This window comes from Enhydra lutris, unplaced genomic scaffold, assembly GCF_002288905.1.
Source record: "Enhydra lutris kenyoni isolate GAN:26980312 unplaced genomic scaffold, ASM228890v2 scaffoldscaffold22, whole genome shotgun sequence".
NCBI lineage: Eukaryota > Metazoa > Chordata > Mammalia > Carnivora > Mustelidae > Enhydra > Enhydra lutris.
This window is the reverse complement of record NW_019154106.1, coordinates 5,462,468-5,531,789: the sequence shown is the minus strand read 5'-3', so window position 1 is coordinate 5,531,789 and position 69,322 is coordinate 5,462,468. Positions and strand designations below refer to the sequence as shown.

General features: G+C 54.7%; 2 protein-coding genes across 4 annotated transcripts; both read left to right on the top strand.

The window, feature by feature from the left end:
- Positions 1–27,743: 27,743 nt before the first annotated feature.
- LOC111150170 (synaptotagmin 12) lies at positions 27,744–41,559 on the top strand. Its single transcript, XM_022507569.1, has 7 exons — positions 27,744–27,777; positions 31,263–31,456; positions 33,595–33,987; positions 36,927–37,142; positions 37,787–37,907; positions 38,802–38,935; positions 40,354–41,559. Exons 1-7 carry the CDS (start codon positions 27,744–27,746, stop codon positions 40,525–40,527), a joined length of 1,266 nt encoding a protein of 421 aa, XP_022363277.1. The 3' UTR covers positions 40,528–41,559.
- Positions 41,560–46,924: 5,365 nt separating this feature from the next.
- On the top strand, positions 46,925–55,474 carry LOC111149964 (ras homolog family member D). Of its 3 annotated transcripts, none has more exons than XM_022507235.1 (5): positions 46,925–47,072; positions 51,416–51,503; positions 52,307–52,416; positions 54,133–54,293; positions 54,838–55,474. In XM_022507235.1, exons 1-5 carry the CDS (start codon positions 46,941–46,943, stop codon positions 54,998–55,000), a joined length of 654 nt encoding a protein of 217 aa, XP_022362943.1. In that variant the 5' UTR covers positions 46,925–46,940; the 3' UTR covers positions 55,001–55,474. The 3 variants fall into 3 exon arrangements, with proteins under 3 accessions (XP_022362943.1, XP_022362944.1, XP_022362945.1); XM_022507236.1 differs by having other exon boundaries at positions 46,941–47,072; positions 54,133–54,267; XM_022507237.1 differs by lacking the exons at positions 51,416–51,503; positions 52,307–52,416 and having other exon boundaries at positions 46,941–47,072; positions 54,133–54,267.
- Positions 55,475–69,322: the final 13,848 nt, after the last annotated feature.

Genomic DNA, 69,322 nt, shown 5'->3' with positions numbered 1-69,322 from the left:
TCTGTCAAATAAATAAATAAAATCTTAAAAAAAAATAACAGCATCACCTATGAAACAATCTTGCCAAAAAAAAAAAATCGAGCCTGCATCTTCTGAAACTTCTAGATCCCACTCCCAATCTATAAGATCCCATGGGGACAGAGAAACATGTTACATTACACCACAGGGCTGCAATCATCGAAATCCAGGCATGGTGATCCGTACAGGATAGACCGCCAAGCTGTTTTTCAACAAATAAGTTACAAAGAAAATAAGAGAGATGGAGGGACACTCTAGAGTAAAAGAAACCTAACACATGAACCAATCACAGTGTAGTAACCTTATTTGGATACTAACTCAGACTTTTTTTTAAAAGAAATTCCTTTTTTTTTTTTTAATTTATTTATTTATTTGACAGAGAGAGCACAAGCAGGGGGAGTGGCAGGCAGAGGGAGAGGGAGAAGCAGGCTCTGCGCTGAGCAGGGAGTGCAATGCTGGGCTCAATCCCAGGACCTTGGGATCATGACCTGAGCAGAAGGCTGATACCTAACCGACTGAGCCACCCAGGCGCCCTGTTGAAGGAAATTCTTTAGGAAGTAACTGGCACTTTGAGTGCTGACCAAACATTTGATGGTACTATAGAACTATTCCTCTTGGCTGGGGGAGGGGAGTGGAAATTATACTATTATATTAATGAGAAACTCCTCATCCTTGAGATGATTCTTGCCTTCTGTGGGTGAAATGATGTGCCCTCTGGGATTTGCTTTAAAGGAGAGGGATGTGGATGGGAATGCAGACGAAGCTAGATCAGCCCGGAACTGAGGCAACGGGGTGGAGACTGTCTGGTTTTTTGTTCAAAAGTCTCCACAATCAAGAGCTTTGGCAAAGCAGCCTTCTCTGTTAGTGGCAGCGAGAGCCGCTAACACACCCGCCCAGCCCTGCAGCCCAACTCCCTCCCCTAGGGGTGCGGGGTGCCCGAGACAGCCCTGGAAGGGGATCCCTAAAGTGCTCTGATAACAAAGACCCCTGTGTCCAGGAGGGCTGGGAAGACTTTGTTCCCGGTCATTCTGTGAAACATGAAGTGTGGACGAGGCACGTGAGCCGGAAGTGGCTGCGAACTAAGACCACTGATGATGGTGGCCAAGACGCCCCAGCAGAGGGCACGTGCTGTTCTGAGCAGGACTCAAGACCCAGAACCTGACCCCGGGGAGTGGCGGAAGCCAGGCGGGATGTTTGGAGTTGGGGCCAGGCCCGGTTGAGAGGGGAAGGAACACTTAGCTCTGTATATTTGGAGATCTGTGGGCGGTGTTTATTTGCTGGGAAGTCTGGGTCCCTTCCCCTGGGGGTGCTCGAAGCCACAGCAGCCAAAGACACGTCCTGGAGGTGGCTGGGGAGCGGGCGGCTGGGCTAGGGCTGAGGACAGGGCAGGCTCCTGGCTGCAATTTAGCTCCTGACTCAGGGGCTCAGAGGTGGCCCGGCCGTGGGGAGGGCCTGGGAAAAGCCACCAACTTGCTGGGTGGACGCAGATAAGCGCCCTCTCTCTGGAACTTGGTTTCTACATTTAAGCAGTTCTGTCCAGGGGCACCACTCGCTCGGTGGAAGAGCGCGCAACTCTTCATCTCAGGTTCCTGAGTTCGAGCCCCAGGTTGGCTGCAGAGATTACGAAAAATAAATAAACTTAAAAAAATAATAAAACAGTATGTCCATTGTCAGACAGACCCAGGGAGGAATCCTGATTTTGCCACTTGCTGGCTTTGGTGTGGCTAATGGTGGGTGGACTCCACTTTCTCGATACAAAATGGAGACAATAAAGCGACCAACATTACAGGTTGTCCTCAGGGGTCCGTGAGGCAAGTGAGGAAGTTCTTAGCGTGGGGCTGGATGCTCCAGAGGCACTCACTACATCAGACCTACTGGTGTCACTCATGCTATGCCTTGGTGAAGGTCCTTCCAGCTCTGAAGAGACCAAACAGGTAAATCTTCCATATGAAAAGACACCATTAAAAAAAAAGGGAAAAAAAGAGGACACTATAGACACAGTTAACGCACAGGATACAGTAATAAAGGAGTAACTTGACAGTGAAAAACCTGTCAAATACTACCTCAGTGTGGTCAACATCAATGATGATAAGTGATATGACAAACATGGCGCTTTATCTCTGTGGTCTTCCCCCCAGAGTGCCCGGATGCTACCTAAACAGGAGGAAATGAACAGGTCCTAATTGAGAGACAGTCTACAAAACGCTAACCATTTGCCCTTAAAACTGCCAAGGTCATTAAACACACACACGGGAGGAGCAGAGGGAGAGGGAGAGAGAGAAACTCAAGCAGACTCCACACTGAGCACAGAGCCTGATGCGGGGGTCAATCCCTCAACCCTGAGTTCAGAACCTGAGCCGAAATCAGGAGTCAGACCCTTAACTGACTGAGCCACCCAGGGATCGTGCTTGAGGTTCTCTCTCTCCCTCTGCTCCTCCCCCTGCTCTCTCTCCCACTCTATTTCTCTCTCTCTAAAATAAGTAAATCTTTTAAAATGAAAAAAAGAGGAGCATAAGAAGGCAAGGGAACTAAAGGTAATGTGGCATCCCGGATGGATTCTGGGACAAAAGGACATGGCTTAGAAAGGAAGGAAATCTGAAAAAGGTTAGACTCTAGTTAATAATAATGTGTAAATGTTGGCTAATTAATTGTGACAGTTGTACCATACTAAATCACACTAAGGTGTTAATAGAGAAACTTGGGTGTGGCGTACATGGGAATTCCCTGTTGGACCTTTGAAAATTCTCTGTAACCCTAAAATGATTCTGCGTTAAAGAGTAACACAAGATGGGTACTTGGGTGGCTCAGTCGTTGACCATCTGCCTTTTGCTCGGGTTGTGATCCTGGGGTCCTGGGATCGAGCCCCACATCTGACTCCATGCTCAGCAGGAAGCCTGCTTCTCCCTTTCCCACTCCCCCTGCTTTTGTTCCCTCTCTTGCTGTGTCTCTCTCTGTCAAATAAATGGAATCTTAAAAAAAAAAAAAAGTCTCAAAAGAGAGAGACACTTGGGTGGCTCAGTCGGTTAACCATCTGTCTTCGGCCCAGGTCATGATCCCACAGTCCTGGAATTAAGCCCCGCATTGGGCTCTCTGCTCAGCAGGAAGCCTGCTTGTCCCTCTCCCTCTGCTCCTTCCCCTGCTTGTACCTTCGTACTTTCTCTCTCTCTGTCAAATAAATAAATAAATAAAATCTTTAAAAAAAAAAAAAGAGTATCAAAAGAGAAAAAAGACAAGAGACAGTGGGGGAAAAATACATAAACCTCTAAAGCAAGGGGAAGATCTTGGCCAAAATACACAGGAGCTTCTACACACAGTAACCAGAGGGAATCCGATTAAAACAACAATGAACCACCATCTTCTCACCTGAAGGGAAACCGGTGGTGATGAGGGCACAGGGCTAGAATCAGTGTTCACAGGTGTGTAATCCCTGGTGTAACCTCTGGAGGAGGCAATTGGGCTGTAAATTTTAAAACTTTTTTATTTTTTTATTTTTAAAGATTTTTATTTATTTGACACAGAGAGAGAGAGAGAGATCACAAGCAGGCAGAGAGAGAGGGGAAGCAGGCTCCCCGCCAAGCAGATAGCCTGATGTGGGACTCGATCCCAGGACCCCGAGACCATGACCCGAGCTGAAGGCAGAGGCTTAACCCACTGAGCCACTCAGGTGCCCCTGGGCTGTAAATTTTAAAAATAAATGTGTTTGGGGGGCGCCTGGGTGGCTCAGTGGGTTAAAGCCTCTGCCTTTGGCTCGGGTCATGATCTCAGGGTCCTGGAATCGAGCCCCCTGTGGGGCTCTCTGCTCAGCAGGGAGCTTGCTTCCCTTCCTCTCTCTGCCTGCCTCTCTGCCTACTTGTGATCTCTGTCAAATAAATAAATAAAATCTTTTTAAAAAATAAATAAAAAAATAAAAATAAATGTGTTTGTTGCAGCGTTATTAGTAATAACCAAAACTAGAAACAGCCTTGGCCCATCGACAAGAGACTACAATGCTCCCAGAAAATAAAATACTCTGCAAGAGAGTGAAAGCATGAGGTCAGCCTTTGGCACAAACAGTGCCATGGTCACGATTAACCCTGTACCATGCATCGTGGGCTAGCCTCTCCCTCACTGTAAATTTCACAACTCTGTGACCTCATCGCTATTGTTATTCCCATTCTGCAGATGAGAACACTGAGTCACAGAGCCTGAGTAACTTTCCCAAGGTTGCACATGTAGTAAGTAGCAAAGTGGGGATCTGAACCCAGGCAAGCTGGCTCGAAACGGCAAAAAGAACAGAAAAAAAACAGTGTACACACAAATCTGTGTGTTTATGCAAATGCATAAATAAACAGCTGATTAATGTGCTCTCCTTTAGCGGGTGTCCCACAGGATGAGCCAAGAAGGTCCTTGGCTTCACACAAGATAGAAATCAAATGTGAGCTGAGAGGAAGTGAGAGCAGTTTTTTGAAGACATGAAGAACTGCAGACAGAGAGCATCTGGGAGGCTCGGAAAGGAAGTAAGCGTGACTCTCTGCTTGGCTTGGGGCCTGGGCTTTCTTCTGAGGATTGTGGCCTGATGCACGCGTCTTCTCAGGCATCCAGGAGCAAGGACAGGTATATACGTGTCCCCTTAAGTCACTTAGGTCCTGGAGCTAGGGTTCTCGACGAGTCAGTGGTCTTGGAAAATGCCCAGTCACTCCTTAGATGTTATCTGTAGACTCTAAAGAAATCATTAAACCCTTGACCTCTACGAGGAGGACACACATTATCTGTTCTACAATGAGTGCAGGAGGCGGGAAGCTAGGGCGCGCTAGAACAGAAGCAGGAAAAGGAGCCAAAAAAGCAATTTTTCATGGGGTCCGTTTAGTTTCCTTGTCTCAACTGCACTAGGTTTCAAAGTGACGTGAATATTCTGCCTTGAGCTAAGGTCAAAAATAGAAGCCAAACTTTCTCCAAGACTATGAGATTTAAGTGTAAATGGAAAGTGCCCAATGCTAAATTAGCAGTATTAGGATTTTGCTGCCACTGAGCAGAACCGTGGGCAAAGGGAGCTGAGCTTGACAGAGTTATAGATTCTGGTTTTTCGTACCAAATTTCGTGTTTCAGATGCTAAATGACAGCAATTTGTTTGATGTTTGGTACATTGATAGAGCTTCTGTAATTTAAGAAAAAGTTTAATGAGTGTATTTCTTAAAGACATGCATGAATGAAAAGCAAAAAGGACCAAGGAGCATGAGGTTGTCTGGGGTCTTTGGCACTCTAGTTTTGCTGTTGTTGTCGTTTTAAAATTTGTTGAGAGAGAGAGAGCCAGTGCGGGAGGAGAGCGGGCAGGGCAGAGGGAGAGAAGGAGAGATAATCTCAAGCAGACTCCCCACTAAACTTGGAGCCTGACGTGACATTCCCTCCCATGACCCTGAGATCATGACCTGAGTCAGACACTTAACCAACTGAGCCACCCAGGCGCTCCAAGGCAGCTCTAATTTTTTAAAGCCAAATAATCAAGAACCCAATAGATTTTTCTCCCATTTGGCCTAGAAGAGGCTGGTTCCCTTTCTGTCCCTGCGGGTGGTCCTCATGGCACAACTGGATACAATCAGAAGGGGATCAAAGGTGACAGGACCAAGCCCCACCTTCAAAGAGCACCTTATCATTTCTCGTGCCCACTCTGCGCCAACCCCGTGCATTAGGGTGAAGATGGTGATAAGAGTCATTATCATGGTGAAGAGACCAGTGGCCCAACAGGCACAAAACTGGCCACTGTGTGGGGTGTCCTGACTGGGTGGGGACCGGCCGAGCAGGTGAGGGAAGAATTCACCCAAGGCAGAACTAAAGAGATAGAAGTTTACTGAATTCACTGCAAGGGAACAGGAGGCAGGACAGCAAAGGGGAGACGGCCACGGGTGGTGGGGACCGGCCACAGTTACAGGGTGGAGGGAAGCAGTTTGGGGATGTATGGAATTTTCCCTTTTTTGGTAACTGTGGCTGGTCATCCATAGCATTGGCCGGTTAGGGCCTATGGCTTAATGCACCTGTTTGCATTCATCTCCGTGGTCACTGTGGGCCTTTGCCTTGTTCAAGTTTCCACTGCTCAAGCCTGTTGCCTAAAAGCGACCTCTACAGCAGGGTTTGGTGGGAGCTCTAATGGGGTGAGGTAAGACACACAGGAGGGAACTCGGAGGCCAGTCATGGGAGCAGTGAGCGGGGGGCAGAAACAGCATGCAGGGTGGGCGTGGGTCCTAACAAGCCTGAAGGTTATGAGTTTGGCAGGTGTGAAAAACACCAGTCAGCCCCAAGGTCCCTGAAGGGCGTGAGAGCTCTTTGCCCTGGATGGCTGCGTCAGACGAAGGGGCAGACCGGGTTGAACCAGACGCTGCCCAGGATGAGACAGCCGAGGCAAGATGCACCATGACTGAGAGCGAAAACCGGAGGTCAACTCCAAGGGACAGTGCCACCGGGTCGATCTAAAGGGGCAGGCGTGAGTCTGTGCAGGAGATGCAAGCCCAGGGGCCAGGCACCTAGAAGGCGGGCGTTACGAACTGGAGTGGATCGTGTCCTCTCCAAATTCCTACGTTGAAGCCTTAACTCCCAGGGTGACTGTCCTTCAAGACCCGGCCTTTGGGGAAGTAATTAAGGTTAAATAAGGTTGTAAGGGTGGGGCCCTAATCAGTTAGGGCTGGTTTCCTAATAAGAGAAAAAGACCGCAGAGAGCATTTTCTCTGTCCACAAGGCGCTTCAAAGTGAGAGGCCGTGTGAGGACAAAGTGGAAAGTAGCCCTCTACAAGCCAGGAAGAGAGGGCTCCCCAGAAACGGACTTTGCCAGCACCTTGATCTCGGACTTCCGACCTCTGTAACTATGAGAAACTCAATTACTGTTGTGTGAGCCGCCCAGCCTATAGTATTTTGTTATGGCTGCCCAAGCAGACTAGGATGGTCCGGGTGGAAAGATGATCGCAAGGGGAGGCAAGGAGAGGAGGAGAACCCTCTAATAATGTGCGGGGCTTGCTGCAAAATATTAATGCGGACTTTTTTGAAAAATTACTGTGAATTGCAAGCCGGCAACAGCAGAGCATCAAACCATGCACAGACTGTACACCCAGGAAGACAGGCCAGAAGAGGGGTTAGGGTGGGGGCCTGGAACCAACACACGCACGGTGAGGGCGTCTGTCCCAACCCCATGCCGGGGTCCTCGCGTGGGTTTGTGCGCAAAGACCGGCACACACGACCGACTCAGAAAGCAAGCAGAGAAGGCGGTCGGACTTCAAACTGCACTGCCCAGGAAGGGCAGTCAACACACGCAGACAGATAAATTCTGCAGGAAGCGTAAAGCTGAGAAAGGAGCACGCAGGCGGCCAGGACCCCTTTGGGGTGACGTCAACATCCCTTACTCGGCCCCTACCCCCTCCAAGAGCAGGCCTGCAAAGCCCTGTCTGGATCACGTGACAGCACGCCTGGCCACACTGGATTGGAGCAGGGCCCATCACCTGACCCACGCCAGCCAATCAGAGCTCTCCCAGGGAAGGTGGCCCAGGTTGGGATTCTAGACGCTGTTACCCCGGGAGCTTGGGGTGGCCTTTCTCCCTGGTGAGGGGTCTGCAGAGCTTGGGGTGGCCTTTCTTCCTGGTGAGGGGTCTGCAGAGTGGGAAGAAGGGGGAGGGGCCACAGAGGGAAGCCATTAGGGTTCATGGCCGTTCCACGTCCCTGATCCTTGTCGTTTGTGGACATCTGGCTGCCTTGGCGGGGCGCCTCGAGATGCAGAACGTGTTTGAGTCGTCCCCCTCTTTGGCTTCAGCGAGCTTGAGTGGGATTCTGTTCCTTGCCGGGGTGGGACAAGGCTTCCCAGAGCAGGGGGAGGAAGCCGGGTTTCCAGGGATGAGCAGGAAATAGGAAGCGGATGACACGGTGTGAGAGTGGGGGTTCCTGGTGGGTGCTCTGCCGAGAGCTTCCTTCACACTCCCTCAGGTTTGCTATTTTTACCCAGCGCGCTCCCAGTTCCCAAGTGAGAGGCAATGTTAAGAGGGAGTGGGAGAAGGCAGGGTAGATTTATTAAAAGACTGGGTATGAATCAAAGGGTTTCTCTTCATTTCTGAGGGGGAACACTTCCTTTCTGATCCTGAAGAAGTCCCTCTTCATTGGATTTTCTCCTGTGGGTCCTTTTAGTCATCTGTTCATTCATCAACTCATTCCTCCTCCTCCTCCTTCTGTTTTTCCTCCTCCTCCTCACTGCTATTACTACTGCTACTACTCCGTAGTCACTTGTTCGAATCCCACCGCAGCTACCTGCTAGTGGGTTTGCCCTTGGCCACATTTCTTTCTTCCCCAGCAAGCACCAAGTCGTCTGATACGGGAACTTTCATGGTAGGAGGGTTGGGAGTTAGGGTGAGGAGTGTTGGGAGGCTTAAATGAGTCAAACTATATAAAACACTAAGAACTGGGGTACCTGGGTGGCTCCCTCGTTAAGCATCTGCCTTCACCTCGGGTCATGAAGCAGGCTTCCTGATGAGCAGGGAGCCGCATGCAGGACTCTATCCCAGGACCCTAGGATCATGACCTGATCCAAAGGCAGACACTTAACCTACTGAGCCACTCAGGCATCCCATTGATTTTTAAAATACTGACAAAGCGCTAAAGGACTGAGAGATGTCTGAGAAATGGTACCTGGTCCTCAGCCGGCCAGCGTCCCGTAGAAACAGGCACAGAAAGAAATACTTCCGGGGCACTTGCTTGGCTCAGGCAGTTAAGCCTTGGACTCGGTTTCAGCTCAGGTCATGATCTCAGGGTCATGACATTAGGCTCCATGCTGGACGTGGAGACTGCTTAAGATTCTCTCTCTCCCTCTGCTACTCCCCCCAAAAAGGAAGCAAGAAATACTTTCATGACAGACTTTATATGTTGTTACACGAAAAGGAAGGCCAAATTGTGGGAAAGGAGAATGACTGACCTGTTGGAACAGTTCTGGAACGCATTGCAGGAGAAGGTTTTGAAGAATGAGGAGGAGTTTTATACAGAGGGAAGCATATAAAAAACATTCCAGGCAAAAGGAATTGCACTGAGCAAAAGCCTGGAGACTAGAAAGGCTTGGTGTGTTTGGGGAGTAGTTAGTAAGGTATCTTGCTGAAGCTTAAAATGTATGGCCCTAAGGGACAGGGAGGGCTAGACAAGAAGCTGAAGATACAGGTGATAAAATGCCACAAAAATATCTGCCCTGATTTCTGGCTTCCCAAGACTTTAAGAGAAAATATTTTGCCACCTCCCAGGCTAGAAAAAGAAGCAGAGTCTTAAGAATTACCTGGACGAGGGGCACCTGGGTGGCTCAGTGGGTTAAGCTGCTGCCTTCGGCTCAGGTCATGATCCCAGGTCCTGGGTTCAAGCCCCGCATCGGGCTTTCTGCTCGACAGGGAGCCTGCTTCCTCCTCTCTCTCTGCCTGCCTCTCTGCCTACTTGTGATTTCTCTCTGTCAAATAAATAAATAAATCTTTTAAAAAAAAAAAAAAAAAGAATTACCCGGACGAATAATCTGCAGTCATTCATTTCTCCCCTGTGGGAGTGTCCAGGCCAACTGTATCCCAGGGGCCCTTGAGGGCGGGGGTGTGGCATGATTTCTGGAGCTAGCAGCCTTGCCCAGGTCCACGTTCCATCCACCTCTGTTGTGCTGGGTCCCCAGGAGTGGGTAGGACAGATGAGATCCAAGATGGGCGTCAGAGTCTAGACTGTAGGCATCATGATTTAGCTGGACTTGTGCAGTGCTAACCCCCCTTCCAACCCGAGGTCCCCTAGATCCCTTCCTGGGCTCATGCCCTTCATCCTGCCAGGACTGTTCTGGCTCTGTGTTAGCTGCTTGCTTAGCACCGTGCCGCTGACACCGCCTCCAAATGCTCTTCGTGGCTGCCCTGCCTCCTGCTGGTGCCTGTGAGGCCCTGACAGCTGTCCCTGAGCATTCTGGGGGAGGGCGGCCTCACCTGTGACTCAGGCTCTGGGGAGAGGTCAGGAGGTGTTTTCCTGTGGTTCTTTTGCTTTATTTTAACAGGGGCTGTTGGCAGTGGTGCCACACTTTTTTGGTCTTATCCCCAAATGTGCTGAGCCAAAGTAATTTCAGGTCTGAGGAAGTAGGAAAAGGATTTGGGACCCAGGTTCATTTAAGACTTTCCTAAGGCCCCAGGTTCTCCTTCTCCTGAAGGCCTCATCCCATAACACATCACACAAAATGTGTCCACATGTCACGATGAAGAGGACTGATTCTTAATCACACCATATTTGAAGTGCAGTTTACTAGTCGGCAAAATATTCCTGCATGATCAAATATTAACTTTGATTTTCTTAGTTTGAAGGCAATAATTTCCCCAGTTTTTCGTGTTGTAGGCCCTTACAAACTGGGTTGGAAGCACTTGGCTATCTTTGAAGAGCCTCCCACAGAAGTCCCCCAACCCTTTGGCCCTCTGGTGGCCTCCTGCTCTAAACCCCACAGTGTCCCCTATCACAATCCCACCCTTTGTGACGAACCTCCCACGAAATCAACATTCTCGTTAGGTATGCGGGACTTGTCTCCCAGTCCAGCCCAGGCACACAGCGGGTGCTTAATAAATGGGCCTTGACTCTCTTCCCAGGGCCTGGAGATGGAGAGAGCCTGAGCCTGCAGGACAGACCTGACCTCGTGTCCCACCTTTCCCGGTGGCTAACCCCCATCTCACTGCTCTTCACAGCAAGACTGTGAGATAGAAAGGATGAAGAGTTCCCATTGTACAGATGGGAAAACTGAGCTGCTTAGATGGGGTCCGTAGTGCAAAAAACCAGCTGCAAAAGGCAGAGGGAGCCCCAGCGGCTGGTTGCGTTGGAAGCCAGACTAAGACTCAGACACTAAGACTCAGCATCGGGCTGTGGTCAGGACAAGGGTGCGGTGCCTGGGAGAGCACAGGCAGGGGTCAAGGGTGGGAGAAGTCAGGGGAAGGCCCAGGTCCAGGGAAGGAGGCCCCAGGGCTGGGTGGGTCAGCAGGCTGGAGCTTTGGAACTAAAGCCCAGGTAAGGGTGCTGGGTGGCAGAAACTCCAGATCTGCTGCTCCCCCACTTACCCCTCTCATCCCAGCAGAAAATATTGCTCTGGATGTGCATTTAAGGCCTGGAGATAAAGCCCAGATCACCGGGACCCACAAGGCCCTGCATGGCCCCTCTCCACCTGCACAGCCCCATCTTGCTCCATTCCCCTCTGCAAGTAAATTTCATTCCCTTGGCAAATACTTACTGGGCACCTCCTAGTAAATATGGTGCTGGACATGCAGGGTTGATCAGGTCAGCCCGCCTCCCTGCTTTCATGGAGCTTATGGCCCAGTTTCCTCTGCTTGGAATGCCTTCTCCCACCCCTTTTGCCTAGCCCAATGCCTGGTCATCTTTCAGGTCTAAGCTTAAAGGTCACCCTTTCCAGGAAGCCTTCTGGGAAGTCCTTCCCGCTCAGATTGGGCTAGTCATACTCCTTTGTGCTCCCACCATGCCCTACACTCCGTCATCACATTGCTCGGTTACAAGTTAGCCTCCACCATCAGACTGTAAGCTTCGAGAGGGTAGGGCCTACCTCATTCATGGGCCCTAAGACCCGCCTTCATCTGAAAATGCACCTAAAATGCCAGCCGGTGAAGGGGACAAAGAAGCCTTGAAGTCAGCACCAGATCAGGTTTCCCCGTTGGCCGCAAAGTGGTAATAAGAGCCATTGCTCACAGAGCCACGTTCCAGGTTCTCTCCTGTCTAAGGAGGCGGTTCTGGTTGCTTTGCAGTTTGGGCAAACTGAGGCATCGAGAAGGTAGGGAACTTACCCAAGCTCACGAAGTGACTCTGGTGCCCTTAACCACCTGTGCTGCCTCTGAGGGTTGTGGAGAAGGTTCTCGGATGTCAGATACTTAGTGCAAAGTAGGCACATGCTAGAAAGGGCCTGCAGAGGTTTTCCCTGAGGAGAGGGGACTCTTGGGGCAGGAGTTGGGGCTCTGAGGTCCAGGAGAGTCAGCCTTTCCTTTGGGAGGTAGAAGCAAGAATCTTACCTGTTATTCCTGAGTTCTGGGCCTTGAGGGATGACACCCGTGTCTTCACAGGTGATGGGCTGTAGAGTCCGGCCGGAAAGTGGATGTGGGTGGCTTGAGGCAGAGTAATTCAAGATAATCGAGTCACGAGTGGGGATGGGAGAAGGGCCCAGCCAGGCAATGTGTGGGGTGTCCCGGTGGAAAGAGACCCTTAGGGACCAGCTGGAACCAGCCATACCCAGTGCTGAGCTCTGTGCCCGGCACTCATGTTTCCGTTCTCCTTCTATGGGGAGCTCGGTCCCTCTTTGGGATGCTTCCGATTTGGGGGACTCTGACCATGAGAAAGTTCTGGTTTATGCTGATCTGACCTCTGCTTCCCAGCGTTCTTCTGACAGGTGGTGCTCAAGGCCCACTTGGATCTCACCTCCCTTTTCTCCCTACCGCGCTTCCGGGAGCCGAGCAAGCCATCCAGACCTTTCTGGTTTTCAGTCAAGACTCCTGCCTCTCTCCTCTTTGCCCCAACCCTGACATTCAAGGCCTCCAGGCCCTGCGTCCATCCCCTTCATGCCCCGCCCCCTGCCAGCTCCTGGCCCACAGCTTCCCTCCCTGGGCCAAGGCCCCACCGGCCAGTTAGCAGGGTGCTGAGCACACCAGATGCTCCCGCTTTGGACCCTCCCCTGTGAGGTCCTCCCTTCTCTTCCCTGCGAGGTTCCAGGCTCCTGCCAAGTGTGGCCTTGGCTGAGAAGCATCCTCTGACCTCCAGGTCAGGACCTCTCTGCCCGCAGACTCCCGGTGCACTCTGCTCGGTGCTCTGGGCCGTCGGGGTTCATGCCATCTGTATGAGGTTCCTGGGGCCGCTGTGACAAATGACCACAAGCACGGCAGCTTAAAACCATAGAAGTTTATTTTCTCACAGTTCTGGAGGCCAGAAGTCTGAAATCAAGGTGCTGGCAGGGCTGGTTCCCTCTGGAGGCTTGAGGGAGCATCTCTTCCAGGCCTCTCTCCCAGGTTTCGGTGGCGACCAACCACCCTTGGCATGCCTTGGCTTGGGCTCCCGTGTCGTCTTCCCAGGGCCGCCTTCTCTCTGTGTCTCTGTGTCTGTGATCTTCCTCTCTCTTCTCTTGGAAGGCCCCCAGCCACTGAATTTAGGGCTCCCTCAATATCCAAGGTGATCTCATCTTGAGATCCTTAATTATCTCAGCCAAGACCTGATTTCTTTTTTTCTTTTTAAGATTTTTTATTTATTTATTTGACAGGCAGAGATCACAAGTAGGCAGAGAGGCAGGCAGAGAGAGAGAGGAGGAAGCAGGCTCCCCACTGAGCAGAGAGCCCGATGTGGAGCTCGATCCCAGGACTCCGGGATCATGACCTGAGCCAAAGGCAGAGGCTTTAACCCACTGAGCCACCCAGGTGCCCCAAGACCTGATTTCTAAATAAGGTTACATTCACAGGTACTGCAGGTTGAGACTCGGCCATATCTTTGTGGGGGGCCGCAGTTCATCCAGCGACAACCCCCACCAGCCCAGGAGCATTCAGGGTCAGGAACAGCATCTCCTCCGCCTCTCCATCGCCACAGAAGATGCTTGTTGGGAGAAAACTATTGGCTGACTCAGTGACCGAGAATCTAAACTGTGTGCCCAGGGCAGATGCCTGGGGAGGTGTGGGGGGGAGGCTAGAAGGTGTGCAGATGGAATGGGGGGGCCACAGACACCATAGGCTAGCCTCCCTGCCTCCCCAGCACCAGCTTCTCTGGAGCGGGCTAGAGAAGGGGTCCCTGCTGGCCTGCCCTCTGCCTGGACACTGAGGCTGGACCATGAGGAAGGCATGTCCCCAGGGGCCTTGTGGGTAGAACCCAGGCTGGAGAATAAAGGCTGAAGTGTTGCAGGAGGGGGAGGGGAGGGGTGGGTGCGGGCTGATCGAACACCTGTTTTCACTTGAATGAAGGCAGCAACAAGGTTTGGCCTGAGGGTCTGAAAACACAGATGGGCCTAGGTGTCCCGTCCTGCCCTCCACAGTCAACCAAGCCCCGTGTGGTCTCCCTCCTCCTACATAGGTGTTTTCTGGCAGCTGGGAATGCCAAAGACAGGGGCGGGGGTAATACAAGTACATTCGCAGCCTGTGAACATGGGCCCTGGGAGCTGATGGGGGTTGGACGTGGGGAGGAGAGTCCCAGCCAACCTGGGCCTCTGAGCCACAGAGGCAGATGGACAGACACCCATCAGGAGAGAAGCGGCTGGCAGACAGGTCTCCCTGGGCACATCCTGGGCAGCTGGAAAACACCCCCCCCTGCAACCTGGCCTTACATCCAGAGCTGCAGCCTCCACTTGAATATCTTCTGCCCTAATTTCAGTGACAGCCCCCGCCCCCAGCCAAGGGCTCTGAGCTACCCATGAATGGGGTACACCGAGTGTCTTGTGGGTGCGGAGACCGAGAGTTGCCGGTTCGGAGGGTTACAACAGGGGAGCTGGGAGAATGAGTCCCTGCCCCCCGCAAAAGACACTTACATCCCCAGGCCCTCTCCAGGCTGAATCCCAGACCCTCATGCTGGAAACGGCAGCTGGGGGAGCCACTTCCCCACTGGGGTGTGGGGGAGGGAGGCACACAGGGTCAGGCATGGTGGGTGCCCTCGGGCGATGATGGTACAACAGGATCCCCAACTGGGAGCAAAGGGAAGTTAAGCGGCTCCTTGGAGAGAGGGTGTTCATGACTGGGGGCCTAGGCTCAGGGGCTCTATGTGGACGTGATTTCAGCTTCACTGGACTTGGGTTCTCTGTCAGTGACAAGAGTTAATTACAGCATCAACCTGCTGGGATTAACGAGATAATGAATATAAAGAACGTTTGAAACATGTCTGACGGATCCCAGCTGTTGTGGCCGTCACCACTGGAATCCCTTCGTGTTTGGAGCTTTAGAAAATTCCTCCCTGTATGTGACCAGAAAGAATTATGAACGCAGGAGTGTCCAGTTGCTTCTTCCTCCCTTCCTGGCTCTGGATCTCAAGGGGGTGGGGATGGGAGGAGGGGGATTGGAGAAGCCGGGGGAGGCCGGGCTGGATTTCACTGGGAAGCTTGGGAGCTCATGGCTGGAGAGAGATGCTATCTCTCTCCATCACAAAAAGGGGGCATGAGGACAGGCCGTGGGAGAGCCCCAACAGAATGCTCAGGCAGCTGGAGCCAGGTAGAGAATCTGGGAAGCAGCAGGCAAGGGTAGGAGAAGACAGGAGGAAAGGGATTTTGCTGAGCATTTATGAATGCGCTTCTTTGGCATTTTCTGGAGAGGCTTCTGGAAAAATGTAAATAACTTTTCAGCCATTTCAGATGCCAGACTAGTGTTTCTTTAAATGTGTAAGACAGCGTCTCCAAGTAGCATATATTATCAAAAAAGAGCATCATGAAACCTCCCCAAGGCAAGCTTGTTCCGGAACTACGCTCTAGTTTACGAGCCTCACGGATGGCATCCCAGGAACGATAGCGTCTCCTCTTCCTAACTGGTTGTCGTGCCCCCAAGAGAGACCCTAAATCTGTCTATTCCTCTTCCTGGTAAAACTCTGTTCCAAGCTCTCACCTGCTCTACCTGAATCCCGCAAGAGCTTTCAAACTCTCTTCCATCCCTCTTCCACAGAGTGGCCAGAAAAGGAGTCACGAAAATTGACCTCAGTGGTGGTCCCTGATCCTGTCACCCCAGATCTGCCACGGCGCATCTTGCCGATCTGTCTCTCCTCACCACCACCTAAAGCTACGGGTCCTCGCCTGCACAGCTCACCAAGCTCCCTGCTGCCTCAGGGCCTTGACATTGGCTGTTCCCTCTGCTTGGACTGCCCCTGAGTCCTAGCATGGGAGGTGTAGCTCAAATGTTGCCTCCTCAGAAGCCTTCCTTGCCCACCTACCCCCTCTCTGTCATATCACCCTGCTTTATTGCCTTCATTAGAGTTACCAAAGTTTGTAAGCATCTCATTTCCTTATTGGTTTGCTCGTTTATCTCCTGTCTTCACCACTAGAGCGTAAGACCAGGGCCCCCATCTGCCTCTTTCATGGTTATGTCTACCTTGCGGGACAGGAAGACCCTTGGCTAGCTCTGTCCTTCCTCGGTCCACGAAGGCGGCAAGTAGAGCCCCCGGCCAGGGCACAGGCCACACTCATCTGTCACTATGCTGAGCAACACGATCCCAGGGTGGCCAGGTATGGGAGCTATTAGAAATGAGGTTTCCATCTTCCTCCTCCAAGATCTCCAGTTGCAAGCTGACGAGGAAGGAGGTAGACAAGAAAGAGGCCAGGCCTGGGGTCCCGGCCCCCCCAGAAAAATATGTGCTGCAGGGAGAGGCCCGCAGCATCTTGGGGACTGATTCACACCCGAGCCAGCCCTCCTCCCAGACTCCTCCCCAGAGGTCATTGTGCCCCCGTCCCCCACCCCTGTTTCTGGCCTTCCCGAAGCTGCTTACTCAAGACCCACCTGGGTGCTTTAGTTTCCTAACACTGCTATGACAAATTACCACAGAATCGGGGCTGAAATTTATTCTCTTCCAGTTCTCAAGGTCAGGAATCTGAAATGGGTCTTACAGGGTGAGAATCAAGATCTCAGCAGGGTCAGTTCCTTCTGGAAGCTTGAGGGGAGAATCTATTTCCTTGCTTTTCTCCTGTTGCTAGAGGCTGTCCTCATTCCTTGGCTCATGGCCCTGCATCCCGTGGTCTTTTGTCACTCCGCTAGTCTCCAGCTTCGGCCCTCCCGCCTCCCCCGTGAAGACCTTGTGATTACCCTGGGCTCACAGTAATCACAGACGCTGTCATTACAAGCCCCTTGACTTAATCGCACAAGCAACATGCGCTTCCCTTTTACGGTGTGAGGAACCACTCATGGCCTGGGGTTGAGGATCTGGATATGTTGGAGGGTCATTATTCAGCTGCAACCTGGGCACCCCAAAACACGGACCTCAATGTGTGGAACCTCACACTCTGTTTCCCAGAACCCCAGGACTGGGGGAAAGCTCTGGCTTCAAGGGGAACGGATCCCTTTGATTTGTTTCATAGAGTTTGCAAATCACCAGAATGGCTATGAGAGAGAGCCTTAAGACTAACCCTCCCACTTCAGGGGCCCAGCCTCCCCCTGCTGTTCAGCACCCCTCCCCTCCGCCAGCTCTGCCCCCTCCTCTGTTGCTTACTCTGCACACCTCCCATCCCCCAACGTCCTGGCCACTGTCTGTGTTGGCACCCACCCCCAGACCCAGTGGCTGCTGGCGCTGAGGGGACGAGGGGTCCGGGTCCAAGCACAGTGCTGACCGGGTCCCCCCACACCTCACCCAGCTCTGGGGCCTTGGGGTCCCTGCTGGTCTCCCCAGGTTCCCTTCTTCCCTTAGACCAGCCCTGTAGTTGGTCACAGCAAAGGTGAGGTTGAGATTGAAGAGGCCAGAGAAGGAAGAGAGTGTGGCCAAGAGGGAACCAGGGGTGGGTAGCCTGGGAAATGGTGTGAGGTATGCCAGGCACCCTAAAGGGCCTGAGCTTTGCAAGGTGGGGTGGAGAGAGAGAGTGCCACATACCCCACCTGCTGTTCACTCATGGCGTGACTCTCCTCCTGCTCTCTGAGCCTCAGTTTCCCCATCTGCCTTGGGGTATGACAGAGTGAATAAGAAAATAGGAGGCATGAATCTGGCCAGCCAGTTTGGGGGCTCTGGCAGGGAACCCAGCACCTCTCTCCCAAGCCCTGGCTGGCTGATCTGTGCCCTTCGTTTGAGACCTGTTACCTCCGAGGGCCCAATGCCCCTGGGCATGAGCTCTGAGGACAGGCAGATGTGAACCTAAATTCCCATCACGGGTGAGAAGCTTCCCTTCTCCGAGGTCAGTTTCTTCATCTATAAATTGGGGACGAACCTCACAAGGCTGGGGGGCCATTAAAGGAGTGTGTGCACGACACGCAGCAAGCCTTCCGCAAACGGGAGCAGCTGCCGCCACCTGCCCCTGCATTTTCTTTGAAATAATAACACAGAACTGGAATTCATATACTACTTGACATTGTGCAAGGTGTTTTCTTGGCTGTTACACCACGAAATCCTCCCAACAGTTGGTGATATTGGGGCAAATGATCCCAGTTTATGGAAGGGAGTGGGATAACTGAGACCGAGCCCAGAGAACTTTCCAGAACTCACAGGTAGAACTGGAAGGTTCTTCTGGGGTGGTCTTGGCTTCTAGAGTGTGGTGGGAAGGAGTCTGAAGAGCTCTGATTTATTCACATAAAGTCTCAACTTCTGCGTTTTGCTTCTCCCGTAGAAACCCACATCAGCATTGCCTGTTTATGTGCTGATGGCACTGATCGAGTACCTACTGTGTGCCAGGCACTGTCCCAGATAGGCTATAAGGATGAAGACAGTCAGAACTGTCAGAGTGGAGAATTAAGCGGAGACTCTGGAGCCAGGCTGCCTGGGTTCAAGCCCCGGCTTTGCTGCTTTCCAGCTGTGTGACCATGAGCAAGCTACATAACCTCTCTGAGTCCCAGCTGCCTCAATTGTAAAATCGGCCTAAGAATAGTATCTCCCCATGGGCTTGGGACGAGGACTCAATGCCTTAATATAATGTTAGAAGAGCACTTGGCAAATAGTTAGTGTGCCATGTGTTTGCGATTATTAGTCTAGTGGGGGATGCAGAAAATTAACTGTAAACACATAAATAAAATAACTGCGGATTATGGCTGGTGTTTTCAGGGAAATAAAGGACATGCTGTGGGGTGGAGAACTCCCTGTGGGGTAGTCAGGAGGGCCTCTTGGTGACTGCTTTAGGGCAATGTTTAGGGGATAGAGGAGGCAGCCTTGGCAAGAGCAGGAAAAGTGCTTTCCAGGCAGAGGGACCAGCAAGTGAGACTCCCTGAAGTGGAAAATGGCTTGGCAGGTGTCAGGAACACCAGAAGGCCTGAGAGGTGGGAGATCAGTGGGTGAGGAGGAGGACGGCATGACAGGTCAGAGAGGCCAGCAAGGCCGTATGGACCACAGAAAGAAGTTTGGCTTTTTTTTCCAGAATGGTGGGCAGTCAAACGAGGTACTTCTGTTTCTATGTGCAGAAGCGGATGGTGTGTGCAGAAACTCACACAATCTAAGTGGCCAATGCTGGGAAGTTTCACAAAGTGAACACACCCAGGAGCCAACACTGAGCTCAAAGCCAGGACAGGAGCGGCACCCCAGACACCCCCCGGGTCTCTTCCAGCCACGACCCCTGTGGTAACCGCCATCCTGACTGCTCACAACAGAGTAGTTTTCCCTGTTTTTTTTTTTTTTTTTTTTTTTTTTTTTTTTAACTTTCTGTAAATGAAATCATTCCGCTCTGTTTTCTGTGTCTGGCTTCTTTGACTCAACATTATAAGCACTATTCAGCATCACCTGCTGGTGAAATTCACCCACCTTGTTGCAGAGGACCAAAGTTTTTCTTTCCCTTTGCTGTGCACCTGCCACGTGACCATGCCCCCAGGCATTTACACACCTGGCTGTTGACAGGCACTCGCAGCCCCCTGACATCGGTGCACAGTGAGTGCTCCCGCTCTTCTGTTCAGGGAGGGGTTTTCCGCATGAAATCTACAAGAGCTCCTTCCAAGCTCACTCCAGTTTCTGCATCAGCCCCCAGAACCCGAAGAGCCTCAACTTCTGCTTTTTGCTTCTCTCATAGAAGCCCACATCAGCGTTGCCCTTTTATGCGCTGATGGCGTGTCTAACTCATCACTCCCTCCCAAATCAGGAACCTTGTCATTCCCTCAGGCTTTGATGTCCTAAGAAGATACTATTCTTAGGCTGATGATGTTCCCTGGAAAATGGGTTCAATCATTCCAAAGCTGCAGGTGGCTGTGAAGAGTCAGTTAAATGAGAAACGGCAATGAAAGGCCACAGTCCGGGCCCCAGGTCCTACCCAAAAAGCGAGCGGAAAACGAGGGCGCCCCCTGTGGGTACCGGTGAAGCTGTATCCCTGATTCCCCAGGGTCCTGCTTTCTAGGCTAAGTCCCCTCCCCACAAAGCCAGCACAGACCCAGCTTCTTCTTCTTTTTCTTCTTTTTCTTCTTCTTCTTTTTTTTTAAGATTTTATTTATTTATTTGACAGAGAGAGATCACAAGTAGGCAGAGAGGCAGGCGGGGCCCGGAAGCAGGCAACCCGCTGAGTAGAGAGCCGGATGCCCTAGTTGATCCCAAGACCCAAGATCACGACCTGAGCTGAAGGCAGAGGCTTAACCCACTGAGCCACCCCAGGGCCCTAGCACAGACCCGCCTTCTACTGAGAGGTCAGTGCCCACAGGTTACTCTCAGCCCCAAAAGCCCAGATAGATGATCTGGGAACCACAGCTGCCTTTACACACGTATTCCCCACTGAGATGCTCTCCCCTCTTCTTCACCTCATACCAGGTCCTCCGGGTCTCCTGCAGGATTTCCCAGGTGCCCCCAGGCCTGCTCTCTTGATCACTGTGCCGTGGCAGGTGGCATCTTCCCCCACACACCCAGGCCCCTCCTGATGCGTGTGTGCCTCCCTGCCAGACTGCGAGGGTAGGGTGGGGACCTGTCCCCCTGTTCTGGGAACAAGGAAGATCGCCCACACCTGGCACTCTGCCTAGAGTCCAGCGGGGGCGTCATAAATAGCTCCTGAATGATTCATTCATCCCTTTGGGAGGAAAGCACGACCTCTAAGAGGTTAAGATCATGGGCTTTGAAATCACACAGATGTAGGTTCAAGTCTTGGCTCTGACCTTTGGCTCTGTGACCTTGGAAAGGTCATTGCACCTCTTTGAAGCTTGTCGGCTCATGTAAAAAATGGTGTGACCACGACCCCATTAGGTCATTGTGAGCATGGAGATGATGTTGGCCTGCCCAAAAGCCCAGTTACGTTGGGAGGGGTGATTATCCATTCAGCGCCTTGGGAAACCTCCCGCTGTTCCACCTGTTCTCTCACCGGTGTCTAGAGGCGCGCAATATCAGGCCGGTTTTACGGAAAAAGAAACTGAGGCCCAGAAAGGGAATAGGATAACCTGGGGCGCCGCAGGCTGGGGCTGGAACCCGGGCCTGCCCACTTTGCGTCCAGTACTCCGCCTGCCTCTTAAAGCCACTGGAGAGCACATCCCCCAGCCGACCCTCGTCCGCCGACCTGGGAAGTGAGGGGCTGCACTCGGCCTCGGGCGACCTCCCGGGACTGCCGGGTGCGCTTGGGGATCTTGGGCTCAGACCCCGGAAGCGGCGCGTGGCTCCCGGGAGCGGAGAGAGCGCTCGAGGTTGTCACTTTAAATTAAAAGAGGGAGCGGGAGGGGGGCGGGCGAGCGCGAGGGAGCGCGCGGCGGGCTCCTGGGAGCGTGCCCGGACTGCGGCGCAGCTCCCATCCGCCGCCCCGGCCCGGCTGAGCCCCCGGCCCGCGCCGCGCTCCTCCGAAGGGGCCGCCGGGCGACACTGCAGGGGTGGCGTTGCGGGAGACGGCCGGGCCTGGCGCCGGTGTGTGCGCGCTGCAGGAGGCCGGCCGGGAGCCTGGAGTCGGGAGCCGGGAGCCAGGAGCCCGAGCGGGAACCGAGAGGCGGCCCCTCCGCGGAGCCGGGGTGAGTAGCACCCGGCCGCCCCCGCGCACCACCGGGATCCGGTCCAGTGCGGGGACGCACGCGGCGCCCCCTGCCAGCGCCGCGGACCCCGGCCTCCGCGCACTCTGCACACCCGCGCCGGGCCGCGCTTGCACACGCACGCCGGGCACAGAGCGCGCTGGGCGCCCTTCCCCGGCCCGGCCACTCCGCGCACTGCGCATCACATCGCGCCCGCACGCCCGTCCCGCGTGTGCACACACGCGACTCACCCGGGCATTTACACGCCTCCCCGGCGCCCGCGCTGCGCGAGCGCCCCTCACTTTCACACTCAGCGTCCTGACTGGCCCCACTGCCCCCTGCCCCACCTCACACCCTCTCCCGACTCTTCCGGCTCAGTCCCCGGCTCTCGGGTCCCCATATACCCTGGGGGGTTCCCGCGGCAGGGGTGCTGGGTCTTCAGGAAATGCTCCGATCCGGAGAGGCAGGTCGCACCGCGTCGCCAGGAGGCTCGGGGAGCTCGGGGAGCTCGGGAGAGGATCCTCAGCCTCGTCCCGTGTCAACGGCCTGGGGTCTGGGGCTTTGCGGGGGCTCTTGGGAACCTCTGATACCGCTGCTCTTTGCAAGAGGAAGCATGCCGCGTCTCAGGGCCTCGGACTGTAGAATTGGCTGTTGAGGGGTGGGAGTAGGGCCCAGCATGGGGATCTGGAGCCAGGCCTGTGGGTGGAGGAGCCCTGAGCCAGCCCTCCTGGTGATTCCTCTTCCAGGGCTGCATGACAGCGTGCCCCCCTCCCCCGTCATTAGGGCCACCCCAGAGCGACTGGGAAACCTTCACCCAGGAATGTCAGCTCCTTCTCCAAGCTAGGGAGGGGAGCAGGTTAGGAGGGCAGCTGCTGTTGTGCTTCTTACTAGAAATGGGGAAACTGAGGCTCAAAGCAGACAGGAGTTCCAGCCAAGTTAACCCAGCCAGTCTGGAGAAAGGTCAAGACAACTACCTAAGCCCCCTGCCTTCCCACTCTGAAATCCAGAACCTTCCCCTAGCTTGGGAGACAGCAGGTTCCCAGTCTGGGGTTCAAGCTTGGATTCTCCGTCTTGTCGGCTATGGTGACGCTGGGCAAGTCATTTCTGGCGGGTCAGTTTTCTTACCAGTACAATGGGCAGAGTAGCACCCCTCAGAGGGCAGCAGGGAGGGACTTGCTGAAATAAAACACGGCGAGTCCTTGGTACGGTGCCCAGCACATAGTAGGCACCCAGTAGACGCCAGCAGCCGCCACCCTAGCCAGTCTGCCCTGCGGTTTCTGTAGGCTTTAGGGGGATGGTAGCAGGATGTGGTTATTCTGGGGGCGGGAGGAGGGAAGCACTTGAAAAAGATTTCAAACCTAAAGATCCTAAAGAGGTTTACAGCCTGGGAGGTAAGGACTGCCCTGTGCCCACATCGGAATCCTTCCTAATATCTGATGACCACAGGGGTGGGGGTGGGGGGACAGGCAACACCTTGCGAGCCACAAATGTGATGTGGGCTCACAGTGAGCAAGGAAATGGGGTGGGGGAAGCAGAGACACGGCGCCCCTTTCCCCTGGAGAGGCACAAAATTCCTGGAAAGCCATTCCTCCGACAAGCCCGGGAGGGGGCCTCGACTGTGGTCAGATTCCAGTAAGGCCAGTGACAGTTCTTTCCACCCACCTCCACCCCCTGAAAGGCCTGGTCAGGAGGTGGCATCAGGGCCAAGAGCCCAGGCCCGGATCCATCACACCTTGGCACCAGTCCCAGGGTTGCTACTCAAATGCTGAGTGACCTGGGGCCCCCGCTTCCTCATCTTTAAAACAGGGACCCGTTCATCCAGCCAAGCGTCATGGCTGTATCACGAGCCTCGGCCAGGCCAGGCTCTGTGCTGAGCATTTCGCAGGTATGAAGTCCAATGTTTGCAGCAGTCGGGAGCCACTGCCACGTAGGTCTGATTAAGTCTGGATTTGAACCTAGAGCTGTTTCCAGGGAGCAGGCCCCATGCAGTTTTAGATTCGGGATGGGGGGAGGGGCTGGGACCAGAATGAGTAGAACGGATGGATGGGAAAGGGTGCCTGGAAGGGGACGTGGATCTGAGGAGGTTGGGTGTGAGTTTGGGACAGCTCTGGCTCATCCCTGGTGTGCCCATTTCCTCTGTATCAGAAGCTCGGGGGAGTTCTATCATAGGCTTCCCTGGCTTCCTGACATGCCTTGTCAGCAGAGGGCCGAAGCCACAGCCCCTCTGCCCAGAGGACCTCCAGCCAGGCGGCGGTGGGAGCCTGCTTGCCGAGGCTGTAGTCGGTGAGATGAGGGGGACGAGGGGGCCAGCACTAGGGAGGAAAGCCATGCAGAAGGGCACTCACTACACAGTTAGCTCAGTCTCTGCTCCCTGCTTCCTGGTTGGGTGACTTTGGACAAATTTACTGCCCTTCTCTGAGCCTCTTCTTCCTCCTCTGTGGAATGAGGTTAATGATAGGATATCCCATAGGGATCTTGTGGGAGGTGTTGGAGAAGACACCTGTGAAGTCCTTGGGGGCTGTGGCTACTAGTGGAAGAGGCACCAGACGGGGCAGCAGGCATGGCTGCCCAGGACCAGCTCTCCCACTGCTGGCTGTGTGGCTTTGGGCAGATTCCTGAACCTTTCTAAACCTCTCACTGTTCATCCAAGAGCCATGAATGGAGATGTGCTCCAGGGGCCAGCAGGTTCTGGAAGTGAGTGGAGGGATGGGAGGGGCCGGGCTTGAAGAACAAATGCCCCCTCCAAAGGGGCAGAGCCTACTCCATTCCAGCTTTGGCATTTTTGCAGGGGTCAGGGGAGACCGACCCACCGGCCCCCAGATCTCCTCATTTTTTAAGGGAAGCTGTAAATCGAGCTTACTGCCCACACGATTCTACTGCTCAAACGAGGGCTTAGTTAGGGGGCCTTTGGGACGATTGTCAGGCTGGTAACTACAGCAGCTAATGTTTACCAAGCCAGACTATACTTCTTAGTCTGCCCTCCTAGCACCCCGATAAGGCAGTCATGAGCCCCATTTTACAGATGGGACGACTGAGGCTCAGAGCTAGTCAGCGGGCAGAGCTGAGATTCAGAACTGTGCTCAGGCTGCCCACCTCCTCCCCCAGCCCAGTTTTCTCCTCCTTCCCTCCCTCCGTCTAGGCAGATTCAGTCAGACTTCTGCTACCTCTCTGGGGGCCACTGCAGAAACTTGGGGCTTGGGTGTGCCTCGAATCATCCACATGTTCACTGAAACTACAGCTCCCGGGCAAGGGGTGTGGGAAGAGTGGGCAGTGTGATAGTTGGGGTTTGGAGCTGGACCAGCCTCGGAGGGCTGGGGGCCCCTCCACAGCTCTAAGTCTGGCACAGCAGATACGGGGTTCTGTCCCATACCAGGTGGTACTTGCCATGGGGGTGTACCCCGTCCACGCTAGCCTGCTGCTAGCACTGGCTATCCCCGTGAAGCCTCACTCTGGAAGTCAGCTTGTGCCAAGTAAGCAGGAAAGAAAGCTGATGGCATTGGATTCCCAGCAAGGCTGGGACAGGTGTGTACCCCTTAACATATGTGTGTTGGTATGTCCAGACCCCGTTCTGCCAGGAACTAGGGCCACCTTGGACTTGTCCACAGGGACCTGCTTGGCCTGCACGTTCTCAGGAAAGTTTTGAAACCATATGCCATCTGCAGTAAGGCACGGAGGTTAGGAGTATGGAGCCAGAGGGCCTGGGTGGACCGGTTTCTTAGTCCCGTGTGGTCTGGGGCAAATGATTTTCCCCTCGGGCCTCAGGACTCTTCCTCTGCAAACTGGAGATGATAATAGTATCTACCTCCTGGGGTGGTTAGAGGATTAAATGAGGTAATATATAAGCAAAATGCTTAGAATCATGCTCTCGGGCCTACGGAGTGCTCAGCGAGGCTGTCATCCAGGTCTACAGCCCAGGGTCCCAGGAGTGAGCTCCCTGTTCGGGTCAGCATAGGTGAAGGCTTCCCGGATAAGCCTCCCTTCTACCACCGTGAAAGACCCACCTCTCACTGGATCACCATCGGCAGAGCTGGGAGCAAGGAGCTGTCCCCGCACCTGACAGAGCTTTGCCCCAGGGCTCTGTCCTGCCCTGTTTCTCCAGGCCTCCTGCCCTGGGGCTTCTGGCACTCCCCCATGTGCTGGATAACCCCGTCGGAACCAGACTTCTGGGCTGTAGAGCCACAGACTGGGGAGAACCCCAGGATTCAAGAAAATGCTTACCTTCTGATTAGACTCCAATCCCCAAGGGAACCCACAGAATCCTTCCAGGGGTTGCAAAGAGGGTAGCCAAGCCACAGCCTGGGAGCCTTTTACCCTGTGGCTGAACAGTGTTCACATTTTTTTGTGAATTGGTTACAACATTTAAAAAATCAAGAAACTGCACATTAAAAAAAATCCAGGTATCTGGCTTTTCTTTCTTTCTTTTTTTTTTTTTTTAAGATTTCATTTATTTATTTGACAGACAGAGATCACAAGTAGACAGAGAGGCAGGCAGAGAGAGGGGAAAGCAGGCTCCCTGCTGAGCAGAGAGCCCGATGCGGGGCTCGATCCCAGGATCCTGACCCGAGCCGAAGGCAGAGGCTTCAACCCACTGAGCCACCCAGGCGCCCCTACCTGGCTTTTCTTGAAAAAGCCAGAAGATAGATAGATAGACAGAATAAAATAAAATGCCTAGAGATTGGGGCCCCTGGCTGTCTCAGCCAGTAGAGTCTGCAGCTCTAGATCTCAGGGTTGTAAGTTCGAGCCCCACATTGGGCGTAGAGATTACTTAAAAATAAAATATTTTATAAAATAAAATAAAGTCATGAAAAGCCAGAAGATCCAGCAGTGCTAGGTTGGCATTCCTGCGGGAACAGAAAAAACAGCGGCCTTTGGTGGGGTGGGGGGGAGGCGAGCCAACACCCTGACCTGTTTACAGCCACCTCTGCGGGGGCGGGGCTGTCCTGTCTTCCCGTGGCCCTTAGAGCTGAGGCCGATACGGTTATCCCAGCCTCCCTTGTCCATTCCTTTAGCTCATGTCTGTGAGACAAAAGTACTTCTCAGCAACAGCAGTAATAAAATTATGAGCAGTCACTGGGGTTCAGGTAATGGCTTGTATGACTCCCAGACCTTTCTAGAACAACTGATTCAGACCTTCAGCATTCATAAAACTTGGAATTGGAGGGTGGGGTGGGGAGGAAACCATCCTGAGCAGTGAAAGGACTGATAATAGAATATTGCAGAAATGCAGCCTTGCCTTTCCAGTGGAAACAAAAGCTTTTGAAGTAAGCCTTAGCAAACACCCTAAAAGCCCACGCTATAAGTAGCAAAGAATCAGAGAACAGTTGCGGGTAGGATGTTGGTTGGATGGGGTTGGTAGGATGGAAATGAGGTAGCGGTGCCAGATTTAGTGAATATAAATGCAGGATACCCAGGAAATTTTGAGTTTCAGATAAACAATGAATAATTTTTTTTTTTTAGTATAAGTATGTCCCATACAATATTTGGTACATACTTATACTAAAAATGAATCAAATTCAAATGTCACTGGGCATCTTGCATTTTTATCTTGCAATCCGGAAATTAAGGTGGTCTTAGAATGGTTGGAAAGAGCTTTAAACGCCATTTTTTTAAAAAGATTTTATTTATTTATTTGACAGAAGGAGAAGTCACAAGTAGGCAGAGAGACAAGCAGAGAGAGAGAGAGGGGGAAGCAGGCTCCCCGCTGAGCAGGGAGCCCGATGCGGGGCTTGATCCCAGGACTCCAGGATCATGACCTGAGCCGAAGGCAGAGGCTTTAACCCACTAAGCCACCCAGGCACCCTAAACACCATTTTTTTAAAATGCCATTTAATAGGTGACTGGATTAAGCATTTACCTTTGGCTCGTTCCCAGGCCGTTCTATCCCTGCTCCTGGGATTGAGCAGGGAGCTTGCTTCTCCCTCTGCCCCTTCTCCCCACCCCCCACCCCTAGCTCGTGCATGCTCTCTCTTGCAAAAATAAATAAATAACATCTTTTTTATAAATAAAATTTAAAAAATTAAATAAAAAAAAAATGAAAATGCCATTTAAAAGCCTACCTTTGGCTGAGCTCTCCTCACAGGTGAATGTGAGCTCCAGACAGGCCCACAGGCATCAGGGAGGTCAAGGCATAGGGTTCGGGTTGGTGGCCCTCCAAAGCCCCCTCTGCTGACTGTCTTTCCCCTTGCAGGCCCAGCTGCTGCAGCAGGCATCACCATGGCCATGGACGTGGCTGAATACCACCTGAGCGGTGAGTCCCAGCAGAAGCTGTCACCTCACCGGGCCCTCCCATAAGGCCTGGGGTGGGGGTGTCAGTGGGATGCCAGTAATGGCCCTATTTTAGCAGTAAGGAGAGGGACTTACCCAAGGTCACACAGCCTTGGGGACACTGGGCTAGGACCTGGCATGGCCTTGGACGAGTGACAAAAACCTCTCTGGGCTTCTACTTACTCATCTGCAAAATGGGGGAAGTGAGGCCTCCCTCAAGGACTGCTGGGAAGATTCAGTAACCGAGCTTAGTGCCAACTCAGGTCTTTGCATATGCCCTTTCCTTTGCCCAGAGTCCTTCCCTGCCTCCGCCTGGCCAAGCCCTCGAGACCAGTGGGATGTCCCCGAGGCAGATCTAGCTCCAGACTGGCAGGCCGCCAACACCTCCTCGGCCCCTCATCTCCTGGGGTCTCAGTGGCTAATCTACAAACAAGTGCTGGACAGGGGCCTGGCAAATAGTCGACAGTCAAGGAAGCTTTTATTATGTGCCACTCTGACGCTGCTGCCTCCTCCTCATTTCTGGTCCCAGCAGAGTGCTCGCTTCCCTTGGGAATTCTCCCCATACCCCCGAGGCTGGCAGGCAATAAAATGAATAAATAAATTCGCATTAATAGGCATCATTTTGCGTCACCGTCCTGGGGCTGTTCCTCTCCTGCCCACCTTTCTGCCAACCAGGACTCTGGCTTCAGGCCCTCAGCCACCCCGGGATCCTCCCTCTCAGGAGAGCCTGGCTCTGCTGTGCACATGGCCTTGCCCATCATCCACAGGGACCTCAGACTTCAGTGCCCACCTGCTCGCCCGCCCCCACAACCACTGGCCCTGCTGGGAGCCATCCCTGGAGCATCCCGGGCCAGAGCTCCTCACGTGTGCCCTCACTCTCCAGTTCACCAGACCCATTCCTAGGCCATCCCTTATTCACCAGACTCCCATAACTTTCCTGGCTCTGCAGGGCTTGCCTGGGGCCCTCTGTAGATCTCTGTTGTGGTTTTGGTTAGCCCACAAATGATGTTCTGTCAACAGAGGTCAGAACTCCGGGTTTGCTCACAGCTCCTCCGTCCTGATCTCCCGCCCCTCTCATCTGTCCCTGGTCCCGCCCAGCCCTTGTCCATAGGCTGTGTGATGTTTACGTCAAAACTGTGTGGCTGGACCATGTCGTGAATTCATCTTTTTTTCTTCTGGCAATGCATGACACGTCTTCCTGCTTTGCCGCAGTGACATCCTAATGACTTCCATTCTCAAAGGCCAGTGGTATTTCCCTCCCTAGTTAGCACCACCTGGCCCCAGTGACCCCGGCAGGCTGTTTCCAGTTTTCTGCGGTTATAAATACAGCCTTGATGATTCACACCAGATATAAAACTTCCTGGGATTTTTTTCCGCAAGATAAATTCCCCAGGACGGGACCGTATGCTTGGGGGGTGGGGGCGGCAGGCGGCGGGGTGGTCATCTCCATTCTCTGGGTGGGAAGGCTCCAGCTCAGACTGGTGAGGCTCTGTGTTTCCTACCCCAGGGCCTTTGGCCGGTGGCTGGGCAGGCTCTCAGCCTCTCCCAGCCTCAGCTCTCCTCCTCTAGCAGGTGGAGGTCGGGAGCTCATAGGATGTGCTTGCTGGATAAATGCCGGGGATACAGGCTGGCCCTGCTCTTCTCCAGAGTGCGTTGGTGTTATGGCTTCTGGCTAGAGTTGGTGCGTCTCAGGAGAGCAGGGGTAGGCTGAGGCCTCCCACTGCCAGCGGGACTGCTGCTGCTGCTGTGTGGCAGCACAGGACAGCCTGGCTTCAGGGAAGGGGTAGCAAGGAAATCCCCAGCCCCAAATGCCCCACTCTCTCTCCCCCACTGGACACTCTGAATGCTTCTGGCTTTGGACACCCTCTCCTCTTCTTGTCCTAAACTCCCAGTCCCTGGCGCCTTGGCCTGGCACATTTCTTGCTCCTCCCTTGTATCTCAGCCTGGCTGTCTTTCCTCCAGGAAGCCCTCCTGGATTGTCCTCATCACTCTGTTTTTGTCTATTTAGCCTACTTATCTCATCCCTAGACTGTGAGCTACTTAAGGACAGGGACTGAGCCTGGGGCTGACTCCCTCCAGAGTGTTCGCACACAGTAGGTGCTCAACAGACGTTGCAGTGATGAATCTCCACACATGAAATGCCCTCCCCAACTCTTTTCGCCTTGCTGCTTCAGAGCTGTGCTGGGTGGAGGCTGGGTGGGGCCATGGTGACTCCTGCTTGCTCTCAAGTCTGGCTGGCAGAGTTGAAATCCCAGGACCACCCCCTCCTGGCTCTGTGACCTTGGGCAATTTCTTTATCCTTTGTGCACCTCAGTTTCCCCATTTGAACTGAGCATAGAAGCAGCCCTGATAATGGTGCAGAGAATTATGTTTGCCGGCAGAAGGTCACTTCTGATAGGTGAGAGCTCACCCAACACTGGTGAGGGGTGGTTTGTTACTATGTCTGGGGCCAGTGAGGCTCAGATAGGGAAAGTTCTTTACTTATCAGCAGAGAGAGAGCATTAAGCGTCTGGATTTGTCCCCAAGCCCTGCACAGCCGGAAAGCTACATCTCACTCCTGGCTGAGCCTTTTTTTTTTTTTATAAGAGCTTTATTGAGATAAAATTCACATACAATTTACCCGCTTAAGACGTACAATTCAGTGGATTTAACATATTTTATACCCATCAACACTTTCAACTTTGAGAATCTGCTTATCATTCTCCAAAGCAACCCTGTATTCTCATTGCCCCCTTGTCCCCCTAGACAATCACTAACCAACTGTCTGTAGGCATTTACCTATTCTAGACATTTCATGTAAGTAGAGTCCTACAACATGTGTTTTTTGGTGACTGGCTTCTTTCGCTTAGCATGACGTTTTCATGGGTCATGTATGTTGCAAGGTGTATGTTGCAACCAAAACCTTTGTGTTGCCACATTATAGTATGTTGCGTGGATGGAGATTTTATTTATCCGTCTATCAATTGATAGACTTTGGGTTGTTCTACATGACGGTGAGGCAAAAATGGGGTAATTTCTTCTTTTCCCCAAACCCTTTCCCTCTTCCTTCAGACCTCAAAAGGTGGCTTTGATTACCTGGCGGCAAGAGGTCTTTTGAAGGCTGTAAGGTCAGAGAACTCAAAAGGGGGGAAATTAACCCTATTTATTCAAAGCCTAGGGAATGTTTAACCATCGTTCACAGCTCTTCATCTGATCTAGCCAAGCCAGTCCCCACCACCATCCTGTTCCGGTAGAAATGGATGCTTTTGTAGAAAAGGAGATGGAAGCAGAAATCATAGCGTACATATGTCTTATTCAATCCTGGATCCCGTAGCACCCTGCATGGAGCCTGGCTCATAGTAGCGGCTCAGTAAATATTTGTGCAGTGAATAAGGAAGTCAGTGCTGAACTCCCTGCTCCGTGGGTGGGAGTCTGTAAGCACCGGGGAACCCCAGAGCCTACTAATGAGAGGCTGCCCTTACCTTGCAGTCATCAAGAGCCCCCCTGGCTGGGAGGTGGGTGTCTACACTGCTGGGGCCCTGGCACTGCTGGGAATTGCAGCTGTGAGCCTGTGGAAGCTCTGGACATCGGGGAGCTTCCCCAGCCCCTCCCCATTCCCAAACTACGACTACAGGTACCTTCAGCAGAAGTACGGGGAGACCTACGCAGAGGCCAAGCAGAAGGTGAGGTTTCCGCTCTCTCAAGACGGCATCCCCTCCCTCCCCAGTCCCTTGTTCTCTCCTGGTTAACTTCCTCCGGTGACCAGGGACCCTTGTCCCACTCCGTATCTCCACCACAGCCCAGTGGTGCGAAACCAGGGGACACTTAGTGAGGGAATGAATGCTTTCAATTTTAAAAACCATCCTGTGTGGGGCACCTGGGTGGCTCAGTCGGTTGGGCGTCTGCATTCTGCTCAGGTCATGATCCCTGGATCGAGCCCCATATCAGGTTCCCTGCGCAGTGGGGAGCCTGCTTCTCCCTCTCTCTCTGCCTGCTGAGCCCCCTGCTGTGCACTCTCTCTCTCTCCCTCTGTCGAATAAATAAATAAATCTTTTTAAAAAAACAAAATAATAAAATAAAATAAAAACCATCCTGTGGAAACTACAGGAAAATACAAATAAGAAAACCTCTCTCCACATGCTACCACCCAGGGGCAAATAACTGTGAGCTGTATTTTAACCACTAACATTTTGATTTCATTCCAGTACTTTTAATCTACCCTCCAGTCTTTTTTCCATGCATAGTTTTTATACAATGGGTGTCATTTCTACATAAAATTTTATACCCTGCTCTTTTTATCTCACAGCTAAAACATTTTCCTATATTGTTGAGCCCCCGTCATAAACCATCATTTTTAAAAAGATTTATTAATTTATTTTAGAGAGAGAAAGCAGGGGGGAGGGGCAGATGGAGAGAGACAGTCTTAAGCAGACTCCGCATGACCCTGAGATCATGACCTGAGCCGAAACCGAGAGTCGGATGCTTAACCAACTAAGCCACCCAGGGGCCCCGTAAACATCATTTTAATGGCCGGTTCAGGTTCCTTTTTATGTATGTGCCATGATTTCCTAAGTGCCATTATAAATAATTCAGTGAATATTTTATATATAAAACTTTGTCTTCATTTGGAATTATGTACTTTGAGTGGATGCCCAGATGTGGAATTCCTGTGTCAGGGAGGACAAACATTTTTTAGGGCTCTCAGTGTATATTGCTGAATGTTTCATCATTAGACACTTGGCAGAGAATTTTTCTAACATCCTGTCGAGTTCCAGAGAACACAGCCAGAATCTGTTACCGGATAGGGGCCCCACACGCTCATTCATTTGGGGTGCGAGGGGACTATCTCCCATTCTGCTGGGGGGTACTGTACCTTGGCACAACTTTTCCAAAAAGTATTTTGGCCACATAGGTCAACCGCTTGCAAAAGGACCGTGTCCTCTGAGCTAGGGTTTTAAGAAAGCTATTTGATGCTGCGTTATCTCTCATCGTGAAAAATAAGCAACAACGTAAATGTCCAGCAGTGGGGGACAGTAAAGTAAATCACAGCTATCCACTCAATGACAGGTTGGGGCCCGTTAAAAATTATGGTAATGAAGACTGTGCAGCCGCTTGGGAGATGCTGATGGCACAAAGGCTTTTGGGTTCTCAAATCCCAAGGTCAATTTAGAGAAAAGAAAATTTTGAATATTAGGGCGAACGTTACCCAACTTGGAAGACTTCCCCTTTTGTAGATATTTTGGTAAACATCCTTTGAGGCTGCTTGATCATCTGTTGAACGGCTCTGCCCTAGTATTCTTACCCCTTGCCCTTGTGCTAGAAACTTAGATTGCGAACTACTTTCGCTTTTCATAAACATCACTGCAGTGAACATCTTTATGTACGGAACTCAGTCTGCATCACTAAACATTTTGAGAAAAAGCTTTCTTCCTTGTGGTTAGGGAAAGAAAACAGAGTGACACAAAAGAGCATTAAGCCAGGACCTTCCTGGGGCATCTGGGGGGCTCAGTCGGTTGAGCATCAGACTCAGGTCCTGATCGCATGGGTTGTGAGATCGAGCCCCGCACCAGGCCCCATGTTCAGTGGGGGTCTGCGTGGATGTTCTCTCCCTCTGCTCCTCCCCCTGCTTGTGCTCTTCTCTCTCTCTCTCTCTCTCTCTTTCTCTCCACCCTCAAACAAGTAAGTAAATCTTTAAAAACACCGGACTAAGGCATGCATCGTTCCTGCAAAAGGGGAACTAGAGGTGCCTCGACTAGACCAGGCTCACAAGACCATGCCTTTGCATTTGTGAGGCTCCCGTGTCCCTTTTTCTCACCCCCAGAGAGTGCCTGCCTGGAATGCCCCACGGGCCAGCACGCGGGGACCACCCAGCCGCAAAGGCAGCCTCAGCATTGAGGACACCTTTGAGAGCATCAGCGAGCTGGGACCACTGGAGCTGATGGGCCGGGAGCTGGACCTGGCCCCCTACGGGACCCTCCACAAGTCGCAGTCAGCTGACTCGCTGAACTCCATCTCCTCCGTGAGCAACACCTTCGGGCAGGACTTCACGCTGGGCCAGGTGGAGGTGAGGATGGACTACGACACGGCCTCGCACACCCTCCACGTGGCCGTGCTGCAGGGCAAGGACCTCCTGGAGCGGGAAGAAGCCGGCTTCGAGTCCTGCTTCATGCGCGTCAGCCTGCTGCCCGACGAGCAGATCGTGGGCATCTCCCGGGTAAGTGGGGTGCGCTCTGGGCTCTCGGAGGTCCTCCCCGGGCAGGCAGGTCTGCAGGGCCAGGCTGGATGTGAGGAAGGTGCCACAGGGCAGCTTTAGATGCTAATCCCAGAGCTGAAGGACCTGAGGTACCAGGCGCGGTTCTCGGCAGTCCTACCCCAGCAGCCCCGTGTGTGGTAATTGTCCGTTTCCGCTCCTGTCCCCTGGGTCAGCTTAGGGTCCTGGCAGAAGAGGGATGACATGTTCAAGTTGGCTCACTTGTGGAGAGCTCGATAACAGGACTGTTAACGATCGTGTGGGGAGGGGCGCTTGGGGGGCTAAGTTGGTTAAGCTTCCGACTTTTGATTTAGGTTCAGGTCATGATCTCAGGGTCGTGGAATCGAGCCCCGTGTCAGGCTCCACACTCAGTGGGGAGTCTGCTTAGGATTCTGTCTCTCTCTCTTCCTCTGCGCCTCTGTCTTCCTCCCTGCCCCCGTTCCCTAAAATAAATAAATAAATCTTTAAAACACACACACACACACACAAAACAATGGTGTGGGTGGGGTATAGGATGACCTCAAAGATAGAGTGGCTCCCTCTTCTGAAGGGATAAGGGGAAGGGGAGACTACTGGCCCCAAAGGAAGAAAGGCATGTGGAGGGGCCACGTTGATAGGCTCTGTGCCCTTTGGTCAAGGGACACACATGGTCAGACCACAGCAGTACTGCAGAGAAGGACCTAGGGAATAAGCACCCCCACCTCTGACCTCTGATTTCCCTTGAGTGACTCCCCCTGTCTGACTCCACCAGGAGCCAGAGGCTAAGGGAGCCTGTCGATCAACCCATAGAGGTCAGTTCCTGGGGTCGAGAGCAGGGTGGGGAGAGTGGGGGGAGACACTCAGCACCCTCCCACACCAGGCTATCTTTCAAGGGTCCCCTCTGTTTTGCCAGGAGGGAGCCAAGCCTTCATGAGACACACTCCCCTCCAGGCTGGATTAGGGGTAAAAGGCTCCAGAAGCCATGGCTGGGAGTCCTCTGAGGTGGGCAAGGTAGACACCCCGTGGCCTCTAACTGGAGTAGGAGGAACCTGCGGGCTTGCAGGACCAAGTGGTTTCTGACTCCTCAGAAACCTGCCTGTGTCCAGTCACTCTTACCACGCTGAAGTTGACTGTCCCTCTGTGGTGGACACTGTCATCCCTCTCCCACCCCCACGCTGCCCCCCCCCACTCCAGGTCCCTGACCACAGCCCAGTACGTGTGGGACCCAAGAGAGGCCGTCCAGTGGGTGGTGAGGAGCAGGACCCTAAAAGCTCACTGTCTGGTTCCAGTAGCAGTTTTCCGCTTCCTAGCAGCATGACCTTGGATAAATCATGTAAGCTCTCTGTGACACGGTTTCCCCATCTCTCAAATGGGGACTGTAATCCTTGAGGAGGGGATACAATAGATTGTACCTCAGGACCATGGAGTGTCCCTGCTGAGCCTGGATCCAGGCTGCCGATGACCTGGACTGCCTAGAAGATCCTGGGTGGTTCCGGATACCTTCCTTGAGCGGGGACATTGGTGGACAGGAACCACCACAGCCTGGTGTGTGCTGAGAATCTGGTTCACCGAGTCCCTACATCTGTGACTCTCTCATTAGCCCCAGTGGGATGGACCAAGGCCCTCTTACAGATGAAGAGGTTCAAGAGAGTGCTTTGCCCAACACTATGCCAGCAAGTGAGCCGGAGATCCAGGACTTGGCCCTGGAGTTCCCATTTTCCTCCCCCCATGTGCTCATAAAGCACAACACACAGAGAATGCATGGTCAGGGAACCCGAACCCCTGCAGGCAGGGGACAGCAAAGTGGCTCATTTGGCAGGAGGAGGGAGATCATGAAGAGCCTGGAGGCCAAGGTCAAGATCAGGGGTGGACTTTATCCCACGGGGAAGGAGTCCGTGAAGATCCTCAAGCAAGGAACTGGCTGGGGAACGTGGCTCCCAGGGAGCAGTGGCAAAGGAACCTTCCCACAACCCAGGCAGGGACCAAAGAGTATGCTTCAGTGCACCCGGAGCTGTTGGCGAATTTATTCCCGAGAAGGCAGGCTTCTCAGCATTGCAACCCAGCCAGTCCTAGCAAGTAGGTGGCTGCCCCCAGGCTGGGCAACCCCCCAGCTTCAGGCAAGTTTCCAGGGATGAGAGCTCCTCCCTGAATATTGCCAGGCAGTGACTAAGGCAGCCCCCAATGGACAGGGGAGCTGTGCCCGCTAGGGCACCTTCCCAGGGGGCCTGCCCATGGCTTCCTGGGAGGAGGCCAAAGGCACCCACCAGGTAGGACTGGTCTTGGAAGCAGAGTCTGCCCAGCCTCACCTCGTCACTCCATCCATTCATCCATCCACCTATCCATCCATCCATCCCACAATGTTCAGGCCATCCGGGGCCAGGCTCTGAAGGGCTGGGACATCAGTGGTTCTCAGCTCCACGATTTTCTGTACTTACTGCACACCCCAGCCTAGAGCTGAACTGGTATAAGAGAGAGGAGACCAGTTCAGCAAACATCACAAGGGTTTTATGGAGCCATGGGCACTGAGTGTGGGAATTCGTTGGTGTCTGATTATGGAAGCTTCAAATGCCAGGCTACCAGATTGGCCACCACAGAGAGGAAGACGGGGGCCTTTAAATCCCCAAGGCTGGGGTGCCTGACTAACTCAGTTGATAGAGCACAAGACTCTTAATCTCAGGGTCATGAGTTCAAGCCCCACGGTGGGCATGGAGCCCACCTTAAAAAAAAGTCCTCAGGGCTAAACCCCCAAAGGAAGAATTGGCATTGAGGCTGGGCAGGGGGGTGGTGCGCAGCAGAGCCAGGGCACTTGCCCAGGCCTCTGGACTCTCTGTCCAGTGCTCTCTCCCCACCATGGCTTCACAGGCCCCTGACTGCCACCCCTTCCCCAGAGTCAGAGCTCCCTCCGTGTCCCTTTCTCTCTGCAGATCCAGAGGAATGCCTACTCCATCTTCTTTGATGAGAAGTTCTCCATCCCCCTGGACCCTGCCGCCCTGGAGGAGAAGAGCCTGCGGTTTTCTGTGTTTGGCATCGATGAGGACGAGCGGAAGGTCAGCACGGGCGTGGTCGAGCTGAAGCTCTCTGTCCTCGACCTCCCCCTGCAGCCCTTCAGCGGCTGGCTCTACCTCCAGGACCAGAACAAGGTCAGTCCGCCCATGGAGAGAGGGTCACACATGCCTCTTGCAGCGGGGAGACCCCGCCGTCCATAAGCGCCCCCACCCCGCCGTTCTTTAGGGGATGAGAGAAAGAGGCCTGTGCCGCATTCAGGAATACTCTGTTTACTGCATGAAATGAAGATGCTCTCACTGCTGTTCACTGCGCCAGCCACCAAACCTTCAGACACTCTCCTCCTTAGAGGGTTTCTGCTGGGGAGGTGCTCTGGCGCTAACGGGGATCATGCAGACAGAGGCCGAGCTGCGGTTTACCTTTATAGGCGTAGGACGGCTTGGGGACCATCACTCTTACTCAAGTAAATGGTCTACCCGTCCTGGTCCGCTGGGACCTCTGTGTGCTACTCCATGGAACGTTTTCCATGGGCTGGAAGGAGGGACCCTACCTGCATTGGGTGGCCACATTTGACAGGTGCCCTCTGGCCCTCCTTCCAAGGCAGGGCCCACCCCCTATACGAGGGAGGGATGGTGTACCCTTCATGGGATGCGGGACTGGGGTCCCTTTCTCAATCCCACTGGCCCAGTGCCTGGTGGAAGGGCAGGAGCAACAAGTTCTCAGTGGAGAAGGAAGCTTCTGCCTTGCCCTGGGCCCCTCAAGTCACTCACGTGTCCTCCAGGCTGCTGATGCTGTGGGTGAGATCTTGCTGTCCCTGAGCTACCTCCCAACAGCTGAGCGCCTCACGGTCGTGGTGGTAAAAGCCAAAAATCTCATCTGGACCAATGACAAGACCACAGCAGGTAAGGCCTGGCTGGCTGCCCGGCTCCTTCGTGTGGGCTGGTGGGAGCGGTGGCCCCCTGCTAAGCAGGGGGCCCCCGGGAGCAGCAGCAGGTGTGGGGGTACAGCGCCTGGCCCCTCCCCCCCCCGGTGTTGGCTGAGCTCAGGAGCCGTGCACAGCGGGGAAAGCAGTCTGGCTGCGGAAGGCTGAGCGCAGCGAGGGTGGCAGGGAACCCCCGTGAGGGGCAGACGGGAATCTGAGCAGGAGGCTGGGGCATGGGGAAGAAACCAAGGTGGATGCCCGCTTTCCAGAACTAGAATTCATGAGGAGCTGGGCTGCGTCCCAGATCCCAGACAGGACCCAGGGCCCCCAGGATGGTTTGGGTGCCGGGCAGGACCTGCTGCCTCCCACCGTCTGCAGGAACAGAACTGGAAACAGAGGACTGAGGGTCTGGAGCCTGACCTGCTGGGACCTGGCGGGGAGGGGGAATCCAGGGTCCAGGCGGGTACAGCAAGGACACCCAATGGGTGGAGGGTGACAAGCAGTGAGTGACTTGTTATTTCAAAGTCAGGCTCCACAGAACGGGTACAGGGTGACTCAGGGCTGACGTCTGTGCTCATTATAGAATGAGAAGTGGTAGGTCTGCGGAGTGTGCCGAGCGCCATGGGCGGGGAGTGCGTGCGGGGGCCGGGAGGTGGGCTCCCTGAGCCCCAAGCCCGGCTCTTTTCCTGACTCATGCACGAGCCTCAGTTTTCTCATCTGTAAAATAGGAAAGAACTAAAGACCCAATGGCAGGATGGCAGGGGATGGTAGCAGCCATGAAGGTTTGGCTGTGTGGAGCCAGTGGGCCACTAGGACTGGGCAGGCCTATGCCAAGGGAGTGTGGCCCTGACCCCCACCTCTCGCTCGCCCACAGACCCCTTTGTCAAGGTGTACCTGCTTCAGGATGGGAGGAAGATGAGCAAAAAGAAGACGGCTGTGAAGAGGGATGACCCCAACCCGGTGTTCAACGAAGCCATGATCTTCTCGGTGCCAGCCATCGTGCTCCAGGTGAGGGGGGGACCAGCTCAGGTGTGAGAGCCCAGGCCTGGTCACCCCGGGGACTCTGGGGCCACTCCAGCCACACCGACCTTGCATCTCAGGGCTCCTGCAGATGCCAATGGTTTGCCTCATGCCCTCACCTTTCTAGTGGTGAGGCATTTACGGAGCACCCACCAGCTACCGGCCCTATGGTGGGTGCTGGGGACGCAGGCGCTGCTTCCTTGGTGCTCACAAGGGACAGGCAGAAGGTCCCCAGACAATCTTAATCCTCCAAGAGCATGCCAGACTTTGGTGGTCAGGGGAGGCTTTTGCAGGAGGGGGGAGCTAAGCTAAGACAGTTTCCGGTAGGAGCAACAAAGGCCTTGGAGATGAGCCAGGGCTAAGCCAAGGGCCCACAGTGCTGGCCCTAACTCTCTGGAGGCTATCTGCAGAGGCCCTGCTCAGCCCTGCCCACACTTCCGTGGCTTTCAGAAGGTCATGTGATCCAGGGAGACCCCCCCCCCCCGGCCCCAGTACAGATACCACAGACCAAACCTGGGGGGTTACAGAGGATATGGCCTGTGCCTCACCAGTGGCCCTGCTGGCATGCCTCAGAGGATGGGGAGCTTACCACCTCCCCTCACTCTGTCCTTCCGTCCCTGGGCATCCCTGACAGTGAGAATGGCCTTTTGTGCCTTGAGCCGAAACCTGCCCCTTATCCATGGGGCTGTGGGAACCCGCCAACTCTGACACCCCCCCTGAATTTGAAAGCCCAGAAGTCAGCCTCACTCCCAGAGTCCCCAAGGCAGGCAAACATCCCAGCATCGCTGGTTGGCACCGGTGTTGCCTTCCTGCCACCCTCATAGGACAGACTGTCCACCTGCCCCCCTCTTCTCCCACCCCCAGTGGCCGCAGTGTCCCTATTCCACAGCCTCCAAGGGTGGGAGACCTCTCGGGACCAGGAGGGAAGGTGGGGAAGGAGGAGCACGAGGAGGAGGAGGAGGAAGGAGGTCAGGCTGGGTTTTAGTTTCAAGCTCAACCACTTTGATCTCAAGCACATTCTTTTCCTTCCTCAGCTCTGAGTCCAACATGTGATTATATTAAGAATAATGAGACATCTAAAATGCTCCGTGTGCAGGCTGTTCTAAGCACTTGACACATTTTAACCTTTTTTTTTCCCCCAGAACAGGTAGGAACTAATAGAATTACCATTTCCCAGACGGGGAACTAAGGTGGAAAGAGCCCAATTCACTGCCCAAGGTCACATAGCAAGGCGCGTGGGGAGGCTGGTGTTTGAACCTGGGAATCCAATGCCGCCGCTGTGTAGGGAGATAGGAACAGAAGCCTGGGGGCTACGCAGATCGGGTGTAAGGATTCAGGGAGTCACACCGGGCCCCCTGCTGGAGCCTGGCACCCTGTCCCTAGCACCCATGTCACTTCCTCCCCAGGACCTGTCTCTCCGTGTGACAGTGGCTGAGAGTAGCAGCGACGGCCGAGGGGACAACGTGGGCCATGTCATCATTGGGCCGTCCGCCAGCGGCATGGGCACCACGCACTGGAACCAGATGCTGGCCACTCTGCGCAGGCCTGTGTCCATGTGGCACCCTGTTCGGCGAAACTAGCAGCTGGCACGACGGGCCGGGGTGGGCACTGAGCCTGGCCCATGCTCAGCTCTAATGCCCCTCCCTAGTCCAGCGGGAGCCATGAATGTTGGGGTCCCCTGCCGGAGCCCCCATGAGCCATCTTGGTCCTTCTGTCCAGACTGCAGTGGAGAAGCGGGCCTGGCCAGGTGTCTAGGGACCCAAGGTTTTCTCCCACAGAGGGCCTGCTGGGGCTGGGCCATGACCCATGGAAGGCAGCCTGGCACTGGCTCATTGTGCTCCCACTTTGAGATCCCCATACAGCCTGTTCCTCGGCCTGGGGCATTGGGGCTTGGTCTCTCAGGGCTCTCCACATCCCACCCTGCTGGGAGACCAGTGCTAAGCGGGGTCATGTACGGGGAAACGCGTGAGTCTCGGGGGCCAGATGCTGTGCTAGATACCACAGACATGTCATGAAGAGGACACGGCCCTTAGGATGTCCGGAAGACAAGACTCCCCTGTCCTGGGGTTCTGCTCAGTGCTGAATGCCACCATGGCAGAGCTCTGGGGGCTGCGAGGACAGGATGGGAGCCATGCCCTGAGGGGCAGGGAAAGAACAGAGTGTGTCCCATGCAGGCAGCCAGCCCCAGCAAGGCAGGGACAGGAACTTTCCTGTCACTAACTGTCCTCAGCCTACTGGAGTGGACACAACGACCTTTCTCTGGGCAGGAGAAGTGACCAGGAGACCAGGCTGACTCCGGAATCACGCTCCATGAAATCTGCTCCCTCCATACATAACCCTGGCAAGGCCCAGAGATCCTGAGAGGCCCGAGCCAGGTCCCTGCGTTTGGTCTCCACTGGATTAGGCATTGGCTCTATACCTCCAGGCCAGGCCCTATTGGGAAGAGAGATGCCTCAGCCTGTGGGTAGCCAGTGGGTAGTGGGGCCAGAAGACACTGCAGGGGTGGGAGGAAAGGGGTGGCCTGAGCAGGGGCAGGGAGGGGAAGTCAAGGGGCATCCAGATTGGGGGGGGGTGAGAAGGAAGGGTTTGAATGCCAGACTGGGAAGGAGGGGACACTGGGGGTCCTAGGTCAAGTTCCAGAAGCAAACCCTGAGATTCTTAGGCAAGGAGTTAGTTAGGAGAGCAGGGAGCCTTCCTCCATCTGGAGAAAACTGGAGGGGAGAAAGGAGAGCGGTGAGCAGGGGCAGACTCCAAGCACGTCGTGGCTTCTGGAGTGTCCAGCCTAATGGCCTGAGGAGCCCTGTTGTGTGATTGGCCCCCTGGAGGGATCCTGACCAGAAAAAAAGGGGCTGGACTGTTTGGCCCCCCACCAGGGCTTCAGCTACCACCCACCCCAGCTGGAGGAGGAGAGCGCACACTCTCCGGCTGCGGCAGCCCCTGTGCGTGAGAAGCAGGCAGCTGGGGGGTGGGGGTGGGGAGGGTGGCCTGCAGCAGCATCCGCTCCCCGGGGCCACCCACAGGTCAACACAGGGGCTCTCGGGCTGCCACAGGCCCTGGTGAGCTATGGAGACCTAGGCCCAAGCCGTCACCCCCAGTGCCTCTGGGAGAGCCCAGTCATGGGACTGGAGGCAGAACTGTGGCCCAGCCCTGTGGCCAGCACCGGAAGGTCTGCATGGCCCGCCACGGAGGTCAGGGGCACAGCGGAGGAGCCTCTGCAGCCGGGGAGACCCAGACCGTTTCTGCCCCAGGGCAGCCTTTACACCCACCTTCTCTTCCCCCTCTTTCCCTCCCTCTAACTGCATGAAATGTGGACTGTGGACCCGGGACGGGCACGGTGGGGACCGAGTCTGCTGACTGGAATGATTCCAGAACCAAAATAAAGCTGGGGCAGGAAGGAGGGGGCTTCCAGGGAGCCTTGCTCGGCCCCAAATCACCTTTGTCTCTACTCCAGGAATGGGGACTTGGGTCTCTGTGTGGGTTACTCTGAGCAGACTGCCCTGCTGCTGAGTACCCAGAAGGGAAGGAGGCCTCTGGCTGGCTGGGAGTCTAGCACAAGAAGCAATGCCATCGGACTGCTTGGGAGGCTCTAATAAGGGGCCCTAAGCCAGGCCTGGCAGGGAGGATGGCAGTAGGGAATACCACGGAGGGCTTCCTGGTGGTGTCACTGAGCCGTCTTCAGGGAAAGAAGAACCGTAGGGTTGAAAAAAGAACCTTGTTTTAGGACAAGGCCCAAAAAGCATTTCTGGAACAGGGAACAAGACACAAAAGGGCAGGAGTGGGCAAAAATTGAGGCCAATTAGTCAACCTTGCTAGAGCAAATTTGGGGGAGGCTGAGGACAAGGGAGCCAAAAGAAAGGCTTAGAGGGGAGAAGGGTGGCACACGTTCACTGAGTGCAGGTGCCAGCGGGCCACCCTGTAACCCTCGCTACCCCAGGGGAGGTTCAGTTATCATCCCGTTTTGAAGAACCGGAAACGGAAGCTTAAAGAAGTTAGGTAACTAGTCCAAGATCACACAGCCCCAGAAAGTCTCAAAGCTGGGATTCAAGCTCCGGCTGTCTCGTTCCAAAGTTCATGCTCTTAACCCCCAGGCCACACTGCCCCCTTCCCCGACTCTCCCAGGCTGCTCTAGTCTCTCCCCTGCCCTAGAAGATCATACCAAGGATAAAAGGATGATCTAGGTCAGAATTACCAGTAGCCCCGAGGAGGCCTGCCTCCCACAGAGCCCGACTGTGCAGGCTTCTGTGGACCTCCCCCGACGTCTCCCACCAACACTGGACAGACAAAGGACACCGGTGAGATAGGAGTGGAAGGGTAGGGAAGGGCTTCCTGGAGGAGGTGGAAGCAGGAGCACTAACTAGCTTGGCAGTGTGGGGAAGACCATGCGAACGGAGGAGGGAGAGGGGCCTCTGGGCATGGGAACTCCTTGGTGTCCTTTGTGACACCTGAGGCTGGAGAGGCCAGATGAGGCTGAGCTGGGGAGGTTTTACGGCTCCAGGGTAAAGCCAAAGGTCCTGGTCAGGTTGGCAGTGAGGAGCCACGGAGGGTCCCGGGCTGGGTCAGAGGCGAAGGTCAGGGGAGGGAGGCAGGGGACCTTCTGAACAGCTTTGGAAGTGATGAGGAGGGGACGTGAGCCAGCACCGCTCCTGGTCAGTGAGAGCCAGCCTGAGCTGTCCTGAGGTCTCAGGCTCCTTCGGCATAGCCCGAACCGCACCACCGGCATCTCTTCCTGCCTCTTCCTCCTCCCAGCCCTAGGCCCATGGGCCGGCCTCAAGGGTCCCAGACCTCCTTTGTCGGGAAGACTTCAGGGATAGGCAGTGCTGCACCCAAGAGGACAGGTATGGAGGTCACTGACCTGACCACACTGGGGCCACGCCTACAGGGGGGCGGGGCTGAGTCCTTGTACCGCCCACAACCCACAGCTGCTCAGACCTTTGCTTCCTCTCTCCTGCCCCAGCCGTCTATGCCTGCAGATGCCCAAAGTGACAACCAGAAAGGCTAAATAAACCTGAGACTGGGCCACAGGGCCCCCTCGCTCTCTGCTCCTCCCACCCCATTATCAACCTTCTCACTCCACCCACCAAGATCCATAATGACAGGTCGGAGAGAGGAGGCAAGGACAGGAGGCCTGCATTCCCAGCCCTGAGCTCCATCCAGTTAAATGGTGGCTGGAGTGGAATGGATCTGACGGAGCCCAGACAGACGGAAATGGGAGAAAAGGCTCTTCCGGGCTCCATCTGCTGCAGACTGGGCCTGCAGCTTTCTCACTATGCGACAGGTCCCTTCCACTCGAGAGCTTCAGTTTCCCTGCCTGAAGAATAAATGTGTTGGTCAGGAAGGCTTCTAAAGGCCCCCCACACCTTTGACTTTCAGGAATTCCGTGCGTAGCAGCCCCAAATGCCTGGGTTAGAATCCCAGCTCACCCACTCACCAGCTGTGGGATCTTGGGCAAATCATCTGTCCTCTCTGGGCCTCAGTTTCATTACTTGTCAAAGGAGGATAAGAATTATACGTAATAGGAGGGAATAAAGCGATACATGCCAAGTGTCCAGGACTCAGGAGATGCTCTGTAAACAAGAGGTCCGGGCTTTGGGTGGAAGGGTTCTGGCCAAAGACAGACCTCCTGGGACCTGCTTTCGAGATAAAAGGGAGGGGGAGGGCACATAGGGAAGCATGAGGAGCAAAGGGCCTGTGTAGCCTGCCAAGCCACTCCAAGGGGCATGCCTGGACCTCTGAAGTTCCACTCCACCCCCTGCACCCACTTCCCCCATCTGTCAGCTACTCATGAGCACCCCACCACCCAAGCCAGGAGCTCCCAGCCACCTGGCAAGCCTCTGTGGGAATGGTGCAGGGAGAAGAGCAGCCACACGGCGGCAGCAGAGACCCGGCTGGGGCAGCAGGGGACTCCCGGGCTTGGGGAGGGTGGGGTCGGGGGATCTATGATGTGGCCAAGGGGCCAAGGCCAGGGGTCCTTGGAGCGGATGGAAGCAAGAGGACGGTCCCCTGCCTGCTACTCCTACCATTGGGTCGTGCACTGTAATCTCACCTGGGCGGTCGTTTATCCCTTTTTCGTTTCTTCGGTTTGTCTATTCTTTTGAGTCAACCAACCTTCCTTCCTCTAGTCCCTGCTCCATTTCCCTTCCTTTGCCCTCTTTGTCCAGCCAGGCAGTCAATCGGACCTACTGTCCTGAGCCTCAGCTCCCAGTAGAACGAAGGAAGCAGATCACTTGCTGGGCTCACAACAGAGTCTTGCGGCTGGAGGAAATAATACATACGAGGTGTGATGTCAGGAGAGAGCCCTGCCATGTGGCCAGACCTGGGTTCAAACTCAAGTTCTGCCTCTTCCTAGCTGCGGGTCTTAGGCAAGAATTTAACCTCTCTGCCCCCTGCCCAGGGTTCCTCATCTGTAAAATGGGGCTAACAATTCCCACCTGCTAGGGCACAGAGCCGGCACACAGTGAGCTAGCCATTAATGGGCGCTGTTATTCTCAGAAATGTTCAGTGAACCTGTAAGGCATGACATACGTCAAGGATGTCATTATAATGATTATCCCTATAGCAACCAAGGCCAAACGCCTCTGCCTGACTCTCAGCTCCCTCCACCGCCAGTCTGGCCCCACCTGCCTCCTAGCCTGTCACCCAAGGCCTGATGACAGCAGCAGTGGAGAGAATACAGGATGACAAAGCTGACAGCTGATCGTTGGGGGACGGGGCCCCTCCCACCACTCCTTGGGGCGGGGAGCCCTGCTCGGTGGCTATACACACCCAGCTCAGTGCCAAGTCATTGCTCAGCCCTTTGGCAGTTTCGGGGAGGAAAGAGCATCTGAAGGGTGGGGATGTCATGAGATGCTCCCTCCATCCAGATGAGGCTCCATTCCTCCTGCGGACTGTGGCCCTGGCTGAGCTTGAGTCAGGGGTCTGGGCTCTGCCTCTTTGCAGTGGGGACAGTGACTCCTGCCCCAGCTATCTCTTTGGTCCACAGTGAGGACTGTGGTCCACAGGACTTTGGTCCACAGTGAGGACCTCAACGCGGATTGAGGGTGCTTTTCCACCTGCCCAGCTTCGAACTCCACGTGGGATGACGTCATGACCTTCATCTTGAAGGGTTCAGGGTCCCCAGGCCCTTAGGCATCAGTATTGGTTAAATAGTAAGGATCACTAACACATGGACCAACATGCACCAGACCCTGCTCTCATCACTTTGTTGGTGGAAGGTTCCTTTACTTTCTTTAGATGATGCCCTCCCAGAGGTGAGCAGATGGTCACTGACCTACCTGCATGGAAACTTCCTGGTGCTGGCTGGGGCAGGGCAGGCCAGGCTGGCAGTGCCGGGAACTGACCCATAAGGGTATGCCCGGCTCATCCCCTTCCCGCCTGGCCTTACATATCTGGAGGGAGGACCGTGGTGGGCGCTGATTCCAGAGCCCTGGGGAAACGCACATTCGTCCCTTCAGGCATCCATTCGTTCACCCGAAGTCACCGGCTCTTGTGGTTCTTGTTCCGGCCGGCCGGCGCTGGGCACCAGGGACCCAGTTCTTGTCGCTACAAAGCTGGTAGGCTCCCCAGGCTGCCCCTCACCCCCCACCCCGCCTCCTTCCTCCAAGGGGAAGTGGGCCAGGGGCCTCCTCTTCCCCTGTCCACCCTCCCCACACACAGTCATCGTCCGGCTCCTTTTCTTCTCCCCATCGGACCCGGGTGGGCCTCCAGAGGACGCAGGCCGAGCGCGAGACCCCTTCCCCCCCCCCGCCCCCCCCCCCCCCCCCCCCCCGCGCCCGCTCGCAGTAGCGGCTCCCCAAGGGTTTCCCCAGGGGCGGGCCCCGCCGCTCGCCACGCCCCCGGGCTCTCACCTGGCCCCGCGCCCCCGCCCCCGCCCCCAGCCGCCCCGCGCGCACTTCCTCCCGCCGCCCCGCCCCTTCCACATTCCTGCCCCGCCGGCCGCCCCGCGCCGCTGCCCGCGCCCCGCCGGCCGCCCCGCGCCGTCGCCCGCCCGCTCGCGATGAAGGCGGCCCAGGCCGCGGGCGCCGAGGCGCCGCCGGGCGCGCGGTCCGTCAAGGTGGTCCTGGTCGGCGACGGCGGTTGCGGGAAGACATCGCTTCTCATGGTCTTCGCCGAAGGGTCCTTCCCCGAGGTGAGTCCCGGCCCCCTCAGGGCCCCGCGCCCCGGACCCTGCCTCGCGCGCTCGGCCGCCCGGTCGGGTTCCGCGCGCGCTCCCCGGGGCGCCCACCTGGTCCCCCAAGGGGTCTCCCGGCGGACTGTGGGCTCAGAGGCAGTTCTCGCTCCGCCATCGATAGCGAGGGCCTCAGTGGTATCATCTGTAAAGTGGCAAGAAGGGCACTTCGCTGGGAGAGGTGCCACGGGGACTGACTTAGGCAACCTGGGTCCCCCCCCCCCGGATCCTAAGAGAGCACTTGGCGGCCCAGCTTGTCTAGCAAGGACTGAGGACACTGGAGCCAGACTTGCCTGGGTTCGAATCATGGCTTTGCCACTTAAAGCTGTGTACCCTTGGGCAAGTCCCCTACCCTCTCTGTGCCTGTTTTCTTGACCACACAATAGGAATAAGATCGGTGCCCACCTTCCAGGGTCTCTGTGAAGAGTGAATTAATACAGGTCAAGGGCTCAGCTCAGAGCCTGCAGCAAGAAGGACCCACGGAATTTGGCAAACATCTCTTCTCCACCAGCTCTTGCTTGTGCAGGGACCTCTGGTGGGTTGTGTCCTGGAGGTCAGAGCACACCAGACTCAAGTCAGATAGCTTGGTTGGCACCTCAGCTCTCCTCTAACAAACTGTAGGGCCCTCGGTACCTTGCTTAGCCTCTCTGAGCCTCCGTTTCCTCACACAACCTTAGAGGGCCAGAGACCCAGTGAGGTGGAATTAGGGCAAGGCTGAGAGACAGCCCGTGTGTACCAGGCACGTCTGGGACACTCTGGGCGCCTTGGCTGTCGGTCCTTCGCTAGCGCACTCAGACTGTCCAGGCGGGCTCCCAGGCACCAGGACAGGGGCTCGGCCCACTCACCTCTCAGCCCAGTTCTGGGAGTCTGTGGGTTTGCTTCCAGCATCTCGTCTCCCTCCTGCCTGTCCCATCATCCTCCAAACCCCTGGGCTGTTGCAGGCCCTGGCTAGTCTGATGGGGGAGGCAGGAGAAGCCAGGGCTGGTAACAGGGTCAGACCTTCCATTCCACTATGGCAGCATCGAGCCAACTCTTGCTTTGTGGTTTGTGGAGCTGACATCACCTCCTCTGGGCAGTCACATTTTTTTTTAAGTTGGGTGGGACAAGTTTCTGGGCCCCCAGATGCTGCCCTAGCGAACCCAACAATTATGGCATGGTAGGGAGAGGGACCAGGCCAGCCAGGGTCCAGGAGACTGGCTGGGAGGGGTGTCCTAGGCTCTGAGACATCACTGATGGCAAGGCTCATCCTGATTCCAGAGAGACTGCAGCTTGGAAGTGGGCATCTGGAAGTTGATGGAATGTGTGTTTTGAAGGGCATGCTGGGGCTGGCCAGGGGAAGGGAGGACATGCTTGCCACCAGGGAGATGGACCTGTCCTTGTCTAAGCTCCTCATCTGTTTGAGGACCCCTCTACCTCCAGGCACAAGGAAGAGCTCTTCTTTTAAAAGAATGGCAAGCACTGGAAAGGCCTCATTTTACAGGTGGGAAAACTGAAGCTAGAGAGAGAGTCTTGCCTTGGGGAGCAGGGCCCAGCAGTGACAGTGCACGTTGGGAGCCCAGATCTCCCCGCCCCTGACCAGGGCACTCTCCACAGTCCCCAGTGCTCTGCCTGCCAGACTAGCCTTCTGCTCTGGTCCCGAGACTCCTCCTCCTGGCAGGCCTCCAAACTCAGGGAACCAGCAGCTAGAAGACCTGGAGTTCCCCACAGAGCAGACAGTAGGCTGGGATTTGAACCTCAGGGACCCTTGTCTCGCTGTGGCCCAGCCTTAGGTTCAGAGCAAGGGAGCAGAGTAGAGAAAGCTCCTGAGGTAGAGGGAAGTCCAGGCACCAGCCTCTGCCCGGTCCTGGCTAACCTTTGGATCAGCAACCATTCCAAAGCCCAGGGGTCCCACAGAAGGATGGGAAGGGGAGGGGGGAGGGAGGACCAGCCCTGCCTTCCAGAACCAGTTCAGTCCCTCCTGGTCCACAGAGGGACTCTCACTTTCTTGAACTATGTTCCCCCATCCTGTAATGCTCCATCTGTCTGTCTGTGAGCCCTATGAGGGCAGACCCAAGCCTGAGTCACCTCTACCCTGGTCTGGCTCAGACCTGGCCCTCCCTTTCTGACTAAGGACAGCTCAAGAGATAAGATTAGGCATTTACTGGTCAGAGTGACCCTGCCTGGTGGTTCAAAGAACACAACAGAAGGTGTAGACAAAGTCTCTAGAGTTGGGGGGAGGGTTGTGCTGTTACAAGCTGCAGGAGCAACCCAGCCAGGCAGCCTGGGATGGGGCTTGCCTGCCCACTCCGGATACCCAGGGCTCAAGAGTCAGTGACCTCAGGACAGGCCAGTGGTCTGAGCCTGGGACAGAGCCTGGCCTCTTGAGCCAGAAAGACCTGGCTCCATCCTTCCCGGCTCTGTCCTCATGAGGAAAATGGGGATAATGCTAACTTCCCAAGGTTGTGGGTATCCCAGAGAGGACAGGTGGAGGGCCATGCACAGTAGATCCCTAGAAAATGTGGATGACGGTGTCATCTCCCCAGGTGTTCGCTAAGTAGTGACACATGTCTCCCCAGGGCTTTGTGGCCGGCTGCCCTCCACCTCAGATCAGGAGGGGTCCCGCCACAGGTGAGTGGGTGCGTGGAAGCTCAGCAGGTGTCAGTCCCTTCCTCGGTGACAGGCTGGGGAAGAGCATACCACCTGGAGGGATGGACAGCAGCTGGCATGGACACTGCTGCTGGCGCTCCGCTTTCTAAGCAGGGGACGTCTATGCTGGGCCTCCCCTGCCAGCCAGTCTCCCCTATCCCACTGTAAAGGGACACTCTTCTCCTTTAACCAGTGAGGGGACGGGCCCAAGGTCACGCAGCTGGTGAGGGCCAGAGCCAGTCCAAAGCCAGGAACATCTGAGACCACAGCCACTGCTCTAGCCACCATGTCACACTGTGTCCCACCAGGCAAGGGACCTGAGGGGAGGGAGCCTGGGCCGGCTGGGTGCTGGGGGGTGAGGTGGGGGGTAGGTAGAGCTCTTGTCTGTACCTACTGGTAGAGGGAGTGACAGGTGGCTAGAGTCCAGGGCAAATTAAACCCCTATCCCAGGGCCGTCCTCACCTTCTCTGTTGGCCCACCCTCCCCCTGTACCTTCCCAAGTGGCCTAGAGGACCACACTGACCCACCACTGAGGGGCTGCCCCTCCCAGCAGCCCAGGGCCTGACTCAGAGCCTGCGGGCAGGCAGGCAGGCTTGAAGTCAGCTGGAGTTGAGGCAGGCGCAGGCACCATCTGGCCTAGGAAGTGCGGAGGCCAGGAGGCCAGGGTCTCCCCATGCTGTGGCCCCACCCACCAGCCCTGAGCAAGTGAGCGCACCTTGGGGACCCTAGCTGGTCCAGCACGCCACTCTGGCAAAAGGCTTGCATTGTCGAGCCTTGGAAACCTCTCACCTGTTGCTCAGACCGCATCTATACACGTTCCCCCTTCTCATTCCTGCACGTTGTCTGTGTACCAAACCCGTCCTGTTTCCATTCATCCAGCCTTCATGGAGAGGGAGTGCCCTCAGCCTCTAGGCCTGGGTGGAGGGGCCTGTGGCCCGAGTGACTTCCTCCTGATGCCAGACGGGGCTAATAAGAAAGGCAGACACGGACAGGATGTGGGAAGCAATCCAGAAGGGCTTCCTGGGGGAGGTGGCATGGGGCAGGGGGCTTGGTTGGCTTATGAGAGGTTGAGAGGCAAAGCAGGGACCCCCCCCCCCCAAAAAGCTACAGGCTCTCCCGAGCAGACAGTGAGTCTTGTTCATTACTTGCTCCCCAGCATCCAGGACTAGAGAAGGTGCCAGTGTTTACTGAATGTATATATGAGGGAGTGAATGAATGGACAAACAAACAAATGTAGGTTAATGTCATTCCAGGAGGAGGGGACAACGCGAAGGAAGACTCAGAAATGGGACAGTCCCCCATCCGGGGGGACAAAGATAAAAATAACAGTAGCTGGCATGTGGGGAGTGCTCCGTGTGCGTCAGGCTCTGCACAGAGCTAGCCTCTCACGGAATCCTTAGGGCAACACATGTGGGAGGCGCCTTCCATATTCCTGCTTTACAGGTGGGAAGGCCGGGGACGTTCTGTGCCTGCCTCGCTGGGACCCCCAGCCAGGAGGCGGCAGTGCTAGGCCTCACCCCCTCAGGCCGCCTACCTCGCAGAGACCCTCCCTCAGACTGTCAGACTCCCAAAGAGGGGGGTGGTACTGCAGGCAAATCCGGGCTCTGGCCAGGGCACCCGGGTATACCCTGCCACAGAAGCAGTCCTCACAGCCTCTGCCTTGCCCCCTTCTTCCTCAGAGCTACACCCCCACTGTGTTTGAGCGGCTCACCGTTAACCTGCAAATGAAGGGGAAACCCCTGGACCTCCAAATCTGGGACACGGCAGGTGGGTGTGCAGGCTGCAGGAGGGACGAGGGAGGAGGGGGCCCCCATGCCCAGAAGCCCAGCCCTGCTCCCTTCGTTCCGAACTAGAGAAGCCCAGCCAATCTCACCGATCTCCAAGGGAGGGTGTTGGCCACGATTAGGGTCCCCGGGAACCTGAACCTTCTTTGCTCCTGCACCTACATCAGCTGCCTCCCCCAACAGAGGGTAGCCAGCTGTGTCCCAGAGACAAGGGGGAGTTCATAGCTCTTTTCTCTCGAGGGGTGAGCTATTACTGGCCTCCTAAGCATTCCATCCTGGCTCTAGCTTCTGTAAGATCTGCCTGACCTTGACCTCTGCCTCCCAGCTTCCTGACCTTACCCACATAAGGTTCAGTCAAATCCACACCAGAGCTGAAAGCTCACCCCAGGGTATCCCAGCAGCCCCCGGCCATGCAGGGGTTTAAGGGGCCTTTGTCCAGGGTCCTACCTGCTTCCTACTCCTCACCTCCCAAGCTCAGGGCAAAGCAGACTTCGGACCGATGGTCCCGGTCCCTGCAGGCTGGGCCTCTGACTGGTCCCCCACTCCTTCCAGAACGGGGCTTTCTTGGCAAGGGCTAACACCAGGGCTAACCAGGGCTAACACAGCCCCCGGGCAAGCTGGGGGAACACCGCCAGGAGGGAAATGTCTGTGCTGAGGCCATCTAGGCACCACATGTGTATCAGACCACGAGGCATACAGGCCTGATCCTGGCTCCCCCGTCTGCTGGGATGACCTCCCTGGTGTTGGGGGAGATCTGAAGGGAATGCCCACGCCCACTCTCCCCAGGGCAAGTTGACTATGACCGCCTACGGCCCCTCTTCTACCCCGACGCCAGTGTCCTGCTCCTCTGCTTCGATGTCACCAGCCCGCACAGCTTTGACAACATCTTTAACCGGGTAGGTACTGGGGGTGGAGGAGGTACAGCCCCCCGTAGCCAGGCCACTCTGCTCTGGCCCCACCCTTGACTCCACAGCCTGTCAGAGCATGGCAGGCCCCAGATGACTCAATCCAGCACCTTTGGTGTGTACATAGGGAAACTGAGGCCCAGAGCAGGGGCAGCGACTTGCCAGAGGTCCCACAGGGATTTGGTAGCGGGGTCTGGACCGAGAAAGCCCCTGCAGCTCTCCAGCCTGGGCCTGTCCGAGGCTGCACGCACTGGCAGCTTCCAGCAGCTCTCGGCCCCCCTCCTGTGTGACTGCTGGCTTTCAGCGGCCTCCCACAGTGCCCCGCAGCCGTGTCAGGGCTTCCCAAGGCTGCTCACTGCCCACAGGTGTCAGGGATGTGGTCCCTTGAGTTGTTCTGCTCTTGTACCCCCTGCTGCCAGGGCCTCCACGTGAATGGCAGGCAAACAGTGTGCTCTAGGGTTCCTCAGAGCACAGCTGGTGACAGCATGAGTCACACTGACCACAACAATGATGGTAATAGTTACTGAGAACATACCCTGTGCCAAGCTCCGTTCTGGGCACTTCTGCCCATTCACTCATCTCCTCCTCTTGACAGCCTGGTGGAGCCAGTAGTATTGTCCCCAGGTTGGGAGTGGGAGAGAGCTTTGGACCAGAGCAAATAGAAGGCAGCCTTGCCATTTCCCAAGACGAGAAGGAGCAAGTGGGGGGTAGGGAGGTGGGAGATGGGGGCCTGTTGGACATCACAGTGGAGGGCCAGGTAGACATGGGGGTCTGAGTCTGCAGCTCCCAGGGCTGGGCAGATCCATTTCAGCACCACCAGTGGGGAAGAGCCTTGCACACGGGAAGGTCACCTGGAGAGAAGCGAGAGAGCAGGGTCCCAGAGTGAAGTGCCAACCAGACGGTAGGGGAGGGAGAGATTGGCGGCCTGGTGCCAGGGCTCAGGCAGGACGAAGGCCGAGGATTCAGTGTTGGATTTAGCAAGGCAAAGTCATGGCGGAGACCACGGTCAGACACAGGTCTGTGGAGGGGCTGGAGTATGGGAAGTCAGCCCAGGAGCCCCCCAGGCCCTGTCTGGCTCCAGCAGCCAGACGGCTTGATGCCAGTTTTTTCTAAACAGACAAACTGAGCAGGCGCGCACTCCTGGAGATCTCAATCCCCTGCCTCCAGATTCTAGACTTCCCAGCTGTCCAGGCTGTAGTAACCAGGCCCTGAAGCCGCACGTTCCAAAGAGCAGCTGACACAGAATAGGAGAGTTCCCTCCAGCAGGCACACAGCTGCTGCGACCATTTTGTGAGCTGCTTTATTTTTAAAGGCTGACTTATTTCTTTATATATCTTACCCAGTTGGGAGGCAGTCCTAGGGGCCCTTACCTTGCAGAGTGGCAGGATTCTAGACCAGGCAGGAGCAGGGCTCTGGGTCCCAACCCTGGGCTCAGATCCTGCCGCTTCCAGTTGTGTGACCAAAGCCACGTTCCACAGCGTCTCCGAGCCTCAGTTACTTCACCTGTACAATGGGATTGATGACAGAACTTGCTTCACGGGAACTTAGGGGACTGAAGGGTTCACACATGTGAAGTCTTAGAGCCTAGAACAGGGTAATTCTCCCTAAATGTTGGCTGCGCTGATTATCATTGCTGGAGTCCACCGGGGGAGCGCGAGGTTGGAGACACGGCTAACACGCGCACCCGCGCTGCCACCCTCCCCGCAGTGGTACCCAGAGGTGAGCCACTTCTGCAAGGAGGTGCCTGTCATTGTCGTGGGCTGCAAGACTGACCTGCGCAAGGACAAGTCGCTGGTGAAGAAGCTGCGGAAAAATAGGTTGGAACCTGTGACCTACCACAGGGTAGGAAACCCAGCCCAAGCGTGGGGGTGACGGGTCCTGGGAAGGGGGCGGGCTTCAGGGTATGCTGACCCCGCCCAGCCTCTCAGTAGCATGAGGCATCCAGCACAAACAGGGTGTAGGTCAAGGTAGGGGTCATCTTGGAATGGTCTGGGCTTAGAATTGGTACCTAGAATACTCTAGAAGCTTTTGCCTGTGGAAGGGGAGCGAGTGGTCTGCCCATTCAGATAATCCCGCACACCCACTTACAGATAGGGAAGCTGAGGCCTGGAGAGGAACCCCATCCCTTCAGGCCACAGGCCCCTCTCTGCTACACACCTAGGAAGTGGGTTAGTTCGTGCCGTGAGAGACAGAGATCCATCCCGGAACTGAGGCAGGAAACCCAAAGAAGCCATGAGAGTGCTTGGTCAAGCCAGGGGGCAGGAGCTATGGCTCCTGGAAAAACTCACCTTCCTCTTTTGTCCTGGAGACTCCCCAGGATGGCCAAGAGCACTGTGAAGCCATGAGGAGGCTGAACGCAAGGCCCTCCGGAGGCCTCCCCCTCAAGGCAGCCCTCTCCCCTCTCTCTGTTAGGGCCAGGAGATGGCGAGGTCCGTGGGCGCAGTGGCCTACCTGGAGTGCTCAGCCCTGCTCCGAGAAAATGTCCATGCCGTCTTCCAGGAGGCAGCCAAGGTGGCCCTCAGCAGCCGCGGTCGCAACTTCTGGAGGAGGGTTACCCGGGGCTGTTGCGTGGTGACCTGACGTCTTGAGCCCCTCCCTGCCCCAACCACCCCAGCAGCACCGGAAGGAGCTGGGCGCTTCGCTGCCCAGTCGGCTGGGCTGGACCCAGTCCCCAAGCTGTGATCACCGAACTGCACCTCACACAGCTGGACCCGCCAAGGCCGGGCCCCTGAGCTGGAGCTGCCAACCCTGGAATAGAGCATCACCCGCTCACCCTGAGGCCTGAAGAAGGGGCTTCCGGAGCCCACCCGCCCTGTGGAGGGCTATTCCTGGAGTCCCCTAAAATGACTGCAGTCTCCCAGCTCCCAGCCTGGACCACACATCCAGAAGCAGCCTGTTTAGCCAGGCACTGCCTCACAGCTGCCCCCAGGGCTGCCCCTTCAGACAGGGCACTCCCAGAACCCTGAGCCACACAACTCACACCCTCCCTCATCCCCGCCCCCTGCCCACCCAGTGGTAACTGACAACTAAAACCGACTAAAACCGCATTCCTTGCCAGCTAGGTCACGTGTCTTGCTTTACACACACACTCGTAGCAGAAAAGGACCCACCACTCTTAGGCACTGGAGTGGGACTACCCGCATCCAAACCCGGATCCAAATCCAGCTCTATCACTTCAGGACCTTGGGCAAATTACTTGAACCCTCTGCGGCTCAGTATCCTCATCGGTGAAATGGGACCAGACCCAGATGATGGCATGGAGCCTTTAGATGAGGAAGAGCATCCGAGACACACGCAAAGAGCTTGGCATGTGGCTGGCACCTAGTAAGTGCTCACAAAAGGTTCACAAGAGGGTTTTTTAGTTGTTGTTTATGATAAATACATAATATTGCTGAGATATAATATATGTAATATACTCAGCAATATTATAGTGGGGTTTTCCAGAGAAATAGAACCAATAGTGTGTGTGTATATGTGTGGAGAGAAGGAGAGGAATTGTAAGGAGTTGATTCACAGGATCACAGGGCCTGGCAAGTATGAAAGCTGTAGGGCAGGCTGGAGATTCAGGTAAGTTCATGTTGCAGTCCTGAGTCTGAATTCTGCAGGGCAGCCTGCTGGATGCTCCGGCAGGCTTTCTGTGCTGCAGAATTCCTTCCTCAAGAAACCTGTCATTTCTCTTAAGGTCTTCACCTCATTGGGTGAGGCCCACCCACATAGAACCAGCCACAAACATGCACCGCTTGGGTTTCATTAGAAACAGCTTGAGGGCAGGGGGGTGGGGAGGCGGCGACTGCATGACTCAGTCCATTAAGCAGCTGCCTTCCGCTCACGTCATGATCCCAGGGTCCTGGGATAGAGACCCGCATCGGGCTCCCTGCTCAGCGTTAAGTCTGCTTCTCCGTTTCCCTCTGCCCTCCCCCTCTCTCAAATAAATAAATGAAATCTTTAGTTTTAAAGATTTTATTATTTATTTGTCGGAGGGAGAGAGAGAGTGCACAAGCAGGGGGAGGGGCAGAGGGAGGAATAGGCTTCCCGCTGATCAAGGAGCCCAACATGGGACTCAATCTCAGGACCCTGAGATCATGACCTGAGCCAAAGGCAGAGGCTTAACCAACTGAGCGACCCAGGTGTCCCAGTAAATAAAATCTTTAAGAAAAAAAAAGATGCTTGGGTGGCTCAGTGGAGTCCAAATGTTGGTTTTGGCTCCGGTCATGGTCTCAGGGTCGTGGGATCAGGCCCAGCACCAAGCTCCATGTTCAGCGTGGAGTCTGCTGGAGATTCTCTCCCCCTCCCTCCCTCTGCTCCTCCCCACGCTCGCTCTCAGTCTCTCTCTCACAACATATTTTTAAAAAGAAACTCAAGGGAGGGACCACTTCATGGGCACATGGCAGATGCAGCCGGTTGAGCGTGCGACTTGATTCTCAGGGTTGTGAGTTCAAGCCGCACGTTGAGTGTAGAGATCACTTAAAAATAAATCTTTAAGAAAAAAAAAACACCTTAAAAAAAGAAAGAAAAAGAACAACGACAAACAGCTCAAGGGAAGGACTACTTGTGCAAGAGGAGGCCTCATGGCTTGGGATACAGAGCTGAACTGAGGCAGGGGAAATGATATTGTTGGCCTGCTCCAGAAACCCCACGTGAATTACAGGCTTCACTCCAGGAATGAATGGGAAATAACGTTTCCTGGCCTAGATTTCTAGCCTGATTGCTCCTTCCTGCCAAGCGTACCCCATGCCCAGAATATTTCTTATTCTCCCCTTCCTGCCCTCCCCAAGCCCAGCTCAGACAGCCCTCTTGTCTAATTTCCCCAAATACACGTTCCTGGAGCCATGATAGGTTGCTACGAAGCTTTTCACGCTAACTTCTTGCACATCTGTTTGTTGTTGTTTTTTAAGATATTTATTTATTTATTTGACAGAGAGACAGTGAGAGCAAGAACACGAGCAGGGGGAGTGGGAGAGGGAAAGCAGGCTTCCCGCCGAGCAGGGAGCCCAATATACGGCTGGATCCCAGGATCCTGGGATCATGACCTGAGCCGAAGGCAGACACCTAACGACTGAGCCACCCAGGCAGCCTACACACCTCTCTTCATGCACTAGACCTCAGCTTCCATGAAATCAGGACCTTTGTTTGCTTTGTCTCTTTGTCCCCAGCCCCTAGCTGAGGATGTGGCTTGCCTGTTGGCACTGATGAGTGTCCCATCTCTGGAGTCAGTAGCAGATCTGGGTTCGAGTGTCAGTGCTGCCATTTTCCTTAGCTATGTGGTTTTATGAGAGTTACACTCTTTGAGCCTCAATGTCCCATCTGGCAAAGGAGAAGTATATCCATCTACAGGGTTGTTATGGGAAGGAAGCGACAAAATGCTTGTCAGGCGCCTATTATAGTGCTGGCCACAAAGGAAGAAGCAGGAAGCAGAGAACACATCGCAAGAGGTAGCTGGTCTGGACGGGATGTCCTATACTCGAGGGCAAGGTGCTGAACAAGAGGTCAAGAGACACAGGTGCTGGCATGGGCTCCTTCCCTAAGATAACCAGGGACTCCGTCATCTGTCCCTTCAACAACCTGGTGTCTCAGGAGCTCTCTGGTGTGCCCCACACTAGGACAAGGGCTAGGAATATGACCACAGGTAAGTATGGGGTATGACATGTCCCATCAGGATGACCCAAGAGCCTGAGTGTGTGTGTGTAAAGTCTTGCAAGGCAGGTGGGACAAAAGGATGTGGGCCAAGGGGGCCATAGGATTAACAAGAAGGTAGAAGGAGTGATGTGCTTGGTCCCAGGAGGGTCTCCGTCTTCTCCTCTTCTCACCAGACCATGGGAGGAGTAAGTTCCGCTTCCTTGCTTCTTGTCTCTTGGCAGTGTTCTATCTGGAATGAGATGATTAGATAAATAAGCAGCTTTGATGGTTAAATTTATGTGTCAACTTGATTAGGTTTATTTGGTCAAACACCAGCCTAGATGCTGCCCCTAAAGGGATTTTTTAGAGATCAGGAACGTTTGCATCAGTACGCTTGGAGTAAAGCGGTGATCTTGCATCATGTAGGTGGGCCTTGTCCAATCAGTGGACGGCCTTGAAGGACAGGTTTCCTGAGGAAGAGGGCATGTGACCAGAGACAGGTCTGACGTTTAGCTCAACCCTCACCGCTTTTCACCCCGGGACACACGCTGGGAGGTCAAGGTCAGAGAAGAACTGCTCTGGCCAGAGGTGAAGTCAGATGGGGTCAGGGAGACAGAGGATACAGTGGTATGCAAGGAAGGGGCTTCTGGGGCTGCTGCACGCACGGAGAGGAACGTGGGCTGGAGCCCAGTCTCATGGGGTCTCCACAGGGGAGCTGCTGAGTCAGAAAGACACATCCACTTACTCTCCGCCTCGCCCCGCCCTTGGAGGCTCTCCTTTACTTTCCTCCAGAGCTCATCACCGTGTGGGACGGTCTTGTGGGGCTCCCCGCGGATTACCAGCTCCTCAAGAGAACGGACTGGGTTTGTCAGATTCCCCTGTGCCTCCAACAGTGCCCAGCATATAGGAAGCTCTAAAGAAATACCCGCGGGATGAATGGAGGCTCACACTCGGTCCTGCCTCAGTTATCATGTAGATCTCCCCACCTTCCTCCTCCTCCTCCTCCTCCTTCTTCCCAGACTCCGCCCCTCCTCCCCTCCCACCACCCCCAGCCAGCACGGCCACTCTCCCCTGCAGGGATCCAGTCACGTCAGCTTGATCCTTCCTTCCGCAACCCTCTGCCTGGGAAGAAGGTCGTCGGGCTGGGGTAGCCGGGGACTTGAACTCTCCTGTTAAGTGGCTGCCTGGCTGCCGCCTGCCTTCCCTACCTCACGCCGGGACGCCTGACACTCCAGCCACACCGGGGAGCACCGCGGACTTGTCCTAGCTTCCAAGTCTGCTCAGACCCTTGGCCCACCTGCTGACCACTGCCTGTTCAAGTCCCCCCTCCAACCCCAAGTCCTCCAGAGGCGGATCAGACACCACCTTGCCCAGGAAACCCGTTGACCTGTCAACCTCTTCACTCCCCCTCATGGCATGCACACCCCCCCCAGGGTCCCTTGTCTTTGCACGGGCCCCTTGGGAACTGGGCTTTGCTTTCGGGCAGTGGGAACGGCCAGACTGGGCTCCTTAAGATGACAGTCTGGTGGCAGACGGGGCAGGATGGCTGGGAGGGCGGGGCAGGAGCCCAGTTGGGCAGCCGCAGACGTCCAGACTCGACCAGAGAAACAAGCCTGCACAGGTCAAGGCCGGGTGACTTCTAGGCTTGGAAGCCGAGGTGGTGGCCCCGGGTGGACTGCTGGAAGGGTGGGGACGCTGAGAATGAGGGAAGAATGCAGGCCTCTCCCCAGCGTGAGAAACTTGGAGAAGAGGAGCCCCTTCCCCGCGGGCGGCACCAGGAGAGGCGGATCTGGCCAGGCGGTCCCCCCACAGCCATCCCAGGTATCCCGGGAGGGCACAGTGAGTGGTGGCCCTCGGAGCCGCCTGGCCAAGGAGCCAGGGTTGTTATTATGGACTGTTGTTCTCCTCCTCCCCGCCAAGCCCCCCTTCCAATTCCTTACAACCCTGTCTGTCAGGGCGGCGGCCAGACGAGTGGGAGCCAGGGGAAGGCACAGCCCAGAGGCCAGCTGGGGCCAGGAGCCACAGACCGCAGTGTCTTCAGTTCTCCACACAGCCTCCGCCAGCCTTGGGGTTGTCTGCCGGGAAGGCAAGGGGTGGGGGTGGGGACCCCAAGTCACCTCCTCCAAAACAGGCCACTCCCTGGCATCCTTGGGTGGGAGGGTGGGGCACACTCCGTGAGTCACGAAGCTTCCCTGTAACTCTGCCTGTATGCGTGCGTGCCGAGCCCCACATCTGGGAGCAGGGAGGGGAGGGTGGCTGCCCGATCACCCCACTTTGGGCCACTCTCTTTGTTTTCTCTGGCCTCCTTTTGGAGGATGAGAATTCACAGGCTCCCAGGAAGTCATCCCGAAGCCACTGGCGAGGGAACCAACAAAGCCTGAGAGCCGGTAAGGGGCAGAGAGATCCGCGAGCCGCGATGCAGGAGAGAGCGGGATAGCTGACAGGCCACCCTGCTTTCTAGGGCTTGATCTCCAGCTAAATGCTTCCGTTTAACAGGTCGGATTTGGCCCAACCCTCGGAGCGGAGGCAGGAGGATGGGCTGAAATTGCCTGTGGGGCTCACATCTGCAGAGACACCAAGCCTGGTCCACGACTAATCTCAGGGCAGACACTCCAAGTGTTTGTTTAGGAAAGACGTCTTGGTTGCCTACCATGTGCGGTCCCTGTTCCAGACACTGGGGTGTCTGGGAGGTGTGGAAGGGAGCAGGATGTGGCTCCTGCCTTCTAAGCCTCCATCCTCCACCCTCTGTGGGAGTCCCATTGTGGACACAACCCGTGGGGGAGGGAGCGTCCAACGTGTCATCTGGAGCCTGCTTCTACCCTTGAGATAAATAAGCGGGGAGACGGGGGAGTTCCCCCCCTCACAGCCACAAATCTGAAACAGGGTTGTTCCAGGATCTATGCTCCCGTCTGCCCTCCGGAAGAGCATTACTAGAATCGTCTAGCCAGATGCCGTAGGTGACATTCTGCACACCGTCCCTCATTCAGTCCTCGCAATATCCTCACTTCAGAGATGAGGAAAGCGCTTCAGAAAGCTAAAGAGTGGGACCAAAAGCTGGGGTCTTGCACGCAGGATGGGACTCCCAGCCCAGGCTCCTGACCTCCCCTGGGCACCGGCCAGGTGGCTGGACCTCCACCAGCAGAGGGCAGCAGGGTCCAAGGAGAGGAAACTCCCCAGGGGAGGCCGGCGGGCAGGCCAGGAGAGGACACCTGTCCCATCGCCCCCACCTGGGGCACTGTGGGCCACCACACGATGCCCACAAGTCGCCACCCACCAGCCGTGCCCATCCCAACATTTTATTGAAGAAAAAGCAGGCTCAGAGTGGCCAAGGACTTGACCAGTCAGCGAGTCTGGGCGGACTTAGAATGAAAATCGTGCTGGGGTTCTATCGTCAGAATCTGGGACTATTATCCCAGCGCAGCGTGTACGCCTGGCAGGATCATAGGGAAGTGCGGGGGCTGGACCGAGATCAAAGGAGGCGGCTCGCTGCAAGCACTTTTCACGGGGCCACGGGATCCAGACTCGCTTCATTTCCTCAGGGCGACACCTGGGGAGGCAGACGGTGTCTCGGCCCCTGACTTCCTCTCCCTTGACTCCACCTCCGAATTTAGATCATGGTTGTAGGAGATTACCCAAATACTTTAGGACGTCAGGGAACCCCAAGGGAGCACACCCGGAAAGTAAGACACTGTGGGCAGGCACCTGGAGCATGCCCCACTTGGCCAGAACTATCCTGAGGGGCTGGCGGGAGGAGGGAAGGGAAGACAGGGAGCATCTGGAGGACCTTGGGGTCCTTCCTGCTGGAGAACTAGGCCATGCGGAGACCCAGACCCTGTGATGGGGGTGGGAGGGTGCTGGGAAAGGTGAGCCTCTCCAGCTGAAGGCTTACTCGTGTGACCTCTCCACAGTAGGGGAGACGTCCCACAGGGCTCCCCCCTGCCCATCCCCTAGCTTCAGACACCTAGGGCTCTCCAACTGTTCGCTTCCCCACCCCAGCTCTTCCCCTGAAATGAAAAAGAGTGCTTTACGCTGCTGTCACTGGTTGGGTGCCTAGATTAATGGCGTGCAACTTCCCACTCACTCCACCTTTATCCCTGCCCCTACCCCAGGCCGGGGACCCCCCTGACCACAGGGTGGAGGGGCAGATCTAAGTGCCCCATGGTCCCAGGGGCGACCTGCGGGACACTCCATGAAGAGCTTCTTTTTCTGTTCTCCCTGCCCCCACTCCCTCCTCCTGCTTCCTGGGCTCTCCTAACTAGCTTTTCTGTTCCTTCTAGTTGTTTCATTTGTTTTGCTTGTCTATTCAATCATGCACTGAACCCTTCTTTCCTGAGCACCTCCCAGCCCAGTCCCTGGACCACTGGCTTCTTGATTCTCTGTGCAGCCGTACTGGGAGGCAGCATGCCTTCTTCTATGGAAGCTGGGCCACCCACTGGACCCTCACTCTGTCCTTAACGTGCCGCTAGGACATCACCAATATCGACTCCTCTTGCTGTCTCTCCTGCACTTAAGACTTTTAATCTGGACGAGGAGACAAAGAGGAACGTTTAAATTCGTCTTAGTAACATGGGCAATATTTTTTTTTCTACCTTCCAGACTCATTCAGTCTTCATAACCACTGTACAAGGTAGGTCCAGTTGTCAGCAGCTCCATCTTACAGATGGGAAAACTGAGGGGCAGAGAGCTTAGGAAACTTATCCAACTTGTATAAGCCACCGAGTGACAGGCCTAGGGTTTTGAACTAGGGCTGTATCTGTGCATGGTCCAGACACTGGGTGGGGTGGCCTGCCTGGGAAAAGTGCTCAATGGCTGTCACCTGGCCCATGGAGACCTGTTCCCTTGCTTTCACACTGATTGAGAGTGATCAGACAGCCTTTCCATAGGCCTTTTCTGCAGAAATTAACCAGCCCCTTCCAAGGTCCAAAGCCTCTGAAGAGGTCTGAGTGGTTGAGATCGTGTATCAAGGGAAAATTGGAAAACAGGATTCAAATTACTCTGTATCATGGTCAACCAAAAACAGCTGTTGATAATTTGCATAGCTTCTTTTCCTCTTTTTTTTCTTTGAAAATGCTTTTGCATAGTTGTAATCACACCATTGACCAATTTTGAATTCTGCTTTTTTTTTTTTAAATTTTAGCCTAAAACAAAAACAAAACTCAATTTTTAGTCTAAGCATTCTTATATTCTAAACAGCTTGTGAATATCATTAAAAATTATTTTTGGAATAATCTCAGATTTAAACAGGAATTACAAAAGAGTATATCAAGTCCCCATAAACTCTTCACCTGGCTTCCCATAATGTTAACACTCATTTATCAAAACTAAGAAATTAACATTAACACAGTTCACTCTGGACCTTACTCGGGTCTTACTAGCTTTTTCACAAACGTCTCTTCTCTGTTCCAAGACCCAATCCAGTGTATCATGATGCGTTTAGGTGAATATCATTTTTAGTGGCTGCATGTTATTTCCTCTAGTGAATATTCTAATAAGTTTTTAAAAGCCTATCTGCTGCTGCACATTTTTTTGCATTGTTCCTAGTTTTACTTTGGAAAACTTGTTTCATAAGAAATGAAAATAAAAACGCTTATTTAAAAACAAGTGCTGGTTCACACCTGGGGGTTGGGCACCAAATGAAACAAAACAAAAAACAAGTTCTATTTAAGTAGGAGCCCCGCTGATCAGTAGTATAACTACTCAGTGGCCCCACGCCTCCTCCACGCACCCCACACCCCCATGCTCAGGTAAGGAGAAAAGTTAGGGGACCCACCCAAGCTCACACAGGGCTGGCAGGGAAGGACAGGATTCAAGGTCTTCTTGCCCCTAAACCCTATGCTGTTGTCTACATGAAACTCTATCAAAGTGCCAGTATGGTATGTACTGTGACTTGGTAAAGGGAGCCAAGGAATCAGTAAACTAAAGAAGAAAGGTTTTAGAGAAGGAAATACTCTGGCTTGCTCCCTGCCATTTTTGGTTTTAGATACATTTATTTTTTTATCAGATTAAGATCAGTAATCAGTGGGTGGAGCCTCGGCTTCCTCTTCTGTAAAGCGGTGGTAGGACCTCCCTCGCTCGCTGCCTAGATGGTTGCCAAGAGGTCCTGCACCGGAGGACTTAACACAGCACCTAGTGAGTGCCTGGGGAATGAGGGCCTAGCTGGTGTTCAGGGAAGCCACTTGGTCATTAGTGATGGTACTTCTGCTGCAGACCTTGCAGGGGCTGCTGAAGGGCCTTTGGGGCAGGGGAAGAGACAGAGGGGAACGTTGCTCCTCACCTCCCACCACCCCAGTCAGACAGGAATTTTTAGGACTCACTTCAAGTACCCCTTTGGTGGGTCTATTCTCTACAGCTTAACTAATAATCCCAACAGCCCTAACAAGGTGGGTGCTCTTAACAGAGATGCAGAAAATAAGATTTGAACCCAGGAAATCCATGTCTCAATCACTACACCTCACTGGCCCCCTCCTGTCCCCAGAGACCCTCCGGTTCCCCCCCAAGACCTCCAGGCCACTGAGCACCCCGCCCCTCAACTCCTTAGCTCTGATGGCCAGGTCTAGTCTTCTACAAGCCAACAGAGAGATAGAGGAAGTGTTTGGGCCAGGCAAAGCAGGTGCACCCCAAAGAAAAAGAAAAGGTGAAGGCAATAAAGAGGGCTGGGTCAGAGGGAGGGGAGAAAAAAATGAACAGTTTTGGAAATAAATTTAATTTTTATATTCAAGATTAATCAAAACACTTTACCATTGTGATCCTTCCCAAACCCTATTTTTATTTATTTATTTATTTTACAGATTTTATTTGTTTGTTTTTTTTTAATTAAAGATATTATTTATTTGTCAGAGAGAGAGTGAGAGAGAGAGCACAAGCAGGAGGAGAGGGAGGCAGAGGGAGAAGCAGGCTCCCCACTGAGCAAGGAGCCCGATGTGGGATGTAGGACTCCATCCCAGGACCCTGGGATCATGACCTGAGTTGAAGGCAGGTGCTTAACCGACTGAGCCACCCAGGCGCCCCTAAAGATTTTATTCATTTGATAGAGAGTAAGAGAGCACGAGCAGAGGGGAGCAGGCGCCCCACTGAGCAGGGAGCCCGAAGCAGGGCTTGATCCCAGGACCTCAGGATCATGACCTGAGCAGACGGCAGTTGCTTAACCAAATGAGCCACCCAGGTGCCCCTTTTATTTTATTTTTTTTTTAATCTTATTTTTAAGTAATCTCTATGCCCAATGTGGGACTCAAACCCACAACCCTGAGATTAAGAGTCACCCACTCCACCACCTGAGCCCCTATTTAATTAGGAGAAAAACTACAGACAAATCCCTGCTGAGGGACATTCTACAAACTACCTGGCAGGTCCTCCTCAAAACTGTCAAGGTCATCAAAAACACTCGAAATCTAAGAAACTGTCACAGCCAGAGGAGCCTCAGGAGACGTGACCATCAAATGTAGTATCTCGTGTCCTGGAAGGGATTCCGGGACAAAAAGAACATTAGGGAAAAAGTAAGGAACTCCATAGAAGGCATAAACTTTAGTTAATAATGTATTAATATTGGCTTATTACTAGGGGTGTCTGGCTGGCTCAGTCAGCAGAGCATGTGACTCTCGATCTCGAGGTCCTGAGTTCAAGCCCCATGGAGCCTACTTAAAAAAATAAATACTGGGGCGCCTGGGTGGCTCAGTGGGTTAAAGCCTCTGCCTTCGGCTCAGGTCATGATCTCAGGGTCCTGGGATCGAGCTGGGCATCGGGCTCTCTGCTCAGCAGGGAGCCTGCTTCCTCCTCTCTCTCTGCCTGCCTCTCTGCCTACCTGCGATCTCTATCTGTCAAATAAATAAATAAAATCTTTAAAAAATAAAAATTAAAATAAATAAATAAATACTAAAACAAAACAAAAGAAACACTGGTTCATTACTTGTAACAAATGTACCAGGCAAATGAATATAAGATACCAGTACTAGGGAAACCTGGGTGCAGGGAGACATAGAAACTGTACTAAGACTTTTTTTTTAAGCTCTTTTTTTTAAATTTTATTTTTTATAAACATATAATATATTTTTATCCCCAGGGGTACAGGTCTGTGAATCACCAGGTTTACACACTTCACAGCACTCACCATAGCACATACCCTCCCCAATGTCCATAACCCCACCCCCCCAACCCCCCTCCCTCCATCAACCCTCAGTTTGTTTTGTGAGATTAAGAGTCACTTATGGTTTGTCTCCCTCCAATCCCATCTTGTTTCATTTACTCTTCTCCTACCCCCTTAACCCCCCATGTTGCATCTCCTCTCCCTCATATCAGGGAGATCATATGATAGTTGTCTTTCTCTGATTGACTTATTTCGCTAAGCATGATACTCTCTAGTTCCATCCACGTAAGACTTTTTTTTTTAATATAAATCTAAAACTTCCAAAATAAAAACATTACTTAAGGGGCATCTGAGTGGCTCAGTCCATCATGGGATCGAGCCCTGCATTGGGCTCCCTGCTCAGTGGGGAGTCTGCCTCTCCCTTTCCTTCTGTTTCTCTCCTGGTTCATTCTCTCTCTCTCAAATAAATAAAATCTTTTTAAAACGTTATTTAAAAAACGAATCCAACTAAGCACTGGGAGAAATCTTGTGTTGATCGGACATCCTATTATCTATGCTGGGGAAGGACCCCATGATCCTTCAGCTGAGAACCTCTAAGGACAACTGTCAAAGCTGAAACCGTGTACCGTAACCGGTGTCTGGATGGCAAAAAGGCTGGGGGCAGGTCCCCGAGGCTTAGCGACGTGCCCCGGGGCCTCCCTTGGAGGCCTTTAATGTTCATTAAATGCACGTGGGCTCTCAAAGCCTGAACGGCCCCACCTCCGGGCAAGACGGATAACTCCGCGCGATTCGTGCTGACTTGTGAAATTCAAGTTCTGAGCGGAAGCCGAGACCCAAAAGAGTCACGGGAGACCTCCTGGGGTTAAACAAACAGATGCCGGCCTCTGACAATAGAAGTGTAAACAGCCCCTGATGGGCTTGCTCACACGTTGTCACTCTCGGGACGCGTCTGCCCAAGCCCAAATTCACTGACCCTCGGAGTCCCGGGAAGTCGGGACGCAGCAGTTACCACGTTTCAAACCAGATCTAAGTACTCCGGCCCAGACTCAGTTCGGAGCCCCCGAGTAGGACCTTGCCCCTGGGCTGACCGCCTGCCCTAGGGACCCTGGGTTGGGATGGTCCAAGACGGGCCTCCTGAGGTCTTCGGGCTGTGGGCAGAACAGCCGCCCGGCCCTCTCCAAGCTCACCCGCCCCGCTTCCCGCTCCTCTGCTCGGCGGCCAGCAGAAGGGATTATGGCAGGGATTAAAAGCCTGCGGGGCGGGCGCAGATTACAGGGCCTATGTCCCGGAGGCCAAGGCGGCTGGGGCACGAGACACAGCTGTGCACGGTCAGCGGGGCCCCCTGAACCCCTCACTCACCCGGCCCGAGCCTCTCGAAGCCTCTGGCCCAAGTTCTACCCGGCCCAGCCTCACAGGGCGGTGGTCTGTGGTCACCTGCGTGTGGGGCGGGGCCCCGGAAGAGAGGGTCGTGGTGGAGGTAGGGGAAGAATCTGGAGCTAAACCAGGCAGGGGGACCCTGGAGAGTTTTTGCCTCTGGGCTGAGGGTAGAGCAGGCAGAGAATCACAGGCGGGATGGAGAATGGTGCGGTGCAAGTCCGGGCTGAAAACTAGTCAGGGCTGGGACTGAGACCCTTCCCCTAAGGAGCAAAGACCCACCTCCAGCTTGGGGGTCACCCTGGCCCCCTTCCCCTGAAGCTGCTCCGTCAGCTCCCACCAAGTACCCGCTGGACACCTAGAACATCACCGTCACTCCGAGCTGCGGGCGAGACTCAGGACAAATCTCCCTTGGGAAGGGGCCCAGGCCCCACAGCCATGTATCCACTCTCTAGAGGACACTCTGCCCCAGTCCCACAAAGCTGCCGGGACTCCTGCGGGCTAGCCCACCTTACCTGCTGCGCTCCGTCCTCTCCCACCCTGGAGAGAGCAGCGTCCGCCCCTGTCGTCGGAGCTCGAGGGGGAGCCTGCTGGCATCCAAGGGAGACTGGGGGTCACTGCACCTGTGAGCACGGAGTGGCCTTCCCGAGCTGGGGCCTCGCTCTGCTGTCTGGGCTCAGCAACAGCCCCTGCCAGCCCCTGGCCCATTGGGCACAGCTGCTGAGGGGGCTACAGAAAAGGCACCTTAGGGATGCCTCCTGGCTCAGTCGGTGGAGCCTCGACTCTTGATCTCAGGGTCCTGAGTTCGAGCCCCACACTGGGTGTAGAGATTGTTTGAAAACAAAATCTTTAAAGGAGCGCCTGGGTGGCTCAGTTGGTTAAGCGGCTGCTTTTGGCTCCGGTCATAATCCCAGGGACCTGGGATTGAGCCCTGCATCAGGCTCCCTGCACAGCGGAGAGCCTGCTTCTCCCTCTCCCTCTGCCTGCTGCTCTGCCAGCTTGTGATCTCTCTGTCAAGTAAATAAATAAATAAAATCTTTTTAAAAAAGAGACAGTTAAAGACAAAATCTTTAAAAAGAAAGGAAAGAGAGAAAGAGAAAAAAGAAAGGAAAGAAGGAAGGAAGGAGAAGGGGAAGGGAAGGGAGGAAGGAAGGGAAAACACTTTAGTCTCTGGCTGGGACTCTCTCAGAAGTGAGCAGAATTTCAATTTAACACACTTGTCGCACACCTTAGGGAATCTTGAGACAAAATAAAGCGTGAGTTGTGTGCTCCGAAGTCTCTCCAGAAGGCCCCCTGTAAGGAGCAGCTCTTTATCTGGAACATCACTCAGGACCCCAAGAGCCACGGCGTCAACCCCTGGCACAGCCAAGCTCAGGGCTTTGTCCAAGAGGATCGCAGTCCGTCCCAGGACTACGAGCCCCGTCTGGGCCCCTGAGACTACATGGGGGCCGCTGCTGCCTGAGACTCAGTATCCTTACACAAACATAGGTCAAAGAGGACAATGGACATGGGTTACTTTCTGGCTGATAATTCTAGTGCTGTAGCACAGCACAACTAGAAGCTGCTGAACCCTTCAAGGAGAGAGGAAGGGGCGGGAGTGGTGGGCAGGCAGGACTGCCGGGCATGTGGGAGGCAGGTGCCCTGGGGCTTGGGCATGGGGCTGATCGGAGGGCTGGCAGGAGGCAGGAGTGTGTGGGAGTGAGGGTGTGGGAGCAGGGCTTGCCTTCCCACGGCAGGATCAGACCATAGGACTCTGCTTCCCGCATCCACCTCCACTCCCAGGCTGCTGCCACACCCTGCCCCTGCAGCAGTCACCTCCCTCTATCA

Bases quoted from the DNA above. Each gene is read 5' to 3' on its own strand.
- LOC111150170 (XM_022507569.1), top strand. From the start codon at position 27,744: ATGGCCATGGACGTGGCTGAATACCACCTGAGCG. The intron at 31,457-33,594 runs GTGAGGTTTCCG...TCTCACCCCCAG, and splicing joins ACGCAGAGGCCAAGCAGAAG to AGAGTGCCTGCCTGGAATGC. The intron at 37,143-37,786 runs GTCAGTCCGCCC...CGTGTCCTCCAG, and splicing joins ACCTCCAGGACCAGAACAAG to GCTGCTGATGCTGTGGGTGA.
- LOC111149964 (XM_022507235.1), top strand. From the start codon at position 46,941: ATGAAGGCGGCCCAGGCCGCGGGCGCCGAGGCGCCGCCGGGCGCGCGG. The intron at 47,073-51,415 runs GTGAGTCCCGGC...CTTCTTCCTCAG, and splicing joins CCGAAGGGTCCTTCCCCGAG to AGCTACACCCCCACTGTGTT. The intron at 54,294-54,837 runs GTGACGGGTCCT...TCTCTCTGTTAG, and splicing joins AACCCAGCCCAAGCGTGGGG to GGCCAGGAGATGGCGAGGTC.